Source organism: Amphiura filiformis, chromosome 13 (assembly GCF_039555335.1).
Source record: "Amphiura filiformis chromosome 13, Afil_fr2py, whole genome shotgun sequence".
Lineage (NCBI taxonomy): Eukaryota > Metazoa > Echinodermata > Ophiuroidea > Amphilepidida > Amphiuridae > Amphiura > Amphiura filiformis.
This window is the reverse complement of record NC_092640.1, coordinates 65,307,079-65,379,167: the sequence shown is the minus strand read 5'-3', so window position 1 is coordinate 65,379,167 and position 72,089 is coordinate 65,307,079. Positions and strand designations below refer to the sequence as shown.

At 35.0% G+C, this 72,089-nt stretch overlaps 2 protein-coding genes across 2 annotated transcripts; one reads left to right on the top strand and one right to left on the bottom strand.

Moving 5' to 3' along the window:
- The first annotated feature begins 31,475 nt into the window (after positions 1 to 31,475).
- Positions 31,476 to 33,981, top strand: LOC140168657 (microfibril-associated glycoprotein 4-like). The gene is made up of 2 exons (XM_072192072.1): positions 31,476 to 31,995; positions 32,561 to 33,981. The coding sequence occupies exons 1-2, from the start codon at positions 31,622 to 31,624 to the stop codon at positions 33,282 to 33,284; spliced, it is 1,098 nt and encodes a 365-aa protein (XP_072048173.1). The 5' UTR covers positions 31,476 to 31,621; the 3' UTR covers positions 33,285 to 33,981.
- An 8,495-nt stretch (positions 33,982 to 42,476) lies between these two features.
- Positions 42,477 to 67,813, bottom strand: LOC140168656 (adenosine receptor A2a-like). The gene is made up of 2 exons (XM_072192071.1): positions 66,682 to 67,813; positions 42,477 to 43,156 (listed from the first exon to the last, which is right to left on the bottom strand). The coding sequence occupies exons 1-2, from the start codon at positions 67,255 to 67,257 to the stop codon at positions 42,704 to 42,706; spliced, it is 1,029 nt and encodes a 342-aa protein (XP_072048172.1). The 5' UTR covers positions 67,258 to 67,813; the 3' UTR covers positions 42,477 to 42,703.
- Between the last annotated feature and the right edge of the window lie 4,276 nt (positions 67,814 to 72,089).

The window sequence follows — 72,089 nt, the reverse complement described above, 5'->3', positions numbered from 1 at the left end:
AGCTTAAACTACAAATTAGCTCCCGATAGAGAGCACGACTTGATGAGGGAAATTAAAACCACAAAACACGAAAGATTACAAAGAACCACAAACCGCGAAATACGGATATCCAACAAGCTTAGACTATAAATTAGCTCCCGATAGAGGGAAATTAAAACCACAAACCACGATATTCAACTATATTGCCCGCTGGGCTACAAAGAGCCACAAACCGCGAAATTTGGATATACAATTAGATTGCCCGCAGGCCTATCGATTATAAAGAACCACAAACCGCGAAAGATCAGCAACAACTGCCGCTCAATATTGATACCAACTAGATTGCCCCGCAGGGCTATAAAGAGCCACAAACCGCGAAATTTGAATATGCAACTATAGATTGCCCCACAGGGCTACAAAGAACCACAAACCACGAAATATGGATATTCAACAAGCTTAAACTATAAATTAGCTCCCGATAGAGTGCAGGGCTTGATGAAAACCACAAACCACGAAAGATCGCCGACAACCGCCGCTTAATAGGAATATTCAACTAGGTTGCCCCGAAGGGTTACAAAGAACCACAAACCGCGAAATTCGGATAGCCAAGGGGCTACAAAGAACCACAAACATTAAAACACGATTATCTGGGGCATTTAGACGCTTCCGTAGTATAGGCTTAAATATATGCGCATTTACCAGTTCCGACATGAAGTAGGCCTAAATCGGATTTACTCTATGTGTGTCTCTCTGGCATTGTCAACATTGGGTGCGTGGTGTTCATATTTACATTTTCTTTACATATTTACGTAGCCTTGAATAATTAAAGTATATTAAAATGTTTATTGATCATTGTGTACGCCTCTGAACATTACAGTCACGCGTGACGAGCAAGTTTTAAAAATAAACGACTGATAAAGGTTGTTTAATTATTTATTGTCATGAATCAAGAATAGCAACTTCAAACATCCATTTTTCGTTTTGTTCGTTTTATGGTGCACTTCGTAACCTGATGACTTTCCAAGCTTGGAGCTGCTTGGCTACATTCATAAAAAGAATAGAAATCTACCAAAAAAACGTTGACAACGTAAAGAAATCAGCAAGTATAAAAAAACCCACCTCGGCTCACTTTTTGAAACTTGGTCCCATTTGTAAAAGTTACTGATTTAAACTTTATCATATTTATATAAATTTTAAACATTTCCAGAAGTGTTAGGTATCTTTAATGTGCAGATGCGATATTAATTTGTAAGCTTTCTGGAACGACCTGAAAGGTTATTATCGTGTCGTTCTTGCATCGTAAGCCAATATCCTATTGTGTTTTGTTTTATAATAATCATGATTAACATGATTAATGATTGAATTAAACGAATAATCTTGTTGGAAACGCTGTATTCTGTTGAAATAAAATAAAAACACTGATTTGCTGTTGGTGTTCAAAATGGGACCAAGTTTCAAAAAGTGAGCCGAGGTGGGTTTTTAAACTTGCTGATTTCTTTACGTTATCAACGTTTTTTGGTAGATATACCATACACGGTTGTAAATAATTCAGCAATGATTTTAAATACCACTCATCAACAGTTCGTTTTTTGTCAGGGAATAAATCAAGTACGCCAAAATAAATGGTTAAATAAAGCGGAAACAAAGGCGATATAAAGTGATTGATTGTGTTTTCTATTAATTTTTCCACCCGTATACAGTAATTTGGAATGTTTTAATTGATTATTAATGATTTTTCCTCCAAGGTAGATCAGATGCGTTTTGAAACCATTGCGTTTGAAAAGAGCTACGATTCTGCTTTAATTTAGACTTTGGTAATGACGCAAGTGCATAGTTTCCTATATCGAAAATGGTGACAGGTCACTGCATAAAAGCACCATCATGCAGTTATTGTTAACTACATGTATGCATACAACACAGGGGCACTCACAATAGGCAATTGAACCCTACTGGTAGCGCTGTATCGTAGCTATTGGGTATGAACTAGTATCATATATCAAAAAGTATAAAAGCTATGATTTTAGTACTTTCTCTCTGTTTCAATTACTTATTCTTTTCCAAATATCTGAATCTTCAACCCGATACAAGCTTTAATAACGGGGGAACATACATTTTTATTAAAAAGAAATCCTACCATCTATCCAAACTCGCCGTGTTGTTCCAATGCACATTTTACTTCACCGGGCAGCCATTTTTTGATCGTTTTTTGAAGATTGGCGCCATAAAACCGTCATAGGTACAAATTTAGTACTTTCTGTCAATCAATTATGGCTTATTCTCTACATGTCAATCTTTAAATAATTGGCATAGTCCTTATAATAACGGTACTCCGCCTTGATGAGTAAATGACAGCAAACAGCTGCAAATCAGTGAAAAATATCCCAAAACTCGGTCAGTGGGGCTCTGTTCGTACATGTCAATAGAGTAATTATCGATTGGATTAGTCGTCCGTAGCGGACAATTCGGTCGCTCATTGGATCAATATTATCAGGTGGTAATAAATTTGCATTGGACAATAGATTACTATACAATGGGTTAGTACTGCATATATCGGTTTAATCTTCAATAAGCGGGTTTATGGCTGGAAAGGTCACGGTGAATTCGCCGTGGACGTAAGTGCACTATGCAGTATTTTACAGCGCGCTATATGACCACTGTGGCCCAAGACACACCTTACAAACCTTTTACCGTTACATTTGATGGTTGGAATCATTCACGCAAAAACATTGAAACATGTTAGGCATTGCGTCTAATTGCAGTATTCTCGTTCGTGTTCCATTTACGTCCAAAATATTTCGCCAAGCAGAAAATTACCATCCGGTTTAAAGATAACTTGAATTGATAACACTTGTACAGAAACTGCGTGTTAAAGTAAATATTATGGGTAGTAGTGCGCAACAAAATATCCACATGACAGTCATTTGATTGTAACCTTAGAATGTAAGATATCAGTAACGCTAAAATGACTTTGTGTAAATATTCATACACTAATAATTGCAAATATTATAATTGAAGACCGAATTAAAAAGACTAGTTTGCTTATGACGTCCTGTCAACCAGACCAAAAATGCCGTACTGCGCAGGTCAGATGTCAGACGCAAACTAGTCCTTTTAATTCGGTCTTCAATTAGTTTACAGATATTTTACGAGCTTAGGTAGAATTAATCATCGGTCGACTAGATTAGATAAATTCCAATTATATAGTGTTAGTGGTAAATGCAAAGACATAGGATTTTTCACTATATTTATAAATACGCATTTATAAATACGCACGTGACCCATGTGTCCGACATACCAAGACCAGATCCTCATGGCATTGACCACTATACAGAAAAGATAGCAACTGTTTGATAAATATTATCAAATTTAAGTATTTAATTGAATTGCAAAATTATTACACATAGGAAGTGGATTCCAAATTTGTAATATCTTATCAATAACAACATTTTGAAAGTATTTGCAGAAGTGACAAAACATTTATCGACGGAAACATTTTAAATAATATCACAAGTTGAACACTATAATAAACAATTTTGCTGCACAATCTGGTGTCGTTTACGGCCTTTGCATTCAAATTGACAAGAAGATCACCTGCTGTGTCGAAGTTCACTTCCAGACTTCCTGTCTACAAGCTGTTATGGTAGCGCGGAGGTGGTCACATGCCTAAAAATTCGTATTTATAAATATAGTCGCGGCATACTGCTAAGCATTCCAAAATACCAGTTGGGCCAAAAATGGTCGCTATGTTTGAATCAACAGTGCGTAACGTAGAAGCCACGCATTGGAAAACAAATGGAGAGCAGTAAATCACTGTGATTTGTCTGATTGACTGAAAAAATTGTATACTGCGTTTTGAGAACGAAGATTGAAGAAAGTAAATAAATTGGCGAATGTGTCAAAAAGAAAAGGTGAAACAGAATTATAATCAAGTGAAAAAGCTCAGTTTACTTTACATTTATGCAGGACAATATCCGGTTTCATTTTTCTCTTTCACTTTCAATATACAATTGATGTCACTTCAAGGCAGAATCGCGTAAACACTGGAAATCAGTACATTCAAGCAACTGGGAAATGTTATATCCTACTCCTTATCCCAATAATCTCATTAATTTCTAGATTTTGATGATTTTGATGAATGGATTTGATTAAGTAGTTTCAATCTTTCATTGCAATCTGGAACCGAATCCGATGATCACGAACATGAACACGCTTTATTTTAGCTTTTTTACGTTAAATGGATTTTTGTATTTTTTTGTTACTCGCGGCAACATACTAAATGTAAATTTTTATTAAGTGTACAATTTGAAATGACAAATTAAAATGCTAACTTCGTAAACAAATTGTGGATACCCGTGATATTGGATTTGCGAAGCTGATACACAGAAAGGGTCGGCTTCATGCAGAGGACAGAATACATTTGTATGTGTTGGACTGGCTAAATTTCAATTTATGGTCACACAGATGTAACCTCTATTAATATTTCAGATATGCATAATGCGAGCATAATTTAATCAATTAATGCGAGCAAGCAATGTATTACTAGTCACATTAAGACAGCATCGTAATAACGTGTGGCGATGCTGTTATGACGAGACATTTGGATTACAAGACCTATTGACGAAATCAAGTTTCAGTAATCTTCTTATATATTACTAGGAGATCATGAAAGAGTGCTTTATGCTTCATGTTTTAATCACGGCAGTAAAACTTAGCTGATTATTAGGATAGAGGGAACGCTTTCGTTACGTTAATCAAAACACGTTAAAAAAGATAGAAAATGGCTTTGTCTAATTATTGGGAGCAGGAGTGTGAGAACTTTGGCGCTCATATGCTCAGTTTCGCAATTTAGAGTAATATAATATGATGTTACTGCAGAAAAAGTAATGTTGATGATGCCTATGGCTCTTAACTTAAAGCCAATGATAAATCGAAATAAACATACTAAAGCAAACAATCAGAATAGAATCTAGAGTGTGCACGAAATTAAGGACGAAAATGACGAACCCTTCCAACCGCATGATGAGACAATTGGATTCTCTTGGGATATTTGTAGTGTTTTCACAGCTAGGGTAGATACAGCTACCATGTTATATAGGCTATATTATAGTAACATTGGTAATCTACCTTGCAACACAGTGTATTAGATATTAACAAATTTATTAGCATTAAGTTCTGCTTGTATTTTTTTTACATTCAACAAAATGTTTGGTAAAGCATTGAAAACCAAATAAAAATGTATAAAAGTACACATTGATGCTGGAAATAGTATCAATATTATTGGTTGTAAAATCAGAAATACTTCATAGTTATATAAATCTCTAATTTCAGTGAATTTGGTATGGTTAAATCCCTTTCAATGTAAAAAATATCATCGCATACTGTAGAACGTAGGCCAGTTTGCAAAGTTTTTCAAGCATTACATGTAATGCATCGTAACAGCGCACAAGTCAGATTAACTCAATACTAGTACTACTCTGCTTGCTTCGTTTGTTTCTTTCTTAATAAAAGCCGTATTATTTCTAGGAATTTTTCTGTACTTCACAATGTTCATATTGTAGTGTAGTGCCTTATAAACGGTATATTTGTAACAGATTTGCGATACCGCATTATTTCTTATCATCGGTTAGATCGGTTTTCCTTTATATGAAGCTTATCAAATTCTTAAAACAAAATCCAATCTCTTAGACTTTCGGAGACGTTGAATTGTTTCCAAATGTATTCGGGGTTTCAGTGTAATTTAGATACTCTTAAGGGGATTTCCAAATGTATTCGCGTTTTATTGCCTCAATACTGGTATTCTCAAACCCGGTTCTGAAAGCAACATTGTTTATCTACGATGTAGAGCGAATTTGATACCTTTCCAGGACTTGTAGTGAAATATTGTAGTCCTCATAATCCAATCCGATGGTTCAGTCACGGATACACAATCATGGAATTCTGGTAATATCCAAACAATCTCCACTGATTGGCATATAGGCAACCTTTCATTAGAACAAAATGACTCTAGTATTCGGCTTTGCACTAACCACCCTACAGCAAAGCACGTGAGATAATAACTACTTTTTCTAGCATTTACAGAATTTCAGAGTAACTGTATTTATTCATCGTGCTAAATCTAACAGTTACAAAGTCGGTCGTGACGCCTCGTTGTTTCTTCAGTCTTTACATTGATTCAATTGCCAACTCGATGAAACTACGTGCCACTTTTGATTGCCCGGGTCCAATTAAAAAAAAGTTACGACACTTTTCCAAGTTGGAATCATTCTTAATAATATGCATCCCATTCGTTTCATTTTAATAAATTCGATTGATTCCCACACATCCAACCATGACACTTAATTCTTAACTCTTGCGAAAGGGGCAGTATATCATAATAATTTTGTCAACTATTCAATTTTGTCAAACCTCTTTCGACTTTTGTCCTATTGTTCCATCAGTCGTTCCTTCTCCGTACTGCGCGTCATCATACCATAGATAATCCTGCGGGAAAACCAGTGTCGGCATAATGATCATATTTCATAGGAGGAAGGAGACAGAATCGCAGTGAATTTCCAGGGAGGACAAGTTAGTTCGTGTACTTACGTAGACTTTAATGTGTATTGAAACACTGTATCATACCCAACGCCATCGGGAATGCATTGGTGCGATTTGAGCATCAGGTATCATAGATTAAAGAAACCGAACTAGGGCAATGAACGTTGAGGTATATTGGTTAATCAATTTATAATCATGACACACACTAAGATTCTACCTTTAAAATATGATTTTGTTGCTTGTCCAACACTTCGCCAATGAAAGGTTTAAGGATGCTAAAAAACATTTTGGTGACAGCCCGTCACCCTTAAGGTACTCATTTTTTTTGTTGATACTGGGCCCAGTATCAACAAAAAAACATCAAGGCCGCAGGGCCAGCAGGCCCGAGACTCCCATACGACGACTAAACACTCCAAGTGGGACCCCAATTTAAAGGGCCCGCAGGGCAAGAAAGCAAGGCCCTGCCCTATATCAGGGGGCTAATGTATAGTTTAAGCTTGTTTTCTATTGTTTTTGGAGCAACATTGTTTCTTTATAAGCCTGCGGCGCAACCTTGAACAATATTGTCTTTAAGCAATATTGTCATTGAGATAACGCCACGTAGCCACCCCAGGAATGAAACTTTTGTAAATAAATGTATTCGAGATGATGATGCAAATTTGATCCACAGATAACAGTTAAATGTCAAAGCTGTAAGTGTAGAAGTGCTTGATATGACATTTCATTTGAAGGAGTTTTAGGTTTGATGAATATAGTAATCAGTTAGACTGGTTTGTTTTTCTTTTAATGCCTGAACTTGGGACCAAAATAATACTGGGATTAATGCCTCACATTTACGAAAGTATTGTATAGGATAACGAATTAACGAAGATGAATTGGTTCAAAGCAGTCACATTATCTCAGTACATCCCTCAGAAACCTAAATTATTCACGAATGTAAGAGAGTACGTGCACATTTCAATATTTGTGAAAAACATAAAGGGAAAATGGTTTAGCTGAAATCGTATATCCTGCAGTTCATATAACGCCATCAATACATTCGGGAGGATCAAATTTGCAGCCTCATCTCGACTACATTTATTTTCAAAAGTTTAAATATTGACAAAAAGTACAGTTACCTAATTGTGCACATTTCTTGGTTGAAAATCATTAAATCTATGTAAATGAAAAGCAACATAATACTATTCGTTTTTGGTATATATTTCATGCACTTACTATAGACTGAACATTGAATACTATCGGGAATAATAGAGCTTATGTTGCTAAGTTACATGATAGTTAGTATCCTATCTTGTTTTAGCACCAATTGCTCTGTTAACCTACCAATATTCTGCTTTTTATATATATTCTATGGGGTCGCATATTACCTCGAATATTTATTCACTACGTTGAAAATACGTACTTAAATGCCATATCATGTTACCATAGGAGATAAATTTATTATGATGGTTAGCAATCTATTCAATACGATGGCTTCGAAGTGATTCCTCTTTTATTATTTGTATTTCATTTGTCCACTTTACATCTCATAGGGTAAAGCTAGAAATGGTTCTATTCTTTTCTATGCCCCACGAGGGGTCGAAGGTCATAATGGGCCAAAAGTTAATATTTGTTCTATCATGCTGTAAATATACCACAAATTGTTCCTATTATTGCTGTCATACCATGTACATGATGTATCAGCACATTTAAATGTGACATATTCAAGTACGTGTCTGCAATTCAGAAATGTAATTCTCTCTTAAGGTCGCGTAGGAATCAGTTTTCAAATCAAGAAATGTGACTTCCTATTTGAAGAATATTGAAGCGAGTAGTTAGTAAAGAGGTTCATTTTCGGGAAGTACACCACAAGGATATCTTCACAATACATTTACATTAGATGCAGTAAATACCTGTTCTTTCAATATCGCAAAATTACTTCAGAGCTACCAATGGTAATGATTAGTGTATAACTTTGTTTAATCTTCTGAAATTAGTCTAGACTTTGCTTTGCAATGCTCATAACAATTTTAAATTGAACATATCCCAAGCTATTTAAAGATGTGCTCTGTTTTTTATTACTTTAAATCACCAGCATCATTCACGCTATATCATAAATTTAAATTATGGATTTTAAAACCTTTCCAGCGACAAGAATCATGAAAAAAATGAACGTTCGTAAGATATTCCAAGGTTGCCAACATGTCTTATGGGTAATTATATTTGCCTCTCAGTCTTCAGTTACACTTTTTATAGTAATACTGTACTAAACCGATAAAGTAATAAAAATCACTGCCTATAGATGAAGGAGATGTAACAATAAGCATATTTTGTATCAATAATGATGATTTTATTGGATGTGATAATGACCAATCTCAGTATTGAAAATCAAAACATACTGTATATTGTAATTGAAACGTAAATCAATCATAAATCACATTTTATAGATTTAATAACAATCTTTCTACAGCGTAGATGAAGGATACATATTCATTCCATAATCGATTGGTAATTATGAGGATTTGATGTGTAATCACGTTTCGGCATACTAATGTCCTTTACGTTTTTACGTCATTAAATATCCATCTCCTAAAGGTTACACGAATCATTATTCAAGAGCTCGAGGCTCACCAATCCAACACTTAAATTAATCACAAGTAGTTGATATTAATTAGTGTAATTACACTGTTTTAGCAATATTATTTCTTATCCATTATTTTACAAATGTTTCTCACAATGGCAGCATGTAACAGCAAATATCCATTCCATGAGTTTGGAGGGTAAAACATACGTGTAGATGTATATTTTAAAACGTTAAAGCAGTCCTTGATAATTTATTCGGACAATCAATCATTTTCGAAGGCAACATATTTTGCCCGACTGTCCAACCAAATGAGTTTGAACAATATAGTTCATGGTTATTTCATTAATCGTTGCAAATAATGCTTTCTGTCACTGAACTGTATTATTCAAAAGAATATGATAAATCCTTCACATTATTAAGTTTCATATTCCAACATTAATGTCTGAAAGCCTTGCTAAGTCGAGCCACTAATTCTTTTAATGGCCCCGACACAAATTTATCTTATCATATTTCCCCAGACGTTCCGCCTAATGGTAAATAGCTATCCCTTCCCACGCACGGACACGCCTACATTCTATGGCAATAAAAAACGTGTAGTTTCCCAAATCCGGAAAATGATCCCTCAAAGAAAAATAATCTTCAATCTTAGCTGTGTCAAACTCTTTGGAGATGGTCGAAGGCGGCACTGAGCCGGTGATAATCTTAAAAGAGGTAATTCACTCTTATATAGACGACCATCGTTCCCAACACTGGCTCTGATTGCAACGTTTTCACGTACTTTTTGTGGGACCCGAGAGCACATCAAACAAATTCGCGATATAATACAAATTTGATGGCAAAGTATTAAAAATTGATATTGTTGACATTTAACAGTCTTCAAAGTAATTTGTATCAATCTAATGATATGCACTTAGTGGATGTAGCTGGAAGGAAAATCCATTCATCATTTGAAAAATTTGATCCTACTGAAGATACATATCTTTTTCCCAAAACCACCTGCAAATGTGTAGGTCTTTTGGGGAAAATGTCACAAATTTTTATATGATGGACGGCTATTCCACCCAGCTACATACACTTTTCTTTGCAGACAGTTTGCCATAAATATATATATATATATATAGATAACTTATATATTTATAATATCGCGAATTAAAAAAAAAATCAAAATTATTTGATATCAGAAGGACATTCCTCGTTTTCAAAATGCAATTTGGCATGGGAACATAAACACAGATTGTGCTTAAAATTAGAAAAAAAACACGACACATAAAGAAAATGTTTCATCTTTCAGGATTGGGAGAAGTAAAGCGATTGGGAAAACCTTAACAAGATAAGGTACTAACTATGATTTGCAGCATATTATTATTCCCGATAGTATTCGATGTTCAGTCTATTTAAAGTGCATAAAATATATACCAAAAAAAACCCACCAGTATTATGTTGCTTTACATTTTCATAGATTTAATGATTTTCAACGAAGAAATGTGCTTCACACAATTAGGTTAAATAGTGTACTTTTTGTTAATATTTAAAAACTTTTGCAATACATGTATTCGAGATGAGGCTGCAAATTTGATCCTCCCAAATGTATTGATGGCGTTATATGAATAGGATATACGATTTCGTCTAAATATTTTCCCCTTATGTTTTTCACAAATATTGAAATTTGCACGTACTCTCTTACATTCGTGAATAATTTAGGTTTCTGAGGGATGTGCTGATTTAATGTGACGTTAAGGTGATACTACGTTGCAACCAATATGATAATGTAACAAAGCTAAGATTTTGAGGTAATGAAATATATTTTGTAAAAATTTCAACTTATTATATTCAATGGACCGCTTTGAACCAATTCATCTTCGGTAATTCGTTATCCTATACAATACTTTCTTAAATGTGAGGCTTTAATCCCAGTATTATTTTGGACCCAAGTTCAGACATTTAAAAAAAGAATAGAAATGAAAGAAATCTAATTGATTACTAACGTATTTTTAGAAGTCTAATATTTGAAACAATATTCCTTAAACCCCAAACTCCTTCAAATGAAATGTCACATCACGCCCTTCTACACTTACAGAACTGACATTTAACTGTTATCTATCATACAAATACGTAATAAATACCATATTATGATATATCGTCGGCCGCATCACATACTGACGTATTTGCAAAATACGCATTTCGAGAAAATCGAACTTGAAAATTTAGCGATTTTCATTTGCCTTAAAATCTTGATTAAAATATTATTGTCGATTAAAACCAGGTTAACAGTAATGCAAATATACCATATTTTCAATATAATTCACTTATCACTCTCAGAGCATAACTCATTCTGCAAAAAATCAATATTAAATAAAATACGTCACTATGTGAAAAGGACTAATGTCAATTTCGCCGTTCAAATGACAAATACGTCGCGCAAATACGTCAGTATGTGAAACAGTTGCGCAAATACGTCAGTATGTGAAAAGGACAAAACAGCAATTTTGCCGTGAAATGACAGAGTCGCGCAAATACGTTGCGCAAATACGTCAGTATGTGAAACGGCAAATTCTTCAAATTGCAGATACGATATACTGGGCTTGCGCAGTATAGGTGATCGGCAAATACGTCGTTATGTGATGCGGACATTTCAAGGTTGTGTAAATACGACATAATTAAATTAATTAATATCTTACTAATTAAGCCACTTTGAGGCATGGTTTTTGGTGAATATATAGATTAGAACATAACAAACTAATATACCAATTTTCTCAAAAATGTTAAAAATGTCGAATACGTCAGTATGTGATACGGCCGACGATATGTATGATATATCATATTACCACAAGAGATAAATTTAATAATATGATGGTTAACAATCTATTCATATTACAAAGCACGGCAGCATAATGCTTATTTCACCTTGACAATGTCGTATAAGCCGATGGCTTCGAATTGATTCCTCATTTGTTATTTGTATATCATTTGTCCAATTTCGACCAGTTACACATCAACGTGTGGGTTTATATTTACCATTCGTAATGAAATTAAGAAATGATAGCTCGGATATGACTTGCGTTACTGCGCCTTAGTTAAGGCTATTAACATGACATACGACTAAGTTTTCCATTTTCAGTTAAGTTGAACCGTTATAAAATTTTAACGAAAAATACATGTTCAGGGGCCAAAACAAATCTTTCACGACCTTTTATGATGTTTTCACAATGCATGGAACATGTATTAAACATTATAAAACCCTAAGAAACTATACGTAACTTTAGTGTATACATGTTGAGGGCCAAGTGGACTTACGGTCTTCTTGCGCTCAGGTCTTCACTTGAGATATTTTCTCTTGATCACTTGCTAGTAGGTGGTGTTATTGAAGAATAAGAAAGTTAAACTGGAGATGTCATAATCCCGTTAAGATCATCAACGTTTTTGTTTCTGGCTTTTGATTTGTAATTGGATTTGATAAAATCCTTGCAAACTATTATACCATGTACATGATGTATCAGTACATGACTCATATTCAAATGGTATATTCAAGTACGTGTCTGCAATTCAGAAATGTAATTTTCTTTTAAGGTCGCTAATGTGACTTCCTATTTGAAGAATATTGAAGTAATTAGTAAATAGGTTCATTTTCGGGAAGTACAGGGTGTCCCAGAAAAAATTACCGAGTGAATAAAATTGAACGTAAGTCGAGAAGTAGACATCAAAATCACAAAATTTAAAAGATAGCGCATAGCCCATTTTATTGTGCATCACGTTTGAAAATTGTATTTGATTCGGTTGACATGGTTGCGAAGAAATTAACGATTACATAATGCGCGCATCAATGCAGTTCATTCCAAGTTTGATCACAGGCGCTGTTTTCATACTCGCTCAGCGCTTCCTAAAGTTTATGTATCTCATTGATTTTAGTCCACATTATCTATTTTATAATCCGATGTTGTTATGTTATTCATCCTTGCACTGATGGTCCATTCTCCGATAAAGTGTTCAAGTTTGGTCTCAGGAATGACAAAATGCCAACCACGAAGAATTCATGAAAATCATTCACAATCGTAAACTTTAATAGTTTCAGAACACAAAACAATGCATGGGTGATTTTTCAACAATACTTCATTTTACTTTAAAATATTACTTGTTCGTATTGGGGGTAACTTATCTGTGGTAACGTATCTGTGAAACCCTTTTTGTCTTAATCATGCAAGTATAAAAACTTATCGACTTAATACCTATACTTGATAGTCATCACCCAATGTACTAAAGTCTGGTATGGTATTTGGCTTCATTTATCACAGCGTTTTTTCCGAGGGGAGTATAATTTAGGTAACGTATCTCAACATGAACGTAGCGTCAGGACTTTCTGCCATTTATATACCTGATTTTGTTTACTTTGAAACCGTTGTGATATGTACCACATATATAATATAACTATGGAGTCTGCTTGATCCATCACATATGAGAACATTCATCTGGCCAATTATTTTCACAGATTATTATCCATTAGAAATATGGTAACGTATCAGTGAACAATATTGGCGACATAGTCTCAAAGACCTGTTGGTAACATTTAATAACACGTGTTGTGATGTTTTATACTTTATCATTAGGGCATGATACCAGCTAATGAAAAGTACTTATAATCCATTATATGCGCGCATGTTTAGTGAGCAGGGACACATTATACGGAACGCACTTTGGCTGGCGACATGGAGGAAAACAATGTTTCTATGCATAAGTAGCTTTATTGTTTTATACTTTCTAGGCATGTTACAACCTCTAGCCCCACACATTTAAGAAAGCAACTCCTAAGTATAAGTTATATTAATAAATTTTATTTCTTTCTTACGAAACAAGTCTGAATACGACTTGAAACTATGGGCGACACATATTTGGCATTTTGAACACTTTATCGAAGAATGTGCCTGAAGATGAATAACAGTTTGTCCGAGAAAACTTTGATTTCTGCCATTGGAAGTTTTTCAACTTTAATTCTTTAGGTTGTGCAAAATATGTTATATGTTAACTTTCCAAAGAACATTTGAGCCAAGAATGACAATGATCAAGTGCTTGCAGTTTACGTGTGATTTTTGATACCATGCAACATTAATGTTGAAGTTTTAAACAAGTACTGAACATCGAGCATCATCTCACATGCAAGCTTTCATTTTCAATTTCGTGCAGGTTTTCAAATTTGAATAAAACCTAATTAAATGTTTTGCAAGAAACATATGGTTTGAAAAACACGAAAAGGATTTCACAGAACAAAACATGAAGCCCATTGACAGTCAACAACTATAGTGCACATTGTGTTGAATGATCTTTCTTTCAAACTTGGAATGAAGTTAATTGAAGTATGCCTTATGTAATCGCTCATTTCTTCGCAATCAGTCAACCGATTCCACTAAAATTCACGTATATGATGCAAAATAAGATGGGCTACACGCTGATGTTTAGATTTTTGGATTCTAATATATATCTATTTCTCGACTTACGTCCAAATTCATTCGCCCGGTAATTTTTTCTGGGACACCCTGTACACCACAAGGACATCTTCACAATACAGTCGCATTATATGCAGTAAATACCTGTTCTTTTAATATCGCCAAATTACTTCTGAGCTACCAATGGTAATAATTAGTGTATAATATTTGTTTAATCTTCTGACATTAGTCTAGACTTTGCTTTGCAATGCTCATAACAATTTTAAGTGAACATATCCCAAGCTATTTAAAGATGTGCTCTGTTTTTTATTACTTTAAATCGTCAGCATCATTCACGCTATATCATCAATTTAAATTATGGATTTTAAAACCTTTTCAGCGACAAGAATCGTGAAATAAAATATGGACGTTCGTAAGATATTCCAAGGTTGCCAACAGGTCTAATAAAAAATCATATTTGCCTCTCATTCTTCAGTTACCCTTTCTACAGTAATAAGGTAAATACATAACCGCCTATGGATGAAGGAGATGTAGCAATAAGTATATTTTGTATCAATAATGATGATTTTATTGGATGTGATAATAACAGCTCTCGATCACTATTGAAAATCAAAAGATTATATTTGACACGTAAATCAATCAAAAATTATATAGATTTAATAATAATCTTTCGACAACGTAGATGAAGGATGAATATTCATTCCCTAATCCATTGTTAAATATGAGTAGTTGATATTTAATGTACAATCACGTTTTGGCACGTCATTGCATATATACATCACCTAAAGGTTCCAAGAATCATCAACAGCTTTAGGCACACCAATATCTAACACTAAAATTAATCACAAGGATTTGATATTTAATTAGTGTTATTACATTTAGCAAAATTATTTCCTTTCCATTATTTTACAAATGTTTCTCACAATGGCAGCATGTAGCAGCAAATATCAATTCAACGCGTTTGGAGGGTAAAACATACGTGTATATGCATATTTCAATGAGAATGCTTTTAATTTGTTGTATGCCCAACCGCGATATATTTTAAAAACAACATTTGCAATGCATGCACACGGCTACAGCGATTTTCAGATATAGTAAAAGCTTGTCGACCAATGGACAGAGGCATTGAATCAATAGACTAGATGTTTGATAGATTATGCAATATTTTAGATGCAATTTTGGAAAGTATCCTTATAACTTGGAAAAATATTTGGCACTAATTCGGCACATTATGCCACCCCATTGAATCCAATGTGACTTCAAGAAGCAAAGTTACAAGCATTTGATTAGACGATAAAAGGTCCAGTTTTAAAAGTGACAAACTTGCCTGTTCAAAACTCCACGGACTAGACATCTGGTTTGAGAGTGGTAAATGGCAAATTTGTGCGTGCCTTTAATTTCAAACAAAAGGAACAAAAGAAAACTGAAACAAAAGAGCTGACAAATAAAATGGTAGTTATAAAAAGTACAGAGAAGTAAAAACTGAAATAAATACTACTTTAAATTAAGCTTCATTGAAGAAACTGTGTAGTCTCTTTGTTGTGCTGGTTGGAATCTTTTTGCGCCAGGTATAGGCCAGTTTGTCACTGTTAAAACGGGACCTTCGTCTATTCACATTATATTCAATGTGGTGTCATAATGTGCAGGATTAGATAGTGCATCTATTACAAAAACAAATTTACCCCAATATGGTTCAGTTTTGAAATTGTGATTATTTTTCCAAGTGTAAGGATACTTTTTTGGCGCAGTATAATTATATATCAAGAAGTGATCAAATGTATTTTTAATATGATCACGATTTAAGGTATATGCCTAATTTGATCGATCATGATTGTACCTTTTATTATCTGGTGTGGAACCGGATGGACAGCCACATTCCCCTATTTACCTCATAATCATCAAAACTGAGATTTTGGTATCAGAAGAAAACACATTTCATTACATGCAGCAACATTAAACGTCCGAGATATGTCTTGTTTAAATACACACAAAAAACCTAGTAAAAAGTAGTAAACTCCACCGAAGGTATGTACTATATATATTTTTGTTTTATTATAACGGATAACTTTTAATTAAAAATGGCTCCCCATCCCCAACCTTTTATACTCCATTAATTTCAGCGTATACCCATTAATGTATGCTTCTACCACCGGCACCCACCCACTTTTTGAAAAACATCCTCGAAATTTAACAAGTAGAAGCATATAGTTACATAACGTCTACATAACATAAATGACTTTTAATTTCATCAGGGGGTTACATTGGAAGTTTAAAACACATGTACAAAACTGTTTATGATGGCTGGTCATATTTACCTGTATCCCGACGAACAAAAATTAATAAATTAAAATAGATTATAAAATAAAAAAACTGAGAAGATTTTGAATTCTGGTGATTTTTTACCTGTATGATATTAAAATATAGCAGTTTATTGCTGAAGTGGATTATTTTGATTGAAAGTTTAAAATCAATTGACAACTCAGGTATTGCAAACTATTCCTTATCGAAATTGTTATAACAAGATCAACATTTTGAGACAATGTTCATCAAAATCGGAGGTAAGTATTCTGTTTTAACCAATGTAGATATTGACCCACGACCCTTTTGCTCATAACTCTGGAACGATAAGATTACCAGAGAAATATTTTAGAATTGAATACATGAATTCAAAACCCACCCAAGTCCATGGGAAGTGATTCTGAGAAAAAAACCGGTGTATCATTTTAATTCCTTCAGTTAGATTTACCTGGTCAACATGGTACGTTTTACGTGCAAATGAGTGGGTTAATCTGTATTAGGTATGGCGATTAGCATTTCAGGGACTTCGTGGGGTTCATTTTAAATGCTGGACTTGGGTGGTTTTTTGAATCATATACAAAGACAACAATGTTGGAATGAGATTACCACTAGTAGGATAATACAAAATAATGCACACAGGTATGTATAATGTTGATAAGCATTCTGCCATGTAATATAAACCTAACACTTTCCTTGATTAAGCCCATTTTCTTTTTCAAATGTCACTCTCCAGCAATGAATGTATTACAATTGGACTTTTATACATACTGGATTTCAATCAATGTGTTACAAGACTCATATGGACTTGGGTGGTTCATTCATTAAAGCTATTTTTCACATGCTCAATAGACACAGAGGATGAATTCGAGTTGTTCTTTCATACATATGACGGGCCTATGCATAGCAACAATTTCCCATGCTTAACTCAATTTGGCCAAAGTATGGACTTGGGTGGGTTTTGTATTCATATATTCAATTGGTTTTTGAGCAACTTTGAATTTTGATCCCTGCATTAAACATTGAAATTGGAATCATGGAATTCGTCAAATGCCTAATGTTGGCTAACGTATTTTTTCTAATAAGTGACCCATAAGGTAAACATATGCCAATTATGTTGCTTGTATCAGCTTGGGCTTAGTGTATTTGCTCAACTGCAGTACTAAGGTGGTTTCAGTCGCCTTATTGTGAGATTCTAACTTCCTGTGGATTAAGCTGCAATTCATGATGGTTGAAATAAAAAAAATATATTCATCAATATGAATTTGTATTGCAGCTAAATGTTTTTGTTCCTTTTCAAATATTGACATTCAATACAAATTTGATGTACACGTTATTTCAATAAATAATAACTATTATTATATATTTCATTAGAAGTCAAATTTGTTATTATTTTGTCCTTGTACAAAGTTGAATTTTAATATTTAGCTTTCGAATATCGCCTCCAGATTTGTATTGTCATTTGCAGAGTGATAAAATGTCGCACCTGAGAATGACTGTAATTAAATCACTGTCCTTTCATAGGATAGCCTATGCGTGTTTTCTTTGTTTTGCTTGAGGGTATTTTGTGTACGCCCGTTTAACAATAATTATGTCCTACAGTCTACAATTTATATTTTCCAGAAAAAATATGACTTTTATTTATGTTGTTATAGCCCGCAGTATACAAATTTTAATAATATTTTAATGTTTATTTTTCAATTGTGACCGTCACATTTGTACTTTCATTTGCAGAGTGCAAATACCCCCGCAAACGTTTGAAACAGGTTATATTGTTTGACAAAAATCTTTTAACATTAGATGTTGGGTTTTATAAAATGTTTTATCAAAATGTTATTGTAAAACACTTTTTGCCAAATAGTTCGTTAATACTCAAATAACATGTTGGGACATTTGTCAATATTTATGTTATGAAAAAGTTGTATACCCTTTATAAACCCTTCATTTAACCCGTCATTTAACCGTTGTTTGGCAACCTTTACTAACCCGTTAAATTTTTTTTGTTTTTTGGGGTAGGACACAGGGTACATCAAAATAATGCAAACAGTTGGGAAATGCTATTAGAATAAGGGATGTATAATGTGCGTGAACCTGGTTTGGATTCCAGAGGGAGTGTGATTGTAAAGAGACACAGCCATCAGAGAAGGAACAGCGAAGTATACAGCTGTTCCATAATTTAGTCCGAAACCCTGTTTCCTGACGAAATTGTGTATGTTGTTACACGGAATCCAAAGTAATGTTATCATCAAGTGACCCACACAGAGGAATACGACATCTATCGTGAGCCAATCTGCATTATATTGCCTGCAAAACCCGACGATCAAGTAAATATTCTAAAAGGAGCGTGACCAGATATTTTTCTTAATTTCATGATAAGCTTAAAACGCGTTGAAAACGCCCAATTGCAGTCACAAAATATATAATATTAGTTAATCACCAAAACGAATGGTAACGTATGTGGAAAAGAAATGCAATAGCAATAATAAAGTATGCTGAAATATCACCAAAAATATCATATGTTGGAAAAACTTTAAACAAAATTTTAAACAAACACGAACCTTCCATTCGTGACCATTTTCGTGAGTCTAGTAAAAATGCAACTGCGTAAAGTCAATCAAAATCAAAGCAATAATATATAACGATAACAAACTAATAACAAGGACAGCTATGGACTCAATGTTGTATTTTCTCTTTAATTTTTCCCCATTTCTGCCTTTGCTTAGGGTGTACATGGGCCATTCATTTCAGGAATTTGACGGAGGAAAGTGGGTCAAACTTCGCGGTGTGCGATCAAATGTCAATATTGGAGTAAAAAATAAACAACCCAAAAACTTCGCAAATTTCGTTTTAAACATCTATAAGTGTTGTATGAGGCATTTTAGAGTCAATTAATTGAAAAAGAAAATGAAAGTGCCACTTTTGGAAAATGATCAATAAACATGTTTGACGCATGCAACCCGAAATGTAACAATTGTTAAGTTATTGTCCTTCTTTCAGGAACTATATCTAAGATATGAATACTATTGTAAACTATTGACATGGACAATTGTCCAGCTAAAAAACTGAATCGTATAGTGTATCTTTCTCACTTATAATAAGAGTGAAATAACTGGTTTCACTGTCTAATAAAGTCAAGTCAAGTCAAGTTAGTTCAAGTCATACTTTATTAGATCCACAAGGGAAATTTCATGCATTAGTGTTCATACAAAATAAATTAATACATACATATTGCAACCAAATTTCAACAACAGCCGTATTAAAGACGAAGATCCACCCATTCAATGAATATCAAGGGTTTAATTGTTAAAATCATTATGTTCACATGTATGCAATATCATCTCAGATGTGTTATTGTTAAATGTATTAATAATTTCTAATGGAAGATATTGCAAGAAATTAGAATCTGTAAAATTTTAAAGTCACGATCAGTGACTGAAATCTGTAAGATATGTTACATGTATAATATGTTTTTATATGTATGACATGTGTGTAATATCGACAGCACATTTTAATATGATAGTCAATGTCATATTTAACGTAGCTCATCAATGGTACATTGACATAGCATAGCTCTAGGTTAAAACAACACTCTCTAGGAATATGGATATTAATTCTTACCGACTATGTTCCATGGCTGAATTAATACATTATTAATTCTACTTATATAAATGTGATAATTGTTGCTAAAATGGTGTTATTATTAAAATGTTATGCCATGTACATTTTAACTACCTAATTTTAACAGATTGTATATTTTTAGCACCTTGAAATGTATGAATGCAAAGATATTTTCAACAGATGATGGCAAGATATAAAAACAATTATGTGATGTGATCAAGCAAAATCAGTCTGAAGTCGGAAATATTCATTTTGAAATATAACAAAACAAAGGAAATATTTCCTTTTGTTTCCGCATGGTTTGGAAACTTTTTATTTGCTCATATCCGTTGAACTGGTTGTTCAATTTAAAATGGATTTTCTACAAAATGCAGCTTTGTAAATGCTTTTTACTATCCTACATGAAACTGAAAGTTGAATATGACCGACTTCAGACTGATTCTGCTGGACCGCACCACATATATTAGGGTATACGCATTTCATAATATATTTCCTCAAAAAGTTCTTAATTAAAACGCCGATGGCCAGCAAGGCCAAAGATTTATAAAATTTGACAAATCAATATTGAACAAAATATACACCCGAGGTTTAAAACAACAACTGCTTTAAAAATAATTTACCAACTTAAAGGAGTATTTCGTGATCCTAGCATCCTCTTTTTATGACATTTTTCAGTACATATCCACGAAAAAAGCATATTCCCAAAATTTCAGTTGATTCCGATTTTGCGTTTGCGAGTTATGCATGATTATGTGTATTACACTGCTCCATAGACAATACGTTGTAATTTCGTTCTGGTGCACCAGAACGAAATTCAAATTTCGCGATATCTTTGCTAAACGAATTAATCTGCAAGAAATATTTTGTACATAAACATTATGTAGCCAGAGTATTCCAGCGATATAAAAATCTCAATTTTTTTTGAGAAAAGTGGGGGGATGAGGCTGTGGATCACGAAATGCCCCTTTAAGCGTTCGGTATTTTTATACGTTGTTAGGATTTAATAATGTTTCTAATCAAGACATTTCCACTAATTGCCGTCATCGGGGCAGGTACATGTCCTCGATGCAAATTAATACTCTTTCCTAGGATAAACACAAGGCATACGCTTGTTTTTTTGTATTGGCAACTGAATCTGAAAATACCAGTTTATATCTTATTTGATTATTATTCAATGTGCCCTTTAGTTGCTGAACGTGAAGCTGTTGCGTATATTTAACAATAATACAACTAATTTTGATGATAAAACCAAGCATCGATTTTGGTGTTTTACTAGGATATAAATTTGGTCGTTTAGGCATTTAACATGCCATAGCAACCATATTCAACGTTTTCAAAACAGACCCCTTTTTTGACTGGATTCTGCAGCAAGAAAATGGCAAAATCTCTGCTGAAATGATTGCAATAATAATTACATTCTTACGGCACTCGACCACCATTCGCTCGACACAAATCTTTCCTCAAGATTGACAGAAACGAAAATTAAACGCGAGAGGAGGTTCCATGTGGAAATCACGCGAACCAGAAAGTTATACCACCCATTAACATCCTTTACCCATTCTAAGCTTGAGTAGTGTTCTCGAGCAGAAAAGTACATACGCGTTTATCAAATTCCTTCTCTGGAAAATGGACATCATATCATTCCATGATATTATTGTTTTAAGGCAAATAATGTTATGTCTCTTAATATTTTTTATTTTTTTAAAGATTTTTTTAAACAAAATTTTGAATTAAGATGTCATTTGTGTTCGAAAGTACACAGCATGAAATTGTGGTTGATTTACACAATTTGAAGTACAAACTACAATTGTTTTAAACCTAAACAATGCGCGTATCGAATCAAGTAACCTTTCTTTCAAATTTGTCTCAGAATTTCCTGCTTTTATGGCAAAAGAATATAAAAAATATATTACAAAAATGAATTTGCTGTTTCAGCTGACATGGACGTGCTAAGAAAAACGAACGCGCGCGTGGGCTTTGAGACATAACATTTTTAGCCACCCAATACACTTACATAATGTAAACTATACTGGCAATAATGATCTACCTATGTATCTACTGGATACATCAGGTCGTATAATGATAATTCTGCTAAACTAAAGCTCAATATTATTCTATGTTTGACATTTTGTAGCCGGACTGCTTCGTAATTAACCAAGGGAATCAGGTGGATTTCTGTAGAGTGATGGAGTGATTTGATGTAAGAACTGGGCGGACATTGGCGTTTCGTAATTGCTTGGTAAATACGTAATTGGCACCACTGCATCAAAAGTGGATGCGAGTGATGGTTCTGTATAGTCAAGGAAATTACCCATATGGCTGTGATGTTACGTACTAATGTATTGTTTTTACTTTTTAATTTAAGTTATAGCCAGGGATAGATTTATAGTTATTATAGTGTGTAACATTTGACCTTAAAAGGTCAAATGTTACACACTAGGGCTCAGTTATAGCAGAATATACCTTTTTTGTTTTAATTTTAAACTTCGTGGTGTTTTTATTTTTTACTAATGGGTATATTATGAGCATTAAAGAAGTATATTCATCAACGTATATTATAAACAAAATAGTTTTTCGAAATGGACTATACATAGTCCACTTTATTTTCATTTGAGCCTTATCTGGTAGTTGATATTTTTTGGTGGAAACCAGGCTCGAAGTTTAAAAATGTGACTTAAGAAATGTATTCCTTTGACAATGGTAGTGATGATGATTATGGTGGTGATGATGATGATGGTGATAATGATGATGATGATGATGATGATGATGACGACGACGACGACGACGACGACGACGACGACGACGACGACGACGACGACGACGACGATGATGATGATAATAATAATCTAGAGATCCCTTGTTCGAATCACCGTCAAGTTTTTTATTTATTTTTCAAATGTCATTACCATCGCATATGAAATTGTAAACAAAACGCAAGGTACAGAAACTAGTCTTCGGATACTTGAGGACCATGAACCGTATTCGACCCCCCTTCCCCTGTAACAATGTTGATCTGGGTCTTATGATCAGCCTCCGTGTTCGGACTCTGCAATTTTGAATCCTAATTTGTTTGGTCACGGGAGCCTAGAAGAACCCAACATTGATTGGAGGGGGAGGGGGAGGGATGGGGTGTTAGCAAAATGTTAAGGTTTTAGCACTTCATTTGCATTCTTAATAAACAAGTAATAACTTTCAAATGAAATGACGTTTAGTCAAGTGTTTGCTTAAACATTGATGGGGAGGGGTAAAGGAATGTGAAACATTAATGTTACATTATTATAGAGCCTGTCTTGCTCACGTGTTATGTACAACCAGACATGCGTTTTTCTCGCTTCATAATATTTTACAAAGTGAGCCTGTTTTAACACACAGATGCATAGCGAAGCATATAACTGTCTCTCTCGAGGACAACATTAGAACTTTTACAATGACACAATTTCCAGTTCATTTCACTAGGATCCACAACATGCTGATCTATCAGGGGAACAGTTCTTAAACCTCAATACATTTATACATTCATTGAATGACCTTTGAAGATTTGGGTACAAAAACTCATACTCTGCAACTTGAGGTCAAATGTTGCGCTATGATTATGTAATAGAGGTTATTGGACTGTGCCATTGGACGAGGCTCTTATGGTCCATAGTGTTTGCTTTGAAAGGATACATTACGTAACCAAATTAAATCGGCATACTCCCTCAACATGTTGAAGGACGAGCAAGGTCAGCTGACCTTTTATAACGAGAGGCAAATTATGTACTACGCATGTTTTTGCGTAAGCACACTTGATTGTCATATACGCGTTCGCATACGTTTCGCATTTTGAATAGTATGCTTAGGCTATAATGCGCAATGCGTTTTGGGCGTTTAAATGTTACAAGTAAAATGTGTTGGAGATGTTTGTGCGTATGTGTATGCACTAGTAAATGTCATATGCGTACAAGGTCTGGCAAGTCTTGTGTTGATTATTATATACGTGCGCGGTTCGCGGGGTGCGTATGTATGTGTATACACTCGCGTATGTCATTGCGTATACTGTTCAGTAAGTCATGCATTCAGCATTATGTGCGTGCGCAGGCGAGGAAATGCGTATTCATGTTTATTCACTCGCGTATATCCTACGAGTACACTGCGTACAATGATCGCGCGTCGGCATGCGAGGTGGATAGATCTATCTTGTCACGTGTGTGTTTGGCGCGTGCTTTATCAACAATAATTATTATGAATACTGCCCTAATAATTCTAACACATTGAACCTACTTAATACAAGCAATACTATAGTATATACACGCATTACGTATGTTTAGAAAACCTTAACTTTTTTGGTGTACACCAAAAAAGCCTTGTTTCTTCAAAATAATGGACTTTCAAAAGTCCACTTCGAAAAAATGTGTTGTTTATATTATTGTGCACAAAGTTATAGTGCAATGAACATTGTGTACTGAAAATGGTTATGGGTCGTTTGAGCGTAAGTACTAGAACTTTCTGTCAAAAGTTGTTGGGACTTGTCACAACTGGCAAACCAGTTTCATATAGTTATAAGATGTGCAAACATTGAGCACAGGTTTCCAGAACCATTGATAATAATTTTAGTTACATGTTTGTCAGAAACATTTTGTATTATGCTGATAAATTCTTTTAAATCCTACCGTTCTTAAAGTCAGAGTTTATTATTATGTTTGCACACTGCAATGTAAAAGATGAATGCATTCTTCAAAACTGTCTCTTCTCAAACCCGATAACACCGTTTCTTAGTTTAAGATCTTATCGATTACTAAAGCATATCAACTAAGAATATTTGTTATCGCCATGGAATGTCAACATTAATTTGACCATTAAGCTTAATTAGTGGCCGATGAGATATGAAATAATATCTTTATATGAAATTATCGATGCTATGAGTATGATATACAAAATACATATAATAAATAATGATAATTAAAAATAAAATGTAAGAATAATCTCATATTATCTTATAAGAGAATGGTCATGTTTTCACACATATACTCTATACTTGCTTGAATACTTACTTGAATGAAATCAATAATGTGAATCGCAATGTTGCTTATTTTCCTTAGATTTTTTATACGTACCTAATATTGATTTTGGCGCTATACCAGACAGACCAGACAATCAGTGTTAACCAAATATAACAGTAATGGCGGGAAAAGTGGGCTACGGTGCGATAAGTGATAGCAATGTTATTTCACAATACGCCTGAGGAGGATGCTACTTTAAGTGAAGACTGGCAATACATAAATGATTAAAGATTTCCTACTGCTATTACAGAAGACACCGATCTATCAATAAGAACTCAATCATAAGAACCAATTTTAAGATAATAATAAAAATAAATAGTATGGTTTGCTCTTACATCTTACGAGACTCTCTACTTTATATGATCTGGAGTAACCTGCAGTTTCAATCTGTAACTTGCTGAAGCAAAGATTAGATTTTAGATAATTAGTCTACCTTACAATGAAAGCTAATGGGAGTGGATGGTTTGTGAAATAGAATAAATGCGAAATATAGTCTAAAAGTTTCCGAAATTTTGCAAATGTTCTACTAGTATGCATTGCATAATATGCAATCTACCTTAAATCTGTTTTACTCTCTCAACATCGTTATTTTCATTCTTTTTGTTGTTGTAAAGGCTCTCGGTGTCTGTCTGTCTGTCTGTCTGTCTGTCTGCTTGTCTCTCAGCCATGTTGTCATGCTGTCTATATCCCTCCCTCAGTCACAATCACTATCCCTCCCATACTCTTTCTCACTAGTACAATCATTCGTTTAGCCCTATTGGTAGCCCATTTTAGCCACTCAATCAAGTACATCCATTGACCCAAATAATGCTTTCAGAAAAAATAGGTACTTATGCCCGAATTGTTAACATATATATATGCCTACAACTGATATTTTACGGACAGCTTGTCGTCCTAAAGTAAAAGTGTACAATTCTTTTATCAATGTAGCGGGTCCTAACAAGTGTGAAAGTCGTTTCACCGTCATCACGAATAGGACGTACAATGATATGTTAAATGACGTATAACCTTCAGAGATTGGCATCTATTCCATACCAAGGAACGGCCATTTCTGGCCAATAGACTTTTTCTCCTTTAACTTCATCAAGCGCAGATTTTCAACAACTTTGGCCAGACTATTTTCATTATCTTTCTACTTTCTACATTTCCGTGAAATTGTTAAGTTGAAGTTAAACAATGAAGCGTAACCATGATAAATGACAAAATGTTGGGGGTTCAGGCTACTCATCATGATAATGATATTCAAATGAAGGTAAAATGTATATCTTGGAAAGTTCTGCTTTCCACATCCCTAGAAAAACAGTGCATTAAATGTCCAGAAAAACATTATATTTATCCGCCCGCTCTGTTGGTTTCTTGTGAATTTAAATGGATGTAGAAGAGGAAAGTACTGACATTATCTTGGTCATACATAGCTTCTCCTGGAATTTGTTTGAATCTTACAGCAACAGCGAGCGAGGGATTACTAACTCGGTCATACATACAATCTTCACACTTTGTATTCTAATGAAACCATAGAACTGTCAATCTATCTCTAGAACGTCTAGTTTAGCCAACCATAAGGGAATTCTAGACATGAATTGTTAAAAAAATGTGTTTCTTGTGAAATGTCAGACTCCTACATGGCACAATAGAAGTGTCATAACTGTTACCTCATGAGACTGATGTAGAAAAGTCGCATTCGCTTTACTGAGATAAATCAGGGGACGATGCTGTCGATCGCGTTACGGACCTTTAAAATAAATAAAAGGATGAAAGTTTCCAACGTGTTAGAACTGTGGGAGATGTAAGTGTTGCTTGTATGCTGGGGATGTGTGATGTGAAGAGGCGGGCATGTTGTTTGTGGGGTAAATGTGTAGGTGTCATGTTTATATTCTTTTTTTCGTTCGCACTTGACGAAAAAATGTATAAACACTTTAATCGCGCATTCTACATTTACTTGAAAGACAGTTTAAGTGTACCCATTATTGCCCTAACGAATACGTAAGAGCAAACCTCTCTGCATTGTCAGGTACGTCTCCGACCTTTAAGTGGCTTTTTTTGAGTGAGACAGATATCAAAGCCCTAATTGTTGTATACCTACATCTTATCATTTAATGAAGTTAGAGTACGAGACATCATGAGGCACTTAAACAGTTTTTGCCCTTTACTCAATGCAATTTCTTGGTTACAAGTAGCGGGAGTAAGTACCCAGCAAACACAAAACGTTTTTGACATCATTCACAAAAGGTTATAAAAAGTTGTCAGAAAACGTTTAAATGTCGGGTTATATAAATGGTATATTAAGGGTATAAAACGGTTTCATAACATTAAAAAACATTTTTGATAATCTACTGCTAGCGAACACAAAATGTTTTACACAAAACGTTTAAATGTCGGGTTATATAAAGGGTATAAAAACGTTTTAATAACATTCCAAAAACATTTTTGAAAACATGATACAAAACATTCTAAACAGAATGTTATTTTGTGGTTGAAAAAATATTTTTGGAAAAATGTTTGCCCAAAATATTTGCAATAACGTTTTAAAACGTTTTCATGACCTTTATATAACCCGACATTTAAATGTTATTAAAACGTTTTGAAAAACACATTTTAAGAACGTTTATGTGTTTGCTGGGTACAAATATTTTAACATAATGTTATTTAAGTGTTGACAAAATATTTGGCAGAAAATGTTTGCAAAAATAGTTTACAATAATATTTTGAAAACAAAACATTTTAAAACGTTTTCATGACTTCCATATAACCCGACATTTTAATGTTATTACAACGTTTTTACCTAAACCAAAAGCCAAAATATAACTTATTTAAAACGTTTTTAAAACGTTTTTGTGTTTGCTGGGTAGCTAGCTATCCAAGCGGCCACCGTCACTATTTACTTAAACTGTGAAGGTTATTATTCACGTTAGTGATTTTAAAGTAGAAAAAGATGAGATTTTAGTCTGTATGACAGAATGATGTTCTAATAAACGGTGACAAGGAATGTTAATATGTGACACACTACTGCTTATTTGAAATGCCACTTTACTTATTGTGAGCTGAAAGACGAGCGAGTAGAAAAAATACATCAACAGCTTGATACGGGTTATTATTGGCCCCTGGGTGCCTCTTAGTGACCAAACCTTTTAAGCAAAATTATCCGAGGAAACGTTTACTTCATTCGTGATACTAATTAATAAAACTAAAGCTTTTGAAAAATGTCGGAAACGCTTCTTGAAATACGGTTAAAAAAGGTCGACATATAAAAGGATCTTACTGAGGAAAATTTGGTACACTCTAAATTTCAAGGATTTAAAATAAATCGTAAGGGATTGTGATTAGCGACCAATTAAGTATTAGATCCAAAATTAAATCTTACAGATTTTAAATTATATCTTTAAGATTTAAAATTCAAATCTGTAAAATTAATTTTGAATTTAAAATTGATTGCCCCCTAATTGCAACTTTAAGGATTTATTTCTAAATCCTTGTAATTTAGAGTGAAACAGAAGCCTAATTTTCTATCCAGCGATACCAAAATAAGCAATTGGGAATATGTACAGAACTATTCTACGCATAAATTGATTTTGGCTAAAATTCCTACGAACATGTGATTTGCACCGAAAAAGGAAATGCATATTATCTTAACCATTAGCGTAATTTCACAACAGCAAAAATCTAAACCATAGCTTTAACTGTAAAAACTTGTGGTGTGCTTCACCCTTTTCCCCTAACTTAAATGTTTGATGATCGGCCTCACCCTCGGGTAAGAGTGTGGATTGAAATTGTAAAATGTGCATGTATGGATTTACGATTAGCTTTTGAACATTTAGGTATAAATGCGTGAATAGTAGTATGTAGGATAAAAAACCTGAGGGGTGGTACGACCTTCGCAAGACGAATGATGATGAAATATATGGTGCATTAATGTTGCATTGCATACGAGTCTTAAACTTTGTCTACTCTATTGCTCATTTGTGTGCCAAAGTGTTAAAGTACTTTCGTTTGTCAGTCCAAGGTTATACATATAACACATGAAATATCAATGCAAATATAAAAAGCGAATGGAAATTCAATTACAGAAAGGCAAGGCTACACATTTCCAATACTGCAGTAAATTGATAATAATGTTGTAGCAATTCTTACTTATTGATTAAAGGAAGATTTCGTGATCCTTGACATTTTTCAATAGATATCCACGAAAAAAGCTTATTCCCAAAATTTCAGTTGAATCCGATTTTGCGTTTGCGAGTTATGCATGATTATGTGTATTACACTGCTCCATAGGCCACTGTTGTAATTTCGTTCTGGTATACCAGAACGAAATTCAAATTTGGCGATATTTTTGCTAAACGAATTAATCTGCAAGAAATATTTGGTACATAAACATTATGTAGCCAGAGGTATCCAGTGGTATAAAAATCTCAACTTTTTTTGAAAAAAGTGGGGGGATGAGGCTGTGGATCACGAAATGCCCTTTTAAAAAGGAATAATAGTTTTAATCAAAATGTTGTTCTGCACTAACAAAGATGAATGTTTTCTGAAGAATTTTAATCTAATATGACTTTTCTAATTTTGAATTTCCTTTCATATATGTTTTGTATGTTTATATATTCTGTACGCTTCAGAGCATGAGCTAGTAGTACTCGTTATTCATGGCACGATAAAAAAAAAAAGGTTCTTGAACTTTGTTTCTATTATTGGATTGCTGTTTTATCAAAACAAAACAAACTAATTCATTCACTGTTTAAATATTCAAGCCGGTTGAGTCATTATCCTGGATTTTATTCAGGACTATTAAAGGAAGGTGAAATTAGAACGTCTTATCGATTACTGCCACTGATATTTGTGCCTGACGTCATTTTAATGCACATATATATGTTAGAATTATATATAACCTTCTTTAAGATTCAGTGTTACAACAGACACTTGCGTCATGTAAAAATCCGTAACAATGATAATAAATATAAAATTAAAAACGGTAAAAAATAATTAAGAAACAAACAGGTTAAAAAATAAAAACAAATATGCGAGAACACAATAATATTCCAAGGTATAAATTTTCAATTTTCGGTTTAAAAAGACATTGAAGCAACATACACCAATAAATACCATGAAGTTCTGAAGACCTGAGCGCAAGAAGACCGTAAGTCCACTTGTCCCTACAACATGTATACACTAAAGTTAAATTTGGTAATGTTTTATACATGTTCAGGGGCCAAAACAAATCTTTCACGATCTTTCATAATTTTTTCACCCTGGAACATGTATTAAACATTATAAACCCTAAGAAACTATGCGTAACTTTAGTGTATACATGTTGAGGGCCATGTGGACTTACGGTCTTCTTGCGCTCAGATCTTCAAGTTTAACTAAAGGCACTTTGTGAGTAAGCGCTTCAACAAAATGACACTACTTCATGAATATAACTCTTGCACAAACAAAATATCTTGTTATCGTTTTTATTCAAAATAAGCATTCAGTCATCAATTTGCTTAATGAGACATTTCTTAAACAAGCGGCAACTGCAACTCATGTGCACTCTGATATAAACTCTGTCTACATTTAATTGACTTAATGTGCTATTCCAGAAAATAGATACACACCCCCTATAGAGGAGCTCGGATTTCTAGACTTTTTGTCCAGTCCAGCAGAAAAGTAGTCCGAAGTCAGAAATCCTGAATTTGAGAGCTTATTTTAGACATTTCCGTGATTGTTCCTTCATTGCATTGGATTTACAAGCTTTTTCAAGCGACATAACCAACTGGAATTCCAGTTGTTTTCAGAATTTCACAGAAAGCAGACTTGGATATCCAGACTTTTCTTTGATTCAAAATGTACTCCTCTATAGGCCTACATGTGAAGTATCAATTGATTTCCACATTAATTGTAAAAAAAATTATGTCAATCGTTCCATTATCAATGCAGCAGTTGTTTATAATTGGTGCCATGTCATTAATGCAGTGTTACCACTACCAACACAAGCATTATACGTGACATGTACCATGTAATGGCTTTGTATTATTTTAGTATTTGATTCCGGACATATTATTGATAATAAACATGGACTTTGAACAAGAATGCTGACGTATTGTTACCTTTGCCGTATGCTGTCACAGTTGGTACATATAGGGAATACAAGTACAATCGAAACTCTGCACTCCTGACTTCAAATCATGGCGTCAATAACATATACGTGTATTTTTCTGTTGTTCCTCCTAATAACGCAAGGTTATGTTTATTGTAGCGAGGCTACAAACGATAATTTAGTATACGGAAATGATTCTCAATATGAGAATGTCACAGAACTGCCAGATTCTTATGACGAACTGGTCATTCTTATGGAACAGCAAAATCAACTCCTGGAAACGTTAGCACATCAACAGAATGTACAGAACAAAATTTTAAGTGGAATTGCAAACATATTGCAAAATCATGAGCAACAACTGCAAAATGTATCTGAAAGTATGGCAACTTTGATTGACAATACTAATACCCAGAACGAAATGCTTAACACTATGGCGTCCTCTCTAGAGCGTCTAGAAGACAGGTACGGCGACAAACAGTGTCTGGTTTCGTTTAATATAACCCGGATGAAAACCTTACAGGGTGTACCGCCGGTATAATACTAGTACGCTTAAGTAGTATTAAGTGACTTTTTTTAGCGTTATGAAGTCAAAGGTCACGTCGCACCAATAAATTAATTATCAATGAACAGTGAAATGTAACTCAATTTCGTCAAAAGTGGACTTACAGTCTTCAAGCGCGATTAGAAGTTGATATGATTTGAGAGACTCGGTTATGTTTGGTTCTAAATGTCACCACATGTTTTTGACATAAATGAAAAATATAAAACAAATACTCGTACGTACGGAATGATTGTCAAGATTGTTGATTTTTAACACATAGTAGTCCCCAAAAGTATGCGAAAATTATGACATATGTTTTGTATGCTGCTACGCCACTGGCCACTGGTTCACACAAAACTGTATGTGCGTGACCTATATAGTCCAAATTTATGTTAGTTATGTTAGGGCACTTTTAAAACCAATGGTAAGAGTATGGGGAGCTAAGCCGAAAATATCATTTATTCTACTATTTTTGTTTTTAAACAGGGAATATGAACAGGTAGATCTGATGGCAGCGAGATTACCAGCACCGCTTGCAAAAGATTGTACAGAGATCCTCTATCAAGGTGAAACCACTAATTACGGTATCTACACAATAAAACCAGAAGATGATTTGATGGCTTTTCCAGTTTCTTGCGATCTTGAAACTGAAGGTAATGGATGGATAGTCATCCAAAGAAGATATGACGGATCGAAAGATTTCTACAGAGGCTGGGAAGATTATAAAAACGGGTTTGGTGATCTTCGTGGAGAGCACTGGCTTGGGTTAGAAAAGGTCTATCAACTCACAAAGTCCGAGAAATATAGATGGCAACTGCGAATAGATTTAGAAGACTTTCAGGGCAATACAATTTTTATGGTATTTGATGATTTTTATCTTGATGGCGAAGAAGATAATTACAGGCTTTCTTTAGGCACTCGTTGTCGATATTCGTCTGGGAATGGACATCCGTGTATGTCTCTTGATCCGCATATCGATGAATATTTCAGTACATATGATCGCGATAACGATGGTGCGGATGTAAATTGCGCTTATAATCAGAGGGGAGGATGGTGGTATTATAGTAGCGCCAGCTGTCATACGTCCAACTTAAATGGGCCTTACTTGGGCAGTCCTGTGATCAATGCGAGAGGAATGGTGTGGTATCACTGGAAATATAGCGAAGAAGTGTTAAAGAGATCCGAAATGAAGATAGCGCGCATATTGTAAGAGTCCATGCAAAGCTACGTCACTTATTACTATCCAGCAAATACATAACTGTTTTTAAAACATTTTTGTTTTGTTTTGAAAACTGTTTTTTAAACATTATTCGTAACCTCATGAATATACCCGATGTGTTTAATCCAATCACAGATAACCACATACGCGGACGCAAATGAAGGTTATTGAAACAGTATACTGACCGCGTCTCGTGATGTAGCTAAGCTAAATGGCGCTTTTACAACGTTACGTGTTATGCATTCGAACAATAAGCGGGCGCTGGCCGCCGTATTTGGACATCGCCTGATCGCGTGCTTGTGTGATTGCACTCTTATTTCAGAAATTAAGATTGCGCTGTTTAAGGAAAATAGTTTACGATTTTAAGCAATATCTGTTTAAAGGCACACATTTTCGTTTAAACAATTTGGTTTGGTTTAAAAGGTTTAAACAGAAAAAGTTTAAGATCCGTTAACTTTTCACAAGTTAAAGCCTTTAAGCAAGTGGGTTAGTTACGGGAAATCCTAGTTGTTTAAAGGGACATTTACAGCTTTTGTGGTATACTAGATTTGTTTTACTCGGATACATAGCGGGTTGAACTGAAAAAAAACCCCGAAAACAAACCAAAATACTCCATGCATGAAATTGTATTTTGAACGAACGAATTTCACAGTTGACCAAGATCTAATGCCTTCAAACATATCATGAGTTATGTCCCGGGGGGGGGGGCACTCAACTTTGGAAGTGACGGTATGTGCCTGTCAATAGGCCCCCTCTTTTGAAGTCGACTATACCTGATGACCTCCTTTTTTTTAAAGCCATACCCGATGACCCTCCCTTTTTTAGTTGCGGCTACCCAATGACCCCCCTTTTTTTGGTTGCGGCTACCCAATGACCCCCTTTTCTAGAATAGCATCATCAAAATGCAACAAAAAATACCGAAACTGTCAAATTTTGCTCCATTTTTTTCAAAATTATGCCGAAATTTTCAAAATTTTGCTCCATTTTTTCAAATTTTCTACCCGATGACCCTTTAAAAAAAATCTTATACTCGATGACCCCCTTTTTTCAAAATATTGTACCCAATGACCCCCTTTTTATTTTGTTTGTACCCAATGACCCCTTTTTAAAATAACGCTTTGTACCCAATAGGCCCCTACTTCGCGACTCCGGTAGGCACATACCCGTCACTTCCAAAGTTGAGTGCCCCCCCCGGGAGTTATGTATCAGTGTAAAATTAAAGAAAGAAAGAAAGTCACAGTCCTATTGACCCATTCATATATTTAAGCAATTATTGTTTAAGACGAGCGTATTTTAAACAATATACGTTTAAAATCTTTAAGTCATTAAAGCATTTATTGGGTTACGGTTTAAGCAATAATTGTATAAGATTTTAAACAGTGCCAAAAGTTAAAGGCTTTTAACCAATTATTAGAAGAGAAGGCCACGGAAAAAGTGGGTGTTTAAGATAAGAGTGAGGTTGCTAGGGGTATTTCCCTAATGGACTATTCCAATTTTTTACATGGAAAACGAAAGATACAGTTAAAATTAATTGTACTTTGTTTTCAAATTCAAAAGAAGAAAATGTGACGTAAATTAAAGTGAAAAGTGCCGGTTATGAATGAGGTTAATGACTTCGCATCAGTCATTTTTCGGGTATTGTGAAATATCTAAACATTGTGCTTTGGACCTCAGAATATCCCTTGGGGCTGCGCCCCCTCGAGATAGTCCTCGGTTCCAAAGCACGATGTTTAGATATTTTTGGAACCGTTTATCTATATCATAGCTTATGCTAATATGATTTATTAACGATTGTTTTTTGTCTTTTAATGTATATGGATCATTCCATACGTATTTATATACCCTCAAAACAACTGATGCGCAGTTATTAACCTGTAATAAAGTACATTGTTACGAGGGTCGGTCAGTATGTAATGAAAGTTAACCTTTGACCGCATATATTGACTATGCTATGAAAATAATCCATATATGGGGTGGCAAGTCAACTTTCGTTATATACTGACCGATCCTCGTATAAACGTGTTTTAGTTTAAGTCACACCGTTTGAAAACGTTTAAATGTTGGGTTACATAAAGGTCAAGAAAATGTCTTCAAAACGCTTTACGGAAATATTTTATTAAATTCTGGATAAAAATGTTGCAAATATTTGGTGAACTGTTTTAGATAACATTATGTTACAATGGTTTGCAGCGAGTTTTTGTAACTGTTCTTGAATGTAATTCTTACAGATTTACATATCTTTATTGTAACCGAACTAAAACTGACGAACCGTCACCGTCCCTTTGTATTATGCGCCTGTCACACTACACCGAATAGGTCTTCCGTACAAGAAACGGATGGTATTTTAGTAAATCCGTTGTTGTTCGTCAATGATCGTTTTATGTTCTTTTTATGTCCTGCTATCATCCGCCAAATGCGTTTCGTGTTAGGTGATGTTCGTTAAGTCCGTCGGCAGTTTTGTGCTTGCTCAAAACTTGAAACGGAGTGTACCGAATACACATGTTCGGTATTTATCCGATGTGTGTTCGTATGGTGCTGCATATTGCCGGAGTTTGTTCGCTCTCCTTTCGTTCATGTTCGTTCTTTGTTCGTTGCACTCGGCCCGTGTTCGTTGCAAATACGTTCCTGTGAGGCCTTCACCCCCAAATATTCTTCCGAACTGGTGATTTCGCCACCGGATAGCATATTTTTGTATTCGGTGATGTACGTTGACCTAGACCGTCTTAGTGTCACACTACACCGGATCGGTCTTCCGTACAAGAAACGGATGGTATTTTAGCAAATCCGTTAGTGTTCGTCAATGTTCGTTTCATGTTCTTCAAATGTCCTGCTATTATCCGCCAAATGCGTTTCGTGTTAGGTGGTGTTTGTTTAGTCCGTCGACACTCCGTTTCAAGTTTTGTGCATGCACAAAACTTGAAACGGAGTGTGCCGAATACACATATTCGGAAGTTGTCCGATGTGTGTTCGTACTGTCCTGTATATATACCCTGGACGTGTTCGTTATTCTTTCGTTTATATACCGCAGGTGTTTGGGAGGTTTCGCAGGCGCTTGCGCCGGATGTAGGCCTATGGCGAACATGTGCATCGATCATGAGGGGGGGGCACTTTCTGAAGGGTGTAGGAGTTATGATGGTATATATTTCCCCTACCCATTAATATTGTTACACACGCTGCTACATGTGGAAAAGTAACTATTTTTTACATTTTCAGTCAATTTTCCTGACAAGCAGTGGTTGATCTCACCCCGCACATATAAATATTCAAAATATTACATGAATGGTAACTTACCAAACAAATTTTGTTAATGGAACTTATATAGTTCAGCTGAGTGACATATTAAGACGCGTACAACACCCCAACCCCGAACCCTATACACATTCCCACCCACACCCACATACACACCCCCACCTACCCCAAACTTACACAACACAAACCAACATGCACGCAAACATGCACTTATATAAATATTTGAACCAGAACATCAATGTTTGCCTAGATATGCTTGATATTAAAAACAAAATAAAAAAATGGAGCTTAATTAATTTTGAAAATAGAAATTGGCACATTAGTAAAATTTGAAACCAGTGCCACAAAAACACCAATGTTGTGAAAAATCTGATTTTCCACTAGTGTATGGACTGGCCACTTCCAATCATGATCTAATGAAACCTAGGGTTGCTTTCAAATAATACCAGAAAGTTAGAACAATCAATTAGCTACATATTCATACCAAAATAAATTCATTATTATAAGTAAAAGTTGAGTTATGGGAATTTATATCTCCCCTACCCCTTAATTTTGTCCTATTTTTTGTGATTTTATGTAATTATACGTCCATATATAAAATGACCTGTAAAAAACGTGTTACCACAATTTGAGACCACTACCTACCTAGCAGTGATCTAGAGGGTCCATACTAACTACCTATGGTTTCAAACCTTGTATGTAGTGGGGGTGAACGAACTCCTTATTTAGGGCCCTTTGTGATCTTGCTCCTGGACTAGTCGGGCGTGCCACCGCATTCCGTTGTGCGCTCCCACAAAATAGGACCACCTCGGACCCCGATCGATGGTACGAAATTTTTTGCCAATAAACCGTTTTGAAAGGATCGCTCCTTGTCAATATATCTGAGAATACTGCACACGTATTTTATTATGGGTTTTAAGTTATCAAAACCGCATCATACCGATCAACCAGGCTTCCAAAAGAGAATTACCGAGAATAGGTATAGAAAAACTATACGGTGACCGAGAATAGGTGTTTAGTGACCGAGAATAGGCAGTGTCGTCGACTTTGACCTTTTGACCTTGTACTTCCAATACAAGTTCAATGGAAGATGTCATGCAGGGTATGTTAAACGGGGTGTTGTGTGGAATGCACGTTCCCATATAGCTAACTTTTATAATCATTAACGCAAGAAATAGAGCGTGTTGTTTCTTAATTGACCGAGAATAGGCGTATTTACCCTAGGGGATGTGCACTTATTTTCTGGAATAGCCCAATACAAAAATTTACCTTCTTCTACATACGTAGATATCGTTGTTACTGTAGACCTTCAACCTTATTAGCATGATTAGGACCAAAGTTAGCATTTTACCGTCGGTAAAGTATAAAAAACGAGCATGCATTCATCGCGTTCAGCTGTAGGATTATTATACAACTTGCATACATCGGACTTGTTTGTTTTCATCTAGAAACAGATCAACAGAATCGCAGCGACTTCAAATATATTTTAACAATTGTCCAAGTCTAGCGCAAGTAGTTCAAGTCAAGTCTATCAAAGTCGAATGGTCCAGAAAAGTTTGAGCTGAGTTGATCAAATTGGCCCAAACTTTTTTCCCAGAATTATTCCTATTTTTTTTTTCAAAAACGTCAACAGTCAATTTACATAAAGGCCTGAATCTACAGTAACGGCTTAAAACGAACTAAAAATGAGACATCTGTCGTAACGAAAAAAGGTACGAAATAACACAATAGCATGATTCCAGGAATCACAAAACGGAAACAACACCGAAATTATATAACTATAACATGCAACATGTTCCACAAAACCAGAAAAATGACCAACGGTATTTCTAAAATATTTGTACAGATTGAACAAGCCGTTTTAAATAACACAGAAACTGTGTGTGTACAATGTACGCAGCAAATTGTTTTTCAGATATTGGCGCCAAAGCAATTCTGAGATATAAATGAATTAACGCTGGAAAAAGTAGATAATGAATTAGATGTACGCCTACTTGGTTTACCGGTGATGAATGGGATGTTTAATTTTTTTATAATAATACTATAGACTATTTTATTGACCGTGATGAGATATAGTTCAATGTCATACTGTCGCTTTCACGTTACTATTATGCATCAACAATTTCAGCATCGCTTTCCGCTCTGGCAACATCGTTTTTAGCATTTCAGTGATCGCCGAGAAGACGAACAAACTTACTGTCTGTCCAATTAACTTAGAGACCCGGTTTTTATTACTTATTTAAATATATATACGTTTTCGAAAAAAGTCATGAAAGAAATGTTGTTAGTGACTTTCAGACCTAAGAAGTTTTTCTTGTTCCAAAGATATTTGGTAACATTATAACCACAAATCTATTGAATTTTGAGCAATCTCACGGCAAATTTGAAAATGATCCGTGAAACGTTGGGTGCCTTTTACCAAATACGTATTTGGACGGTTCGATTATTATACTTCGAAGGTAGAAGTCCTATGGATGTGACAATCAAATAAGGAAAACCATTTTCGATCAATAGAGGTTGTGCATGAAATTATTGGATTTGAACCGGTGTCCTTCACCGTAATCATGGCGCAGTGCAGTCCATGTGTGAGGCGAACTGTTCCGGTAGATTGCAATCATGCTTTTGTTGAATGCATTTGAGTAGTCCGCCATATTTAGGCCTACGGTATGATACGTCATATTCACAACATGTAGATAAGTTGTCTCTCTTAAAAAGGACCAGCATACTAGCATTTATTGTATGTCTATTATATCTTTATTTATCTTTTTGAATAGGTATTATGTATTATTGTTATTGCGTTATAAAAATTGAAAAATACATAGATCATTTTAATTAGCCCAAAGGTGAATCAGTAGTAGTAGGCCTATATATTGCTGATCAATATGATTTGTCACTCCGTGACCTCGATTTTAATCGTCCCTAACTGTGAAATGGACTTTTCTTTCAAAAGTTTTTAATCATTAGGAATAATTGTATGGCCCCGTTTTATTGTCGAAATATAGTCAAAATTGAATAAAAGTCGACATGAAGAAAAACATTTTCAAAATGTTACCAAAAAATCTTGTTAGGTCCGAGGTCCACTAGAACATTTTCTTTCATGACTTTTTTCTAGCCCATATATTGTTTCAAATAAATAATAAAAACCGAGTCTCTAAGTTAATTGGACAGACAGTAATCATCGAACCGAATATGGTCACGGTAACGTATGTTGCAGCGGTAACAAGACGGACTAAATTGGGATTATAACAAAACTAGTAGTTGACACTATAAAATCATCCGATTTACTGTTTGGTCATTAATTTGTATCCAAAGATTACTGTTTGACATAAAAAATATAGCTGATAGAACTCATTTGACCTATATTACCGTGTATTTGAATAATATAACCCACTTTAATCTGCAACTAATGAACAATATAACGTTTTATGAGGCGCTCTTATGTTACCAATCAAACAAAAATTACATGTATAAACTGTCTCATAATCTAAGAATAACAATATTTCAAATAATGTTCAAAATTTACAAATAGGTACAAAAAGAAAACAGATATGTCAGGCTTTGTTAAGTTTTTTGGAGAATTATACCTCCCAATATGTGCTTTCTATTATGTCTTAATTTCAAGATATGCTCTGGGTAAGACGCTCCTCATTCCCTACTCAATTGGAAAGAGAAAGCGTATTTAAAGTTATCTTGGTTGATAGGATGAATACCAAGAGCAGACGTTGAAAAAAATGCATCTGGTGCAATTCGAACCGGTAACCTTCTTAATACGAGGCTTCCACCAACTGAGCCACAGTTGAGCTGGAAAAGAAATCTAAAAATCTATACATTCTAATATTATTACGAATGTTACTGGCTTGAATTCGGCAAGATTCACCTTTTTTCAACGTTTATGTGCACTGGGATTTCTGAGTAAAGATTAAAATTTGTTCGGGACTGTTCATTACTCTTAAAGCACGATTCAAACTTAACTTGAAATTACTTATAAACTACAACCAGATTCCAGTTAACTTTTGACAAAATGTGGTCAACATATAAATTGCGTTAAGATTACAGATACTGTTACCATAAAATTAATCATTTGTCAAATGTTCACAACTATTAGTATTAACTTTTATGCTATTAATATATTTGCTATACATTCAAAAGGATATTGATAACAAATCATTTCTACGACAGTTAAATAAATTAAACGTGTATGGTATAAAACATGGATGGATTTCTTGAACGTCTTCTATTATGAAAATATTAGACCAATGCCCCTATATCTCGTGTCCTTTGCGACACATTTAATGTTATACTTCCGATTATGGTACACATTTATTGGTACTTTTCTATATATAAATCCCACAATGTTTATATCTTTGTATCTGTTTGTAGTCACCCAATATACACTGTAAAACATGTGTGGTAAATATTACCCAACGTTGGCTCAACAGTTCTATTTTGCAAAAATGAAGCCAACAATAACCAGCAGACCAGGTTAGACGTCGTCCAATCATTCAAAGGGTAGACTCGGTATTGGTCGAAGCAGTCAAAAAAGAAGATTTTCATTATCTTAATCGATATTTTATTGAAAAATAACACTTTGATGTTTTGCAAACGTTCATTTTACCAATCATATACTTTGAAAACGAGCTTCATTTATGTTGTTAATGAGTTATGTACGTTTTACAAAAGTGTTGTTGTTTCAGCCCTCTTTACAACTGAAGAACCACAAGACCTACGAAAGCATATCTGTGATATTTGAATTTTTCTACACACTAGATTTCAAATGACCAATGCAATTTTTGTCAAAGCTCAATACCATTCGCAAGATGATATGAACTACCAAGTCGCAACAGTTGAAAACAGTTGCTAACCTTAAGGAGGTTGATAGTTGCGACAAACGCATTTGCAGTGTATGTGGTATCACGTGGTCATAAAAATGGAGACGAAATTGTTATATTTCTGTATCCTAATGTTGTTATTCTTCAAGCTTACGATGCTACACAATATATATCCTGTGTTTATTTGCACGATTTACTGAAGTGACATGTTAAAAATATTTTTTTTTATGTTAAAAATATTTTTTTTGGAAATTATCTCGAGATAATAAAATTATCCCGAGATAATATCTCGAGATAATAAAATTATCCTGAGATAATATCTCGCGATAATAAAATTATCCCGGATAACAAAATTATCCTGAGATCTTTTTCTACCACAAGCTGTATACATAGCAAGATCTGTGACTCAGCTAAGTGCAAGGACAACAGTGGCGTAGCCAGGACAGAGGAGGGGGCAAGGGAAATGCGATTTTTAAGGGGAGCAAATTTTGACAAAAATGAGCAGGCTTACAATAAAGGCCTAGGGGATCGGCTTGCTTCTAACCCATTTCTTTTGACCCAGCGGCTGACAGTAAAATTGTTCACTTGTTGTAGCCTTCTTTTCGTTTATCTGCGAATAATTTTATCTCCTTTCTTTCGAGGTACTAGGCCAGTATGATTATATAGGCTCGATTAGCCTGGATTGAGCACTGCACTTTGTTTGAACATGGCTGGTCCCATCAGGACCCAAGTGGGTCTGCACACGGCCGCGACCGTTTAAACAACAAAACAAACAAACAAACAAACAAACAAACAAACAAACAAACAAACAAACAAACGAACGAACAAACAAACCCCACCCAGGCCATGGAAGACGACTGTATCAAGCTGTCTATAGGCCTACGGCACTCCAGCCGGCAGCCCGCGGGGGCAACTACCGGGCCGTTCCCCGTACGTACGATGCCTATCATGTGTATGCTCGCTCGAATACTCTCGCGTGAAACTGGTGCTATGCTCTGAAATAATCCTGCTGTCCTATTTGCTTCGTAACTTTACTTTTTGTTGTCCAGTGTCGAGATATTATCTCGGGATAATTTTATTATCTCGAGATAATTTCAAAAAAAAAATTTAACATCACAAATTTTTTTTTAACATGTCACTTCAGGGGCTCCGTACTAGGGTCTACATAAAATTGATGAAGTTATAAACTATTGTCTTTTTCTCTTTAATTAAGGCTTCAAGATATCCACTTTGTCCAAACATACTACACATAATGTCTCATTTGTTTTTACATATTGCAGATCATAAAAATACTGTAGCTTGCATTGTAAATACATAATACCGTACTGTTGCTTATTTGGAAGGCCCCGATTTGTTGGTAGAATCTTCTCCTGATTGTCCTTCTCCCGGATACCTAGTAGTCGCAATATCATCTGTGTTAATATGGCAGCATGGGAACAGAGACGCTAAGGTGCGACGATAAGCCACTCGAAAGTCTTTTCCATAAGCATATAACCATGGATTAATAGCAGAATTAGCGTGAGAAATGATGATAAAAAAGTTTAATACTTCAAAAGGAATTCTACACTTCGGGAATGGACATATTGAAGTTATTGTGTTAAAGAGGCTTAGCGGTAGCCAGCAACACATAAATACAAGTATGATAACCGCCACAGCTTTAACGGCCCTGAGTTCTCTCTTGTAGGATGATAAACGCTTTTTGAGACTATTCTTTGCTTCCTGTCCACTCACTGTATTGACTGAGTTCCCGGATGAAATACTTCCGAGAGGCTGGATCTTGCGGATCTGTATGCAAACAAGAAAAGAGAATGGAAAACAGAAACGTCATTATTTCTATAAATTAGTTGATATCGGCAGAGAGAAATTACATTATACGAAAAACTAATTAGGTGTTCATTAATGTAGTTGAGGGCGTGATCGATTGTGTATTTATTGCATATTTATGTGTTGAAAATATGGACGTCTGATGTTATTTGTGATTAAAACTCATTAATAGGTTTCCAGAAACACAATTAATCACGAGTACGCAAATAGAGAGCGTCAACGACTTGTGACCTTTTCGTCTCATATGTCATTTCCGGGGTTTTTTTCAGTGCATTCTGCTTATGTTATACCGTATATGCCAAATCATTACGTTCAAAATGGGCTTCAGCGTGTAATAAATGAAATTAAGTGCTATTACTACGTTGAACGAACGAGAAATATGTGGCCTTTGTGTAAGTTCTATTACTGGAGGGTGCTGACAAAAGCAAGTTCTTTTCCGAATAAAACAAATAAGTAATGACTATTTCTAACTCAATTAAAAAGGCATTACCCTAAATAGAATACATATCTATACAGTCGTAATTACCTCATTCTAAACTTAGCTCTAGGCTCTTGGTATGATAATGACAGAAAATAATAAAATTACATCACTTATTAAACTCATATAAGAAAAAACTCTCTTAATCATGTCTTCAGGAGGTACAACTTAGGTACGGTACAACTAACAACATGAACAAAAACAATTGGAATCATCTTCGTGCTCTACTTTAATTTTCTGTACAACTACATGCAGCAAGCTATGTGTGCTGTGGCGGCTTGCAAAGAAATAAACTGTTCGAGCAATACAACTGCTTTTATAAGGTATAACATATCATATTATTTAAATGCGATTGCTAAAACAACGGAATGTCATAATAGCTTCAATATCATTGATTCAATAAAGAATGACCTTAAAAGGCTGATGAGTAAATATATATCAGTTCTATATAATTTGGTATTAGTTTATGTTACTGTCAAAAGTGACTTATTAAGGTGAATGGTATTTAGGTCATTAGTGATGTTACTGAAAGGTATTCGATCAGTAGTTTTATACTAAAATAGACGTGTACTATTCTCAAATCGTTATCTGTAAAACGTTTTAAACATTGATTATAATCATCATCGTTACTATTATTCTCGTTTTCATTATCATCATCATTACTAGTATTATATCTAGCTGTAGAAAGTATCATTGCCGTTATAATACAGGTACTAAGAATAATGTTAAGTTTATGTATCAGAAAATACGTCATTCAAGTATTTTCAAAAAGGGCAGTAACTCTACAAAAGTCATTGATGTATACATTTTATCACAGAGGCGTAAAATCATTCCCGGGCAACGTCTCGTTCACGTTTCCCAGTGCGTCCAATGAATAACAAATTAAGACATTCCTAGGGGTAATTGCAGGCCAATTGTTTTCCAATCAATCTTGTCATGCGTTCTACGTCCGAGTACAATTTCTCAAAATCTCTCGCACACGATACAGACCATCCATTATTTTGTAATATCAGTTTTTACGTATTTACCCGAAGGAAATTTAGTTGTCGCAGGAAGGAGCGCAATCTCGTGTTTACAATTTATAGATATGTTGGTTAAAGGAAAAGAATATGTATACTTTTTTAGGCATGATGAAGTATAATCTCAATTTTATTCAAAGTAATGATTTATAATGAAACAACGTTTGTTTTTGTGATCCACAATCATGAAGGAGACAATGACAATTTATAACGTAGCTATATATATATATGTATTTAAAAAAATTAATGTCTACTTGGCTGTTTAGTCAGTGCTTAAAAAATCTTTTAAACTATTTAAAAGTCTATATTCCATTGTAATATTTTTTGCGCAAACAATTTAAAAGTCTATATTCCACTGTAATCTTTTTTGCGCAAACAAACTGCAATATTTTAATAGTTTTTATTATATATTATAACGTTTGTCGCACTGATTAGCTTTTGGTATTAGACCAATATGCCTTATAGTTTAATATAAGTTTGAGAAAGAGCGATTCTTTCCTTTTCAATAATATAACATCGCTTGTTACTGGTGAAAAGGGTATAGATTTATTAACTCTGTTATGCTATAACGATATAGCCTAGTCTCGAAATAAATTAAAAACGTTCAATGCCAGAATACAAACGTTGTTTGTTTACATCACTTTTGAACTCATTGTTTGTCGCGCCAGGATTTGACTAATACGCTTAATCGTAACTTTGAGAAAGCTCGGACGTTTTAATATTTTAAATGCTCACTAGTCACTGACGAAATATAAGTATAATTTGGCAAGATATTATGCCCTTGTTTCAAAATACATGTAACAACATTGGATGCATATATCTCCTAGTTTGTTTCGCCTGTGGGAATAAACCGTAAACCTCATAGATGATTTATTAATAATATTGCGTTAACGCCTTTTAAGGAGAACATGGCTTAAAATCCCCGAGTTTCTTCTTCATTTGGTGACATTTATCCACGTGATGCAAAGGTGGAAAAGTACCTCGTTTATAATGAAAAATAGTAATAAAGCACTGTTTAGATTATTACTATTTTTGGGAATATTAACTTTGGTAAAAATAAGATTTGATGCTATTACTTTGACACCCACTTAGTGCAATAAATGTGCTGTTTATCAGAAAAAGATGAGTAAAATATATCTTCTTTTCAATTTGTCTTGCGTCTTGAATGGCGTTGATATTTGCCTGCCTCATCCTATTACACAATGTGGTGCTTTAGATCAAGAAGCAAATTTATTTGGGTTGTGTTGATAAGATGAAGACAAATCCCTTGGGTAAAACGACGAATATTATATCATCTATTATTAGAAATGTGGCTTTTCACGCTCACAGTGGATGTTAAGCCCATCTGTCATGTTCTTACTAAAATAAATTAGTAATTCAAGAACCAAATCAATTCTACGCAAAAGTATTTCAAACACTTATGTGCTTTCCAAAAAGTATTGATAGGCAATTCTCAACATTCTGTTATGTTACTGTTTATTTATGTTATTTTTTAAACAGGGTTAACAGATTGTTTGGTGATCTTCTTTTGTTTCTTCTTCTTCTTTCTTTCTCTTCTTTTTATTTCCCCCTTCATCTTCATCCTCATGTTCTTAATTTCTTCTTAGCTTTGTTGTTTGGCCTTTTCTACACATTTGCATTTTTAGGACAGCATCATTAACTTTTAAAACAAAAGTACTGTTAAAACCCATGCCTTGCAAATGAAGCACATCCCTGATATACGAATGTCTTATAGCATTTACATTATTCATATAATATCAAGTTCCCTTATAATTCAGTACAACATGCAGGAAATCGTTCCATTAGATTGATGGTTTTTTTTAAATTGCGTATTGCGTATTGCGTTTGCAATGCATCGACCAAAATAAGTAAAACGTTCTTTTACTCACATTTTAAAGTGGTATTGGCTAACAGTACTAAACACTGTATACTAACATGCTGATTTCAATGACTTCTAGAAATCTACTTCAAAATCCACATCATTAGTATAAACACCAACAACGTAAAGCATAATAAGGAGAAAATGAAGTAGCGTTTCTAGCATTCTTTAGTAAACGCGAAAGGAAAATCTTCACAGTAGTATAGCCTTAAACACATTTTAATGTGAAACATATGCCTGAGTATTTTATAACGAAACTATACGGGTGCTGGCTTAATCACAGAATTGAAAGAAATATGTTAGAGTGAGAGTTTGAGACATCCTTTAGGTAAATCAACGTAAGGAAAAGATGGCTATATGACACATTAGTAGAAGAATAAGACAAATAAGTAATGACTGTTTCAAATTCAATTTAAAATGCATAACGCTAAATAGAATTCATATCCATACAGTCGTAATTACCTCATTCTAGGCTCTTGATATGATAATGACAGAAAATAATAGAAATGACATCACTTATTAAACTCATTATACAAAATAAGCAGAAACTCTCTTAATCATGTCACAATCAGGTACAACTAACAAGTTGAGAAAACAATTTGAATCACATCCGTGCTCTTTACTTTAATTTTATACTGTATTGTGGGGGCTTGTAGAAAATACAACTTTTGTTTTAAGGTATGACTTACATATTATTTGAATACGATTTTGCTTGAATAACGGAAAGTTATTTTGGTGATATCGGTTTACTATTTATTCTATTACCTCCACGACCCATTATTCAAAATCGCGCACTGTGATTTGTTAAAACGCGTCACGTGAGAGCCCATTATTCTGCAATAATGGGTCAAGCGCTGTAACACATTCTACGCACAGCATTACGCTTGGTTACGCGTGCAATATTTCCGCGATAGGCCTACTTGCTGTCACTTACGCGTACGCGGTCCACCTTGAAGTAAACAACTTAAATTTTTTTGTGCCAAAAAATGATATTTTCTCTTTAAATCGCACTATTTTCTGGTAATAGAATAGAAATAAAGGGTGCAGCATTATCCTTTACACGCAAATAATGTGTCCTCGGCAGTAAAAACGTTTAAATAATGGATCCGGCTGCGCCTCACCCATTATTTACGTTTTTACTGCCTCGGACACATTATTTGGGTGTAAAAGATTATGCATTACCCTTTATTTCTTAAATATGGCAATTTATCGTTGTATTTAATTGCCATAGCTTTAGTATCTCTGCCTCAATCATGTTTAATAGAGAATGGCCTTTAGCAGCGTTCTGATATATATAATTTCTATATTAAAGTCGGTATTAGTATATACTACTGTCAAAAGTAAGTTAGTATTTAGGCCATCCAAGATTTTGCTGAAAGGTATTCCATTAGTAGTAATCCGGTTTTATACAAAAATAGATATGTACGATTCTCAAATCGTTACTGTAAAACGTTTTAAACATTGCTTATAATCATCATCGTTATTATCATGGTCATTTTCATCATCATCATCATTACTATTAATTTATCTAGCTACCCAGAAGGCAACAACAAACTAAAAAGTACAATTGTCGTCATAATACAGGTACTAAGAATAATGTTAAGTTACTGTGAAAAAGGACAGTGGCTTTACAAAAGTAAATGATGTATACATTTTATCGCGGAGGCACAAAATCATTCGCGAGCAACGCCCTGTTCACGTTTCCCCGCGCGTCCAATGAATAACAAATTAAGATATTCCTAGGGGTAATTGCAGGCCAATTGTTGTCCAATCAATATGGTCATACGTTCTACGTCTGAGTACAATTTCTAAAAATCTCTCACACACGAAACAGACTATCCATTATTTTGTACATATCGTTTTTACGTATATTTACCCGAAGGAAATTGAGTTGTCGCAGGAAGAAGAGCTATCTGGTGTTTACAATTTATTTATAGATAACTTGGTTTAAGGAACATAATTTATTATATAATGAATTATGTATCGCAAAATAGGCAGAAGAATTGCTTACTTTCTCTCCGTTACCCCGGTCATATCACATTAGTTCTGTTTTATTCTATTTTACTCGTGTTGCTGCATAAAGACGATACTATCACATTAATAGAATTATGTTGAATTTTTCAAGATGAATTGTAGTTAGTCTTGTTACACTTAAAGCATGAATTTTGTTCCTACAGCAAAAAAATGATTTTATGTGACTACGTGAAGTCAATCAAATTGTATTTTATTCTTCCTGTATGTAATCAAATCTGAAGCTTGCGTTAGAGTGAGAGATGGTTTGAAATGTCATTAAATTTATTAAGCATTGCTGAATGGTATTTATATATAGCTTAAAAAACAAGTGAATATCATCAATCATATGATTCATCAATCAATGATATGATATGCAAACCTATAGCATGGTAATAGCTAATAGAGCCAAGAAGGAACGGTTGTAGGAGTTGTTGGATTTTTTTTTTCAAATAAGCGCAAATGTGGTCTCCCCAGTTACTCCAAGCAATTCAACAAACTGGATTTAACAATGCACTTTGTTTGATGATACTAAAACGATTTAAAAATGTACTTTTGTAGAGTTCAATGAATGTGCCTTTAACGTTATTGAGTTGTTTCTCTCACAGTTAAAAGAACAATCAAGTAATCGTCAATTAATCAATCAAGTAAACAAACAAGATAGCTCAAATTCTGTCATGCATGTAAGTACCCTTGTAAATCATCTTCCCCTTTCTAAAAGTTATCTGAAACCTTACACTCAAAAGCCCACCACAGCCACACACATTTTGTTTCTGCTTCTTCTTTCTTTCTTTTCTTTGTTATACCGCCTTCTTCTTATTATTTTCCCCTTCATCGTCATCCTCATGTTCTTCATTTCTTCTTAGCTTTGTTCTTTGGCCTTTTCTACACTAGGACACCATTATTAACATTTGAAACTATAAATAAAAGTACTGCTAAAACACAAGCCTTACAAATGAAGCACATCCCTTACAGCATTTACATTATTCATATAATATCAAGTTCCCTTATAATTCAGTACGTGAGGAAATCGTTCCATTAGATTGGGCTTTTTTTTTATTGCGTATTGCGTTTGCAATGTATCGACTATTATAAGTAAAACGTTCTACTCACATTTTAAAGTGGTATTGGCTAACAGTACTGAACACTGTATGCTAACATGCTGATTTCAATGACTTATAGAAATCTACTTCAAAATCCACATTATTAGTATAAACACCAACAACGTAAAGCATAATAAGGAGAACATGAAGTAGCGTTATTATCATTCTTTAATAAACCCGAGAGGAAGATCTTCACAGTATTAATGTCGTTTAACAACAAACAAAATGTGGATCAGAGGCCGTTGAGTATTAAAAACAAAACTATACAGGTGCTGACTTAATAACAGCATAATATTGAAAGAAATATGTTAGAGTGAGAGCTTGGGACATCCCGGAGGTAAATCAAGGTAACGAAATAAAGATGGCCATGGCATATTAGTAGACGATTAGAAAGAAGACCTCTTTTGCATGCCAAATAAAACCTAAAACAGAAAAAAACAAGGGAGATGTGCATAAATATGTGCTTCAATGCTTTGTTTCATAAATCGTTGTGATCACAGCATATTGCCGGTAATAATCCAAGCATCACTACTTTTTGGTACACAATTAGAAACGTACCCCTTTGTTGGCAGAATGAATAAAACAATACAAAGCTTGATCGCTTCGTATTTGTTAGCGCCGGTCTTTCTCTCTGTCGCATTTATAATAATAACTAGTTCAAACTTGGCTGTTCCTATGGTTCCCGTGAAAATGCAACATCCTATGCCCTTCGAATGATTATATCTTTCTTTCAAAAATGTACTTAGTACTCTGAAGCAAAACTAACTTATGCAATTGTAAAATGAAATAGATCTTGCATATTAATATGCTGTTAGAATATATCGGTGACAGATTCTTATCTTTGATCTTGCGAAATCATCATTGAATACAAGGTAGCATGATTCATTGATTTGGGATTATGTGACGTTGTATCTGAAACCAATCGTATCCTAATTTGATTGTAAGATCAGATCGACTAGCAGTAAAAGCATTACCTTTGATATGCTGAATTCAATATCGGAATTAGACCGATTGTTATATTCAATTGTGTATCGCTTTTACCAAGAAATAAATATTCTATCCATGCTAACCATGACGAATACCGGTATGCACCAAACCATACAGACACATCTGGAAAAACCAGACAACATACGACAGCTACAAATTCTATGAAAGGCAACCAGAGCGTGGTGATGACAAACATATGGCTATAATAACGAACTTGAAATCTTAAATCGCACTTCGAGATACCAAGGTGACTTCTACAAGCAAGTAGTGGTTGGACGTGTTTCTTCTCCATACATCAATTTAAACTGCATGATGTTCACATCCATTAATATTTATTCATAACCTGATTAATAAACGCGATGCGTGCGATCCAATCATATTTTATTATTTGCGAAAACGCGAACGCAAATCGAGGTCATTAATATCTCACAATTGACCGCAAAATGCGTAATTGTTCCAATGTCGCACACAATTGACTTCTGCGTGCGCGGTATTGTGCGTCCAACAAACTGCGCGCGCGCTGGCTGCCGTATTTGGATTGCGCGCTACCATATTTGCACAGATTGTGATACGCACTTTTGTTATTGGTCGTTCTGTTTTAGCCTGATCGATTTTTGGCAAGGGAAGATGTAAAAATCATCTATTTGTATAAACTTTTGAGCAAAATTTTGCGTTATTTTGTAAGGTGAAGAGATTAAAGTGACGGTTATGAATGAGGTTAATAACTTTGCATCGGTAATATGTCGGGCATTGTGAAATCGGGATATTCCTCGGTTCCAAAGGCAAAATGTTTAGATTTTTCACAATGCCCTCCAAATAACCGATGCGCAGTTATTAACCTCTAAATATTTTCTATTTAACTTCTTGTAACCTGTTACAAATGGGTTACAGAATGTTACAACATAGGCCGAAGTGTCCTATTGTCAAATAATCACTCTTTTGTGACGAAAATCGTGTTTATCTCTTTTTTGTGCCAACAATTTACCACAGACCATATAAATTATGTTTGAACAAACTGTAATACTTTATGGAATATCACTTTTGTACATATTAACACAATTAAAACTACGAAGGGGGTGGGATTTACCAACCCCGCGCTAAGATTTTTTAGCCATCATAAAAAACGTGCATGTTTACGCCCAAAGTCATATGCTAATCGCAATCCATCCTTTTCGCTCATTTTAGTGATAAAATGTTTACCCCAGCATCTTACCCGGGGCTAGGACCGTGCATCAAATGACCATGGAGGAGGAGGAGGAGGAGGAGGGGAGGAGGAGGAGGAGGAGGAGGAGGAGGAGGAGGAGGAGGAGGAGGAGGAGGAGGAGGAGGAGGAGGAGGAGGAGGAAGGAGGAAGAGGAGGAGGAGGAGGGAGGAGGAAGAGGAGGAGGAGAAGGAAGGCCCACCTTTGGTTTTTACAGTAAAAGCAATATTCCAAAAAATTATTCCAAAAGCTACTAACTTTTTACTTTTTACTTTGAGAAATATCTAGTGTATTTTTTCTAAGGCGATATAAGTCGTAAGCCCCCAAATGGTTTTTTTTTATAATTTCGAAATAAAGCACATCTTTCATTTTCTTCTTTATTCGCTGACCTTTATCCAAGAAATGCAAAGAAAATTTTACTTTAACCCCCACTTAGTGCAATATACGTACAATGTGACTGTTTATCCCAAATAAAATAAGTAAAATATAATATTTTATTTTAAATTTTTCTTGCTCTTTTCACATTTACACTGGATCACTTTTGGCCTCAAACACAATAAAATTTAAGATCAAGGAAGAAATTTATTTACTTGATGTAAATAAAATGAGAAACAATCACTTGAGGAAAACGTGTGTAATCTGTGAAGGTAATAATGCCTTTTTGTGCTAACAATTGGTGTAACAAAAAGGACCCGTTTTCATAGCCTTACTGGAAATCAAATTAGTAACTCCAGATCTGCGCAAATGATTAATCAAACAATTTTGTCTTTCATTGCAAAAGGGAATTGACTATTCTGACACATTTTGCAATTTCGAATGAATGTGTTTGTATGAACACATAATGAATGTTATTTTTGATTGAAGGTAACGAAATCGTTTGGTTATTAGTTTCTTTCTTCTTCGTCTCATTTATTGTACTTTGTCAGCTTCTAAATATTCGTCTTCTCCTTCATGCCCTTCTTCTCCTGATACTACGCCTGAATATATATGACATATACATCATTCCTATGTTATTTACATCAAATTTGAGCGTGACAACCAAATAATCGTACAACTGGGGTATTTTATAGTATTTTATCGTTGGTACCGGCGTGGTGGCCTAGTGGTTAGAGCGTCCGCCTTACGATCGGGAGGTCGCGGGTTCGAATCCCGGCCGGTCCCTACCAAAGGCTTTCAAAATGGTACCTACCGCCTTCTTGGCAGGCGTTCGGCATTGAAAGAATGGAGTAGGGAAAGTTAAACACATGGCTACCAGTGGATTAACCCCCTGCTGTAGCTTTTCTGCTTGCAGACATCTGGCCTAAGGTTATGAAACGGAGATAGGCGCGGCCCAATGGGCCGAAAGGCTTGGGAAGGATGTAACTTTTTTTTAAAACTTTTAACCTTTGTATACCAGGCACAAAAAGTAACTCGTCAGTTATAGTTATCCTTGCTGTTCAACAACCTGATATTTATCGGACCTTGCCTTCTCATTTGATACCCTGTTCGTAAAAATCGAGCAAGAATTGACCAAGATATACGCCTCCAAACCCTCAAAGCCCAAAATCAAAGTTGCAATTTCAATGATTTTCAATGGAAACGCATCGTTGTATTGCACACAAGCACCACGGGCCAATCAATAAAGCACACACTGTATTGACACTTTTGATTTTTGGGTTTGTGGGTTTGGAGGAGCATATCTTGGTCAATTCTTGCTAGATTTTTACGAACACGGTGTCAAATGAGGAAGTAAAGTCCAATTAACAAAATGTATATTTCGGCATAATCCAAAATTATCAGGTTGTTGAACAGCAAGGATGACTATAACTGACGCGTTTCTTTTTTGTGACTGGTGTAAGAGTTTGTTTCCAATAGCTACCTTGTGTCACATTTTTATGGTACATTTTAAAATGATATTTAACGATTGGAATGGATATGTTTGTAACTCTAGCTTATTTTTTAACTATTTTCAAAATCATTCTGTCCCCTAAAAATTCTCCAACGCAAAGTTTTAAAATGGTTGCCATTGGATTTAGCTCCTTTTGGAACAAAAATAATTATTTTCTTTTATATTGATTGTTTTCGTCTTCGCACGTGGGAGGTTGAAGAGATTTGCAATTATTTTTTTAAAGATATCCAAAGAATTGTTATAACTATTCTAGTGGTCCAATGTTGACCTCTCTCTCATGACAAACTAAAGGTGACCTCTCTCTCATGACAAACTACCGTGGTATTTCGCTTTTGTCCATTGCCGCAAAAGTGTATAACAAGATCCTTCTGAACAGGATCCGACCCCACATTGATCCTTTATTGAGAAGCAACCAGGCTGGCTTTAGATCTGGTCGCAGCTGTGCTCAGCAAATACACATTTTGAGGAGGATCATGGAAGGCTTCAAGGAGTACCAACTTCCCTTAACAGTCACTTTTGTGGACGTCAAAAAAGCCTTCGACTCCATCAACCGGTCCGTCATGTTTTCAGTGCTGCGGCATTATGGAATACCAAAGGTTGTGGTCAATGCCATCCAGGTGCTCTACAAAGACTCCAATAGTGCCGTTATGGTAGATGACAGTATCTCAGAGCCTTTCCAAGTAACAACTGGGGTGCTTCAGGGTGATGTGGTGGCACCATTCCTGTTTATTATCCTGGTAGACTACCTTCTGATGAAATCAACTTCTGGAATTGACGCTGGAATTGTTACCTACCCACGTCGGTCAAGCAGGTATCCTGCCAAGATGCTGAATGACCTGGATTTTGCTGATGATATTGCCCTGCTGGAATCTTCCATAGACCGGGCCCAGTCACAGCTTACTAGGACTGCAACTGCAGCAGCAGATTTAGGCCTTGTAATCAGCGCACCTAAGACAGAATATGTGACTGCAAACTGTAACGCCCAACCAGCACTTGAAGTCTATGGTAGTACCATCAACCATGTCACAGACTTCAGGTATTTGGGTTCCAAGATGGACTCTAGTGTTGGAGACCTAAAAAGAAGAAAAGCACTAGCCTGGACAGCTTTCTGGAAACTGGAACGCCTTTGGAGAAGCCCATCCCTGCCAATCGAAACAAAAATCAAGCTGTTTCAGACAACGTGTGTCACTGTCTTTCTGTACGGGTGCGAGTCATGGGAAACAAGATCAATGCATTTGCAACATCTTGCTACAGAGTCATGTTAAACATCAAGTGTGTGGATCGGATTCCAAACGAAACCATCTACAACCTGACCAACACCACTCCACTGGTTGCCAGAGTCAAGATTCATCAACTCAAATTTCTCGGCCATATACTGCGTCTTGAAGATGGCGAGCCTGTGAAAGAATATGCGCTTTATATTCCACGACATGGGAAGAGGAAACCGGGACGGCCGCGCACACTGTACTTACAGTATGTCCAGCACCTCCTGGGAGATACTGAAGGGATGCTGCAGCCAAACAAAATTGTTTCGCTTTCCCAAGATTGCATTAGTTGGAGAAAGCTTGTAGTCGCCTGCTCCGCAGCCGACTGATGATGATGATGATGATGGTCCAGTGTTATTAGATTGGCAAAGTTACTGCTACTCTTAGGAATATCTGCAATTGAATTTTACATAGAGCAGACTTTGGATTTAGCGCCTTTTGGAAACAAACTCTTCAGTATTGGTCTCCTCGGTGATAGCAAAATAGATACCGTTACATTTATTATCGAAGTACGCACTTGAGAAATTAAGACATGCGATTAGTCATTTGCTTTTCGCTCAAATAAGCTTTTCTAGAGTTCAATGAAAGTGTCTTTATATTTCACCAGTTGTTGAAGCTATTGTGGCTTAAAAGAACATAAAAATTAATTGTAACATACAAGCAACTTAAAATTCGCGCAATATAAGACCCTCGTAAATTTGAATCGTCCTCTTTCTAAAATTTACCTTATAAATTATATTTCACTAAAAAGCCTACAGTCACACACAATGCAGCGACTGCCATCAACAGCCTTGAGCTGCATGTGTTATATCTCGCTTGCACGAGCCTGCAATGTTACCAACCCTGCACGCCTATATAATGTTCCCTGGAATTAATTACCGTCGCACGGGCGTGTAACGTGACTTCAATTTCAAAGATCAATCCAGAAACGTGAAAATAGTAATTTGATCTAGCGGTAAGATTGACCACATGGTAGACGAGTGTGTTATCATACGAGTTGTGAACATCCCAGCGAGTCTGATAACACACTTATGAATCGGTTTCAGACATTACCAATTTTATCCTCAAAATAAGAAAGAGATATTTGACATTTCGTTTATATTCACTATATTTTAACAAATACGGCTAGAAATAGCAAGTTTCTTCTTCACATCGCTGATGATTTACTCCATATCTTCATTTAGCACATACCGGTATAGAAACATCTCGTTTAATAGTATTGAAATCGAATAGCTAGCTTTGCTAGAGAAGCTTCCGTCTTCTGTGTTGATGCATAGAGTATAGCAATATTATGTTCCATATGAAACTGAATGGTGTTCTTTTACCAACTTTAAATTTTTACTTTCCCGGTTTGTTTAATATGTCTGTCTCCTTAAAGACCGTTTATTTCCCTTATTAAACTCCTCAACAAAAGTTTGGAAAGTTTTTTCAAGCATCTATATCTCAGATTATTTGTGACATGTTCATATGGTGTTTGATATCAATGGATAGCTATGTTATTTCCCTTTACAATGACACCACCTTTGACACAATCGCTTTTTTACATGTCTTGTGAATGTAGTGGGGTCTCAAACAGAATATATGGCACATTTTCAGATACTTTATCAATATATAATTCATATGACAGGAAGTATCCGATGATTTATTGACTTTCTAAAGCGGGAAACATAATACTTTGTCATTTTATTAACAACGAGATATGATATGCGTTTATCCTCTACATAAACACGCAGTTTCCCCATGTTTAAATGTTCCTTATAATGATCATCGAGACATGCTAGAAGGCAATGAGAAAAGATATCATGGATTGGTTCGTGAATTAATCTTAGTCAAGATTGAAGACTTATTATTTGTCTGCTGAATTGATCTGTGGCAATGACCTTTCTATAATGTTCAATAACAGAATAGGAACATTTTTCCTCAATGTTTCTGGTGAAAAAAATATCCAATATCCTGTTGTTGGATTGAAGTCATCAGCTATGACGCCAGTGGCGAATGACACCTTTTTGGCAAATGAACGTTATCGTACTTTAATATTTTGGCAAGAAGCACCGGTTCTTGAAATTTGTAGGTGTTTCCATCAGACGCAAACAAATAATTTTCTAACATTTTGACACCTAGTATTTTAGCACCCGTTATGATAAGACATTTCTAGTAATTATACAACAAATGGAGTATAGTTTATGTTATCACTAGCCATTCTAAATAGTGAATCTTAGAACAGTGGTAAAATTAACGTACTCTGAAGCAAGATAAAACAAAATGTACAGAATTTTAATTTACCTCTTTTATTCAAACTTCTCTTAAATTAATGTAATGTTTTCCAATACACCAACGTTTGTTGTGAAAAATCACATTTCTCACCTTTGTTGTGCAAATAATTTATCATAGCAAAACATATTTCTCACTTTTCTTTTGCAAATAGTTTATCATAGCCGCTGAAATTTTGCAAACAATCACCTTGAAGTATATAGAATGTTAAAAAAACAATGACAATTTAATCCGTATATAAATATATATTTTAATGTACAATGTCTACGTATATGTACGTGTTTGGTCAGTGCTTTAAAAAGCTTTTAAAAGATTTCAAATTCTAAACTATATTTTATCTATCAATGGTTTCTATGGATAAAATTTGTTTATGTCACGTCACCTCTGTACTTAAGTTGGATTTATATATTCATAATTTTATCGCACTATTGAGCTGTTGATATTTAACCAATATGATTCAATGTTTATTGTAACTTTAAGAAAATTTAATTTGCAAAATAATCTCTTGTTACCGACGATAAATAAGTATCAATCTACCACTTACAAGTGACTTTCTTATAACGATTTAACATCGAGTGCCTTGATGCCCACGTAGCTTGTTTCTCATATGGGAATAATGTCGTAAACGTCCCAGATTCTTTATTGAAAATATTGCAATAAATCCTTCACAACCTTCTTTATTTGGTGACATTTATCAACGAGATGCAAAATATTTCCATTTTATTCTTATCTTGCTTATCCATTATATAGTTTATTATCAAAACTAGTGATAAAGCACTACTAAGATTACTATTTGAAATCCTGTTAAAATTAGGACTTAGTGCAAAGTAGCTGTTAAGCACAAATAATACAAGTAAAATATAATATCTTTGTTCCCATTGTCAAACAAAATATAATATTTTCCTCCAATTGTTTGTTGCTCTTAGCAGCATTACATTGGTTTGATATTTGCATTATACACAACAATACGATAATTTAGATCAAGGAAAAAAAGTAATTGGTCAGTGTTAATTAGATGATGAAAAATCATTTGGTGACAAAATACATAAAAACAATAGACTTGAAAGAGAAATCTGAGTATTTACGACAATACTAAAAAGGTGCTAGATCAAGAATAGCAGCGGAATATTGAAATATTGAAATACTTCAACGTAAGGGTAGAACATAATGAGGGTCCATAATACAAACATTATGACGACCTTATTGCCAGTAGAAACAGCATTGCTCGGCAAGGATTACTCTAGGGCAACCACATAAACCAGATTTTTTTGTTGTAAAATTTTTTTAAATGTCCGTGTCGTCATAAAAAAAATCTAAAACAGAAAATAATATTATAAGATATTCTATTACTCTTACGACCCATTATTCAAAATCGCGCACTGTGATTTGTTAAAACACGTCACGTGAGAGCCCATTATTCTGCAATAATGGGTCAAGCGCCGTAACACATTCTACGCACAGCTATACGCTTGTTTACGCGTGCACTATTTCCGCGATACGCGCTGTCATTTACGCGTACTCGCTCCACCTTGAAATAAACATCTTAAAATAGTTGGACCAAAAACTGATATTTTCTCTTTAAAATCGCACTATTTTCTGGTAATAGAATAGAAATAAAGGGTGCAGCATTATCCTTTACACGCAAATAATATGTCCTCGGCAGTAAAAACGTTTAAATAATATTTACGTTTTTACTGCCTCTTTATTTCTTAAATATAACCTCATGATTAATGCAATGATGCAATTTTATCATAAAAAAATCTAGAAAGAAGCTCACTAAGTACCAAAACTATTTTTCATTTGTATTTCAATGCATTATATAATAATATAATAGAAACTTCTTCAGTTACCACATTTCCTATAACAAACTGTACTTGTATTTGTCGATTAAAACAGGTGAAACCTTAAAAAATTTGACACATGTAAGAGACATGTTGTTATCGAGTGAGAAGTTCATTATCAATTGAAGTAATGCCATTCCCCTCTTTGCAGAGTAGAATTTGCCTCTTTAGCACTTATAGTTTTACGGTGAGAATATGTGACCAACAAGTGTTATATCATTATGCTACAATCGAGCAAGCTGATTCAAAGCATTGAAATCACAACAGTCAACCATAATTAGCACTGTACTCATTTGACTAGAAGTGACATAATTAATGTGTATTATAGATGCGAGAAAACGTGCCCTTTTCAACTTTTTACATATATACAGGGCAGAGTGAATGAATCTAGAAAAAGAGACATATAGACGACGAGTCGAGAGGACAACCTCGAGGAATTGACAGGGTTAAAGATTGCTGGCTCCCAAGGGAATAGAACAGAATGGAAAGCATTGCATAATATCAACATTTTGGCAAATATTAGACGCATGTGCATTTGCATTTCCTTATTGACGACCAGTGTCCTGCGAGATATTGATCGTCGGAAAAGGCAAGTACATGTATTAGCTTGCTAAGATAACAATCATGATGTTATTACTCTTTAATACCACATTAACAGAATGAGCATAAATATTATAACCATTAATGGAACAATTATCTTCTCAAATAGTATTCAATGGTTTTCTAAGTACAGGAAAGACCATTTTACAACGTAACTTCGACGTCAAAAAAAATGTAATTTAGGTGTCGAGATTTGTGTGCCTGCCGTGCGGGGTGTGTTTGGTCACGTGTCAAGGGTGGTTTTGACTGTTTGTGGAGTGTTGTGAGAATGCGTGGAGATACTTTGTTGGGGTGGCCGTATGTGGGGTAGGGTTGTGTGTTGGACGTATATCTGTTTGATTTTTTGCCATCATCTGTGGCACGTCTCTATATCCATCAAGGTTAAAATATACTTGATATTATTTTAAAGAAGATCGCGAAACGATAAATGTTTTCCAATGTATTCTATGAAAATTTAATCTTCCTACGACCTTCGAAAGAGATGTGTCTCTTTGTCATACATATATCTAGTATATTATTTCAAGCAAAACCAAATTATACAATTCAAATAAATCGACAATCACGTATATTTGAATAGAGACATACGTCTTTAAAGTACAAATGTGCTGCTCAGAATGAATATGTCAGTGACAGATTCTTATCAGTCATACTTGAGCAGAACCCATGGAATATATGGTTGCAAGATTCGTTGATGTAGAATTATGTGTTTTTCAAATGAAGATTGTATCTCAAACTAATAACATTGTAATTTGATTGTAAGATCGACTAGCAATGTATCCTTAATAATTTAATACTGGATCAAGCTGCTTCCTCAAGTTTGCTCATACATAAGCCTCATATTCTATGCAAACTACATTCACTGAAGTAGACAAGTTTGATATAAATAAAAAAATATGGTAATTGTTAATGTAAATAAGCACGCTGCGTCAAGTAGTTATCTAATAAGTTAAGGCAGAACATTTGAAAGGTTAGCGCAAGACTGCCCTATATGCAATATCTCCCATCACAACAAACATAAATAAGTACGTTGCATTAAGTAGTTATCTAAGGCAGAATTTAGGAGGGGTTGTTGCAATAAGGCACATTAGCTGCTTTATAGACATTTTACAATTTCTAAATTCTTATTTATATTGTACACTTGTGACTTCTGGTAGCTATAGCAAATGTGATAAAATTGAAGTAACCCTTTATATTTATAGACTGCATGAATGCAGATAATCCGTCAAAGTGCTAATTTTGGAACTGCTAAAGTAAGTCTTTATAGATTAAAAAGAAAGAGTGAAATGATGCCTGTGGTATATAAATACTTTAAGGGCCTTGACAAGCTAAGGTGGTTTTTAATTTATTATGATCTATTTAAATGCTCACCTTGTTGCTTTTTTGCTGTTTTTCTATGGCATAATTACTTGTGTGTGGTATAAAGTAATAACGGAGACTGACGGTGGTCAAATTATGTTTATATTATTATAGATCAATTTTCTGAAATGGAATTACATATTCGTGATGAAGGGTAGCAAAAGGAGAAGAGTAAACCAAGTGGCGCCAGGTACAGCTGCCTTGCTTTTTGTTTTATAATTGGTAAAATAATATCGTCGTCGTGGTCCTGACTGACCCTGTGTGACTCTGTTGATGATGGTACTAAACTGTATTTTATTCAGTCGTAAGTTGGCGGTAAGCTGCGACAAGATAATGACCTGTTGACTATATAATTCTATCAGTCCATCTAAGCTTCTCTCTGCCTTCCATACATCCTTGCATACATATAAATCTATTGTCAGCATCTAGTCTAAAAAATACTGCAATTTGTATCGTATTTTTGGCACAGGGTAGCATGTTCTTGAATTTGGTTTCTAACAATTTCATGGTCCTTATGTTTCCTCCACGATATATGCTCAACATTGCAAAAGCTAAGATCTTATTGTAATCTGCCATTTTAACCGCCATTGTGTCCGATAGAGAACAATCGGGAAAACAAGAGCGTTGATAATGTAAATTTTGGTAGCTCTGGAGCTTACATCTGTCTTTTAATATATCTGTCAAAGCAATTGCAGATATTCTTGCCATGGATAGGTGTGTTCTAATTTCCTGCGAACGGCCCCTGCATTGACTATGAGTAATCACAGAAAGTTGGAAGTTGAAACTTGTCAATTAACCTTAACGTGTTGGTATGCATCGCCTCCGCAGATTATTATCTTATTGTGTTTTTAATATTGGGGTGCAGCCCAGATTCCTCACTGCATATTTTTACTAGATTTATGAGATCCCAACGTTTATCTGATGTGTGTTGTCAGCATATTTAAGATTATACATATTTCGTCATCCAACGGATACCTGGCCTGTATAACACTACCAGTGGCTCTCCTCATGATGTACTCCGCATAATTATGACGAATCACAAAAAGTAATTATCCCGTTTATTACTAGTTAAGACAATAACTCAAACGTTATACACCAAATTCTTCTTGATTTGAATTCAATTGTTAATGTATGTGTAAATTAATCGTTCTTATACAGGGTGTCCCAAAAAAAGAGGCCCTTCATTGCGCCCTATTTTTCTCCTATTTTTGAAAAGTTGATTAAATATATTTTGGTATGTAAAGAAACCTTTAATCGTTAGCTTTAATAAACCAAAACAATTATTTCAATCGGCTCACAACTGATGAAGATATGCTCTTTTGAATAAAAGTACCCGTTTTTCACTCTGTCCACGGATAGCAAACAGAGTGGTTGGAATGGCTCATGCTGTGGAGTGGCCTGCACGATCACCAGACCTCACACCTCTTGATTTCTTGTTTTTTCCCTTTGTGGCAAAATCCAAGATCTTCGCAAACGTATTAAAAAGCTCACCGATGTGATAGAGGATCCCCAACATCCACTCCACCATCGCTTGTCATATCACCATAACTCAAAATCTGGTCGTATGCAACTGCCGCGTGCAAATACAGACAGGTACCTGAACTCATTTGTTCCTCAAGCTATTTTTTATCATAACTTGAAGTACCGTCGTTAATTTATGTTTTCATTCCATTTCTAGGGAGTACCTTGAATTTCATTTTGCTTATAATACCTGTTTTTGTATAATGCTTGTTCTCTAATATAATGTAGTTTTATGATCTCATATGTGCATGTAATTTCCAGAAATGGATTAATAAAGTTTAACTTGACTTGACTTGACTTGATTACTGAATGCATTCGCAAGTATCCGGCGCACAAGGATGGTACGCAACGCAATTGATGCAATGAGGACCAGGGCTGAAACCTGTATGCGCCAAACAGCCTTTTAGGGCTACCTTTTATCCTAAAAAGAGAATTGACTTACGTTGTAAATAGAAACAACAACGTAAGAACGTTAGAAACATAATAAAACAAAAAGGCATAAATAACCAAGAAAAAATAAGTAATTGCAAGTAAAGCAAAAGAAGTCCCATTCGGCATCCATTTTACCCACAAATTAATAACACTATTAACAAAATCCATTGCCCATAAACCCACCCGTAAAGCCCATTCCATAAATAAAGTTATTTTATAAAGTTATCATTGAGGAATGTTTGATATGTGTACTCCTTTTTAATCTTTGAAGTAGCCAAGCCTTCTCCGTGGACAGAGTGAAAAACGGGTACATTTCTTTAAAAGAGCATATCTTCAACAGTTGTGAGCTGATTGATATAATTGTTTTGGTTTATTAAAGCTAACGACTCAAGGTTTCTTTACATATCAAAATATATTTGATCAATAGGAGAAAAAGAGGGCACAATGAGGGGCCTCTTTTTTTTTGGGACACCCTGTACCAAGGAATAAACTTTCTAGCCATGACGTAAGTGTTGTAGACTGTGCATATACTTGTAAAACATGAGGACACTATTATATGCAACGGATGACGGCTTCAAATTCTATGAAAGACAACCAGAGCGTGGTTACAACATTGAGATTGAAAGGTTAGCCCTCGCTATGCGATAACAAATAACCATTTACTCTCTAAATTTAATATACCACTCTTTTATGAATTGGCTGCAGTGATCGCGACAATGGAGTGAAATTTAACTCTTTTCAGAATAAATTGCAATCTTTCGTCTCACTTTCCAGAGTGAATTGAAGTCTAACTGAGATACATGTACACAATTTTTCGCTCCTTTACATTGTAAGTAATGAGTTTACCTATATCCTCTATAGCAATTTAATTAGAGCTGGTATTCCCATCCATCACTACTGGATCCTTCTATTGAATTTTTGCAATTTTATTATTAAAACATTGTCCTATTTTCAAATAATCTCTTAAATATACGTTATTCTTATGTAAGTGATTGAGTGGGCCATACAACCATGTCTATCAATCTCAAATATTAGGCCAGTTGCTTTCTAGTATTAATTAAGTCGTAGCTCCAAAGTGTCGAAGGTACTAATCTGAGTTCAAATCGATTGTAATTAAATCCGTGCTCTTTTATTTGATAAGTATTAAAATTGATTTAATCGGGAAAGAGCTGTCAGGACAAAGTACAGAACTTCGCAAAGCTATACAAGCATCCACTATGAGAAAAATAAAGTCTCATTTGTTGTGGTATTTTTAAGCAATCTATTTAACAATCATGCGCAATATTTAGCCTCTAATTAAAGTGCATGAATTTTTAATCCAATCTGTTCACAGTTCATTTTGTTGGTATAGAAGCATATTGGTATTGAAGAACTATGTCGCAACAGATGAGCATGTTATTTATGAGAATCTGGCGATCGTAAAAGATGAGTAAAGTAATTCGGCAAAATGACACATACTGTTATCATGACTCTGAGGGTTTGGCAGATGTCTCTGACGAAATAGGGTTTTTTGGTAACACGCATGCCAATGTAAATGTACTTTTCAAATGGTAAACAATAAAAAACAAATCAAATTGAAATAGATTTTCTCAAATAGTTTCATACTACCTGTGGAAATTAAAATTGCCACAAATAGCCTACTCAAATAGATTATTATTTACTTTTTACTCCTACACATTCTCCTTCCGTGTCTTCTTCTTCTTCTTCTTTGTCTTTATCTTCTACATCTACTACTTTAACTTCATATTCTTATTCCTGATCCTCTTTATCTTTTTCTACTTCATCATTCTCTTCTTCATCTTCCTCTTCTTCTTCTCTTTCGTATCTTCTTAGCCGTTTATATCTAGTAAGTAATAGTAGAATTTGCGCATGAAAATAATCAGTTGGTTTATTTTAATACCAAGTCAGATCATGTTAGATGTTCTCAACGTAAACATATCTCATTTTTCTAACCACTAGTGGATCAGGTAGTTTCCAATACTACAGCACTCATGAATATTGGCATATTATTGTGATGCTGACCTGTCTGTTTCAGGTGTAACAGTTATACTTTCCACCTGTCTAGCGTGAAATCTATGGTGCACACAAAATGAGATTAGCCATTGAGTGATGTAAATATGGTTACAGATACCATCTAGAAAGTGAAATCTAGAACAATAGCGATGGAAATAAGTATCACTTGGCGTATTGTTGAGACAAAAGATGGTAATTCTATGCGCTTTGTCCCATGTGAAATGGAACTCATGCTTTAAGTGTTGGTATAAGTTTCGTTATAAGGAGAAAACTAAGTTTGAACATTATTTACTTTTGTAAATTTTGTGTTGTCATCTTGATCGTATTCGGCAAAAAGAAGCATACAATGAGGGTTTGGCAGATGTCTCTGGCATGTCGCCAATGTGAATGTACTTTTCAAATGTTACAAAAAACACAAATCAAATTGAAATTGATTTTCTCAAATATTTTCATACTACCTGTGGAAATTGAAATTGCCACAAATAGCCTACTCAAATAGATTAGCATTTACTTTCTACTCCTACACATTCTCCTTCCGTGTTTTCTTCTTTGTCTTTATCTTCTACATCTTCCACTTTAACTACATCTTCTTTCTTTCCCTCTTAAACTTCTTCTACTTCATCATTCTCCTCTTCCTCTTCCTCTTCTCCTTCTTATCTTCTTAGCCGTTTTCATTTAGTAATTAGCGGGATTAAGAATTTGGGTATGGAAAGAATCAGTTGGTTTATTTTAGTACCTAGTTAGATCATGTTAAATGTTCTCAACGTAAACATATCTCATTTTTCCAACCACTAGTGGATCATGGTAGTTTCCGTTACTATAGCATTAATGAATATTGGCATATTATTGTGAAGTCCACCTGTCTAATGTGACATCTATGGTATGGTACACACAGGATGAGATTAGCCATTGAGTGATGTAAATCTGGTTACAGATATCATCTAGAAGTAAAATCTAGAGCAATGACGAAGTATCACTTGGCGTGTTGCGTGTTATATATTAAGATGAAAGATGGTAATAATATGTGCGTTGTCCCATGTGAATTTGAGCTCATGCTATTAGCGTTGGTATATACCACTTTACTTCATTGTTTATCAACAAAGGCGAGGGATTGGTCTGTCGATATGCCCGATCGAACTGCTTCACTGTTCAATGGCTTTCTTGTACTACATGAAATGTGGTGGGAGATTTAAAATACACATGCCCTGAGCAGACTACGATTCGCACGCACACTGCAGGGCAAAGATTAATGGAAAGTACCATAATGCGTGCGCATACTGCCGGGCAATGACGTCACATGTCAAGTGGTCTATAAGTTTCGTTATAAGGAGAAAACTAAGTTTGAACATTGTTTACTTTTGTAAATTTTGTGTTGTCATCTTGATCGTATTGCAAATGTTGTAAATATATTTATATACTAGGCTATCTGTGAAATATGAAATGGAAGTGGTTAAGAAATAATGAAGCAACAACTACAATTTCAAATAATATTACTTCCGTAGGAAAATTTGAAGGAAAACGTGCTGATAATTCAAGTTGCAGTTGAATACGAAGATTGCGACCTTCAGAGCATAAGGTTATCAATGATTTATCAACGAAACGCTATGGGAAAGTAGACTTACCTGCTCGCGGACTGCCCTGTAGATGAAGCCATACAACACAATCATAACAAATAGCGGTATATATATCACCACGACGGCGTTAAACAACATATATTTCATATCAATAATTTCCATAAAGAAACAACCAGGAGTTGATGGATATCCTTTGTTCCATCCGACAACGGGTAAAAACCCGACAATAGCCGACATCACCCATGATAAAGCTATGATGATTACTGCCCGACGACCAGTCATAATGCTCTGGTAACTTAGAGGGTGTGAAACTGCTATAAAACGGTCCACAGTTACCCCGATTAGACTAAATGTTGATGTTCCACATAGCCATAATAGAAATGTTAACATGATGACACAGCCACGGAAGTTATAAGGCAGTCCTTCGCTGGTAAGGATAGCAAAAGGTACCCCTAGGAGGCCAACAAGAAGATCAGCTGAGGCAAGGGATAATATGAAGTAGTTAGTTTGAGACCGGAGAAGTCGCTCTACTTTAGCAAAGGCTAGCAGCACCAGCCCGTTGCCAAGTACTGCCATAATGGCAAAAAAGAGTTCAAAAGTTGCGTATGTAAAACTCACATTCATCTTCAATGTCGGATTTAGTAAATCAAAATGAATAGTAGAAAATCATATTATTTTTCAAAATTCTTCATCTCCGAAGCTTGTTAAGAATCCGTATTGGCAACAGGTTTGCCTCCTGTACTAGTTTTGCGTCCAACTATAGAGAACAAATGGAAAAATAGCAATGTGTTATACACGTTTATAGATAGCAACGCGAGGCGTTGTAGATTCTTCAAACGTACTGTACAATTTGAAGTAGCCGCCAAGTGCTGTATTGTATATCCAAAATGTTCAGTAAATAGCTTTATGAATTACACGTTTTGCCAATACTGGTTATGTGCATTAGTATTCAGCTGCTCGTCTTCCTAGATCTGTTGTTTTTCCTAGAACAAGTCTAGAGTGATGTTGTACTAGTCCATTGAACTCTTATGAGGTGATGATAATAGACTTCTACTAGATATCACCGCCATTGCGTCACGTGGTAAAGTCACGCCTCCTATGAGGTTCCCACACTAGATGCATATCAATGATGATCACACAGCAACTGTTCAGTCTGTCTGCCTCCAATCGTGTTTTGTCAGCAAATGGAGATAGATAGAGATACAGCATTACGAGTCGAGGCTGGCGCTTTAACGGGAATTATAGGGTAGTCTGTATCAGCGCAACAGCCAATGAACGGCGAGCTTTGAGATGTTTTGTTTTCACTTCGCAGTGCTCATTGAGGAAACTCGTCTGTTCGTCAATCAAACATTGTCATTAGATAACTTAATTTTTCAATAACTGAGTAGCTATGCTTGATCTTATATACTGTGCCAAAAAGTATCCTTACACTTGGAAAATTAATCACAATTTTAAAACTGAACCATATTGGGATAAATTTGCGGCAAATGTAATCCTGCACATTATGACACCACATTGCCACATTGAATCCAATGTGACCTCAAGAAGTAAAGTTACAAGCAATTGAATAGACGAAGGTCCAGTTTTAAAAGTGACAAACTGACCAATATTCAGTATTCAGTTCAGTATTGAAATTATGATCATATTCCCAAGTGTAAGGATACTTCTTTGGCGCAGTATATTAGCCAGTCATTCAGGAATATGTAAACAAAAATGTGATTAGAAACAAACTGGAATGTCTCTCTGTGTTCCATGAGATGAAATGTGGAAAGTGCCATTAAACGAGGTTCATATTTTACCTATTATGCTTTCTAACAATATTCTTTAAATATTGTAAATTCTTTTTCTTAAACTTAGTTTTATAATTCACTAGGACAACGAAATAAAATTCAAATAGATTTATTTTAAAAGCAAGGTACCTTTAGTTACCAGCTACAAAGATATGAAACTAAATAAAAACAATTATTGAAATAAAAGATATTATCAGCCCGTAGACAGCTCGTTATAAAAGTAATTAAAGCCGCCATTACCCTGTCATCGCGTAGGCCTGGAACATTTTTTTCAAATGTTGAACAGGTTTTTGAATACTTTTAATTATATTTTTTAGCGCATCCATGAACTTAATTTATCAAATGCATTAAATCAACCAACAATCCGCTATCCGGGCCAAGATTTATACAAGAAAAATACTGTTTCAATCACGAAAATTAACCTAAATTTCGCGCATACACGTAAGACTTGGCGATAGTCTATTCAGATATTGTTGTCAAGCTCGAGGTGATTGACCCCTAATGATTGACAGTTGGAAACGCGTACTGTGCGCGATGCTGAACGCGTAGTCGTGGTAGCCGGGTTCTAAAGTGGGTGCTAAAACCTCAAATGGCGACCTCCATGCGTGTACCGGGGGTGCTAAAGTGGAACCAAAACAACAGCGGGAATCGTGTGTTAAATCGACATAGAAAAGAACAGGTGGGATAAGCGAAATTTACTGTCAGCCCTCTGATATTATCCCTTCCCATACTATCCACTGTTTGGTTTGAAATTGATATGTTTTCAAGAAATCCAATTTTTACTTTTAACTCGACCTTTATGTACCTTTATTTACATAAATTCGGCGCTGTTTATTTCCCAAAACAAGTTTTATCATAGTGATTCCGTTGTTTCATAATTTGGCCATTAATAAGCATGTTCATTTTTTTTAAATTCAGGTTTTGTTTTATCACCTTTGAATGTTAGACATTCTACATTGAACAAAAATCCGCGACCTTTCATACACACACGCACACTTTAATCAAACCGGATACAACATGTCACAAAAATGCATAAGTTTTAAATAATGGAAATAAGATATGAAATTAATATCTATACGCGCGTGCCTAGTATTAAAGTTGCTATTTTAGAAGCCAGGAGGAGAATTGAAAATACATGTATACCTGTCATTTCAAACTCCCAGCCGCGTGTAAAGTAGTGTGGTTTCTTTGCTGGGATTGACGGCATGAAGCGAAGTAATAACCCAATGGGTTTTGCTTTCTACCTTGTCTTGATCTGAAAGGTATTCATTATAATGCAGACAACCATGTTATACAACATCCATGCTTAGAGGAAAGGAAGCTCTACCAGATAAGAACGCGGTATGGTATCTGCGCTGTTTTTAATACTGCTAGCAGATTGATTCAAAACAATTACTTTCCACATCAGTGAGCACTATCGGCTGTGTAATGTGCATGTAAATACATAATGTTGACAAAAATCAATAAAAATCTATGACAAAATGCATGTAACATGTTGAGGTAAGTTTAAACTGGTCACACAACTTACTCAAATTTTCGTCCGTCATCCGACGAGACTTTTTCAAGAGTGGTTGACTGGAGCGGGATTTTGGTCATGTGACTTAGATATGACGTCAGAGTCACATGACAGGATGACAGGTTGGTAGACGGCTGGTAGGTGGTGGCGGCCCATGTCCTTATTGAGATCCGGGTTGTGAGCAGCAATGTATATGGATTCTTTCACCCCCCGCTGGAACCATCTAGAGTCTGTATTTAAGATGTCTACTTCTTCAGGCTTGAATTGATGACTATGAGTTTTCATGTGGGACCCAACCGGTGAGCTCTCGCGATTATGTTCTTTCAACCGTTTGCAAAGGGGTCTTCCTGTCTCTCCAATATACCGAGAGTCACAATATTTACATCGAATGTCGTCGACAACACATGTACGGTCGGATTTGCTAACTTTGTCTTTAGGACTGACAAGCATATTGTGGATAGTGTTAATTTAAAGCCATATTATAACATTTTTATTCAAAATAGATAAGTATTTCTTTGCCATAAAATGTTAGCTTTTATTATCAGATATGTCCCCTTTTAATTTTGAGCCAAACAACCAAGGTAAAGCAAAGAAAATTGGAATTTACTACCAGCGCCGATGTCGCCAATGTGTATCACTCCGTCGGTTGTGTTACGGTACTATCCTTTGATGTGTATATCCATCCCGCACGCAATGCACGTACTGTGTTGTCAATATCGTGTACGCGTTCGACTAATATTTCCATCGTAATAATAAAACGCTGAATCCGGCGTCTTATTCAAAATCTCGGATTTTGACAAAACTACAGCACATATAGTCTTGATTTTTTCAGGGTATGTTAGTTTAATAAAGTACAATATAGTCATGTAAAAAACAGAGCGTTCTTCTCAGCAAATGTTATAATATGGCTTTAATAGGCCGGACATGAACCGTTACCCCTGCTTTCCTGATCTTCCCGCTGAGGGCTTCCGTAACCCCTTGGATGTAAGGCAGGCTTGTGTGACCCACCGTGGGGGTATCACGTTGTGCAAGAGGCTTAGGAGTGATCTTGTTACTGCCAGTTAAGTTCCAGGCCCATTTAGTGTAGCCACAAACCGACAGGCCCATTTAGTGTAGCCACAAACCGACAATGCATGTAACATGTTACTTTTTTGTTTGTTTTTAATTGTGAGGGCAGAAGACAAGGAATTTAATTTGCTCTGGGCAAGACACCATAAACTAGATAGCAGATGGGATGAAACCTGTAATTCATGCGTGCGTTTATAGGGCTAGGTGAATCTGCTCATATTGCTATTTTTGAATAGTGTAATGCAGGATGTCCTAAAATAGCTTCACCGTTAAATATTAAGACTTAACTTTCTAAAGTGAGACACTGAAGGCCACCAAAACCGGCTACTGGTTACCACAGCTCCAATAAAATCAGTATTGAGATATAAGTTAAACTTTACTTCTATTACTGAAAGACTTGTTTTCTGAAATGTGTCACTGTTTAATTTAATACTAAATGATTACTTAACTATGTAATATTATTATTCAATACGCACCCATAATGTCAAATACTTAAGTACACTCACAGGGATGAAGCCGTGAAAAGCATATGCTGTGTATTGGTATTTTTCATTCATCCACATCTTAAACAAATGATACCGCTGTTTTAATTATTGATAGTTGGTATTCCAAAATGTCACAAAGATCGTGTCCTAAGGACAAGATACGGCATTACTTAAATCGTACATTCACTATTGAATATTTTACGAGACAAAAAAATTACAAAGGTAAAGTATGACTCTAAGATTGACTGCACATTTCTTTCTCTGTATTACATGGTGTTCTAGAGGAACGCAGACTCCCTTTTTTGAAACCACAGTGTGGACATTGGGCCAATATGCAGTGGCAAAACACTTTTGCCTCTTACCAGTTTGGCACTCTAGAAGAATTTAATTGGTGTATATACTATTGTTTTGCTAATATAATTTTTCCGGATTTTAAGTTTATTGATAACCAGGTCATTTTACAAGTCAATCACTTTATTATAATTATGCTAACAATTTGAAATAAATAGCGCCCTCAATGTTCTCATTAACTATAAATATTACAAATTTTACGTGGCCTAAGCAGCTGTGAACAAACAAACAAAATAAATAAAAACA

Excerpts from the sequence above, each read along its gene's own strand:
- LOC140168657 (XM_072192072.1), top strand. The coding sequence starts at position 31,622 with ATGGCGTCAATAACATATACGTGTATTTTTCTGTTGTTCCTCCTAATA. Across the intron at positions 31,996-32,560 it reads CTAGAGCGTCTAGAAGACAG|GGAATATGAACAGGTAGATC; the intron begins GTACGGCGACAA and ends GTTTTTAAACAG.
- LOC140168656 (XM_072192071.1), bottom strand. The coding sequence starts at position 67,257 with ATGAATGTGAGTTTTACATACGCAACTTTTGAACTCTTTTTTGCCATT. Across the intron at positions 43,157-66,681 it reads ACAGGGCAGTCCGCGAGCAG|ATCCGCAAGATCCAGCCTCT; the intron begins GTAAGTCTACTT and ends GTTTGCATACAG.